Source organism: Lactuca virosa, chromosome 6 (assembly GCF_052849685.1).
Source record: "Lactuca virosa cultivar CGN04683 chromosome 6, Lactuca_virosa_CGN04683_v6, whole genome shotgun sequence".
NCBI lineage: Eukaryota > Viridiplantae > Streptophyta > Magnoliopsida > Asterales > Asteraceae > Lactuca > Lactuca virosa.
In genome coordinates, this window is record NC_136431.1 from 87,746,135 (window position 1) to 87,818,223 (window position 72,089).

At 35.8% G+C, this 72,089-nt stretch overlaps 1 protein-coding gene, 1 long non-coding RNA gene and 1 pseudogene across 2 annotated transcripts; 1 reads left to right on the plus strand and 2 right to left on the minus strand.

The window, feature by feature from the left end:
* Positions 1–2,641: 2,641 nt before the first annotated feature.
* DRB2 (dsRNA-binding protein 2) lies at positions 2,642–10,672 on the minus strand. Its single transcript, XM_079054773.1, has 4 exons — positions 10,113–10,672; positions 4,688–5,748; positions 3,452–3,671; positions 2,642–3,338 (listed from the first exon to the last, which is right to left on the minus strand). The coding sequence occupies exons 2-4, from the start codon at positions 4,919–4,921 to the stop codon at positions 2,773–2,775; spliced, it is 1,020 nt and encodes a 339-aa protein (XP_078910899.1). The 5' UTR covers positions 4,922–5,748; positions 10,113–10,672; the 3' UTR covers positions 2,642–2,772.
* A 15,195-nt stretch (positions 10,673–25,867) lies between these two features.
* Positions 25,868–26,650, minus strand: LOC145118599 (protein S40-4 pseudogene; annotated as a pseudogene).
* Positions 26,651–35,762: 9,112 nt separating this feature from the next.
* LOC145119012 (uncharacterized) lies at positions 35,763–36,290 on the plus strand. The gene is made up of 3 exons (XR_013713595.1): positions 35,763–35,870; positions 36,048–36,131; positions 36,227–36,290. It is a non-coding gene; the product is annotated as an uncharacterized LOC145119012 (long non-coding RNA).
* The last annotated feature ends 35,799 nt before the right edge of the window (positions 36,291–72,089 follow it).

Consider the following 72,089-nt stretch of genomic DNA (forward strand, 5'->3'; position numbering starts at 1 on the left):
GAAAGATAGTGTTACTAGTAAACTTTGGTACAATATAGTCATTTACAAATCTAGTGGGTTTAATACCCAAGTAATATGTTTTTATTTCATATTTTTCATGCTGGAACACACCTTTATATTTATATAAAAGGGTATATAAATTATTTCAAACCAACAAGATAAACTATAATTGGTATAGTTTGGAAGTCACGAACCACGTTTTTCATAGACACGGTTAATCATCTAAAAAGTATAACTATCCTGTTTTTACAAGAAAAGGAGTCATAGTTCACGTAAATCTGTTAAGGCTCTTGTGAGACATATTTAGTCGTACCTACCTAGCGTACGTGATAAGTCCTGTTAGTTATAATCAGAGTCTCCTGGAGGGAGAGCGGGAGTTTGTGTATAGATCTATACGGGGTTGACACCCCACACCTAAGTTGTTCGCTACAGCTAGACTAGACCAGTCTAGGGTGACAAATATCTTTCGACGGAAACCGACGCCTATAAAACGGCAAGTCAGGCATATCAGTCATATTAGTATGGTTATAACGACTCACATAGGGATAAACAAAACGATTTTTGGTTTACGGGAAGCTTATACTTCATTACCTTTATTGAAATAAATGAAACTATAAACTATTTTCTGTACGATATTCACTTCCATCAGGGTCTTAAGGTTTAAGACCACAGTTCATTTTTAAGGAAATTACTGCATTTTCTGTAACGATATGTATTCTTACTTTACAAGGACAGGATATACACCCTGCTAGTTTTATAAAATTCTGAACTATGATTCGTATATTTTGTAAACTGATTTCACAATTTCGGTCTTAGGGTTTTTAAGACCACAACTTTTCACATAACAGAAAATATAGGATTTTCTGCGAAGACATTCCTGCTAACACAAACCAAGGAAAACGAACAACATGCATGCAACTATACACGGTTTTTGAAACGAGACTCACAAACTACTTTTATAAGAAAATATTGGATTTTCTGGAGTTTTACAACTTACTATGAACACAAATATTACAAAGCTTTCTTACAAAAATGTTTATGAACTCACCAACTTTTTAGTTGACGCTTTTCAAAACGACTTGTATTCTCAGGGATCTAGTAGACAGATATTCACCACGTTCAAGGCCCGGCGTCGCTGCATTATGTTTTCTACTTTTGTTATTCGTGTTTAACTTTTGAACAGAACAAGTGTTGTAAGCAATGTAAACTAAATATTAATGTATGAATGTTTGTGTTGCTATGTTTCATTTATATTCAATTGTTATGATACGACACATGAAGTCATACGCCCCCGGACGTTTCCGTCGTTCTGGTTCGGAGGTGTGACAATATATATATATATATATATATATATATATATATATATATATATATATATATATATAACATAAATTTTACATTCTTCATGTTTGCAATATGTTCTTCATTTGAGCTTCAAACATGTTAGTTAATTTTGAGTTTTGAACTAGAAATTTATTTTCTTTGCTTGTATAATTTTATGTTGTCTCAAAATAGGTCATATAAGCTTCTTAAAGGCTTATATCACAATTAAATTAAGAAAAATATATTATGCACGTGTTTCGCAGTCAGCGTTTAGGAGCTTCTAACAAAAAAAATTGATTTAAACAAAAAGTTTCGTTTGGAAGTACGAACGTTTAACTTTTAGTTTAAATAAAACGCGTTAAATGTAAAAGTTACTTCATGTAGCGTTCAACAAAAAAACTATTGAGCATTTTAATCAATTGTCAGAATTGCCCTTAAATTATATTTATATGTTTATCTTTTTTAAACAATTGTCCTTTTATCTAATTTTTCAAATTTTAAAATCTTCCAGCTACTATTGTCAAACACTTGTATAACAAATAAAAGTTACACCTTTCAGCTATGAGATACCTGCTACCAGCTATCAGTTTCCAGCCAGTTTTGTCAAACACGTCATATATATGACGTTAGTTTTGAACATGTTTTTTCTTACGAGTTTCGAACCAAAAATTATATATTTTCAAAATCATGATTCTTTCATTGTGTCAATCGTTCAAATAAAGAAGTCTTCATTTTTTTCTAAGATTTACATAACAATGCCTAAAGTAGCTAATAAATTTTCGAAGTTGTTCTTGGTTTGTGAAAATCCTACAAATATTTGTTGTGAGGGCCATAATAATTGAGATCGAAGATCAGAAATTGATAATATTCAAATGCGGTGATTGGTTATTTCGTAATTATTTCGTATTTTTTTTAAATGACCGTCATTCATTTAATTATGTTAATGGAAAGTGATTATTTTTTTTATTATCCCATTTTTGTAGTGAGGACTTGCTACACAACCACCCTATCCCTACCCCCATTCTCCTTCTATTTTGGGTTTTGATTAAAAGCACATTTGATTTTGTTTGGATGAAACGTAGAATTGGTATGGAGAACAGTAAAACCCCTACATGCATTGTTTTCTTTGCTTGATTTTTTTTCATCATTAAAGTGGGAGCAAATCGGTAGAACTATTAGTATTTGACAACAAAAATGTGTTCTGGATTCAAAAAAACAAATTAATTTCAATTCCTAAGAGCCTCTAGTACTATTTGCAGTTAAGTTAATCTTATGATGATTTGAGCTATTTCGTATATAGATCAGATAACAATAATCATAATAGGGAAATTAAGCTACACTTACATTACCAAAATTTGATACACCAGTTTTACTTTAATTTCAAACCAAATATTAAAAAAAAAAAAACATAAACCATTTAACAACATTCAACAATCATTCATAACCCTCTCATAATTTAAGATTTTCTAGACACTTAACCGCTTCAGACTCATTTACCTTCAACCCCTCCTCTTTCTTAACCAGAGTAGGAAGAGCAGAAAAAACCGGCACCGCCTGTCTCACACAGATAGGCGGTGCCACCTTCACCGGTCTATTCTGCACCACCTGCCGAACAGGCGGCGCAGAGAAAACCGGCACCGCGGTTCTCATAGTAACCGGCGGTGCAAGCGGCCTGTAGTACCGCATCGGAACATAAGCCGGGCAGGTCGGGCGGTTTTGGTTTTGATGTGGTGATGGTAATGATGACGATGATGGAGATGATGATGATGGTTCATGTTTTTGGTACAAGAATGGAAGTATTTTTGACGACGTTAACGGCGCTCGTTGTGGGCTAGGTGGTCGTGGTGAAGGTGTAGTGAATTTTTTATCAAAAGCTATTGGGTTGTGGTCAACGTAGTTGACTTTTCCAATTTTTTGTTTTAATTTGTAATTCATAAGTGCTCTCGCGATTCTGATTTGTTCCTGTTCATCGTTATTCTCCGGTTCAGTCGATGAACTCGCGTCTTGTTTTGCCACTAAAAAGTAAAACAAAAAAGCGTTAAATAATAAAATTAATAATTTATTTTATTTAATTGGTTGAAGAACTCAAAGTCAAAGTCAAAATTAAATTCGTTTGACTTTAACTCACAATGTTTGAGAGATGACCATGCTGACATGGCAGCGTTTTTTTCCGCTTGTTTTTTGTTTTTTGCGGGTTCACCGGTGAATGTAATTCCGGCGAGTTCGACTATGCCGGTGAACACAGGTAGGTGTCCTAAACCGGACCGGTAAGTTGTGTAACGTGGCAATGGTGCACCGACTCTTTGTGAAATTTCTTGTAATAGATTCTTGTAAACCCCAGTTTCATCCTACAATTTAATTTTCATTTTAATTAAATAATATAATAAATATATTAATGATAATAATAAATACTATGACCCTAACAGGGCACATGCAATGCTGCAACAAAGCATTTATAAGCATAGTTAATTTTGGCAGACAAAGGCTATAACTAGTTAACTACTAATATGTGCTATCAATAACTTTCCCATGTGCCATTTTTTCCTTTTATTTTTTTAAATATAAGTTTGAAATTTCATTTATGAATTATGAATTATGAATTAGGAAGGAGGAAGACCACCCATTTATAATTCAAACTTCTTACATTCACATCCAAATGGTCAATAATTCAAAGTGTTCATACCAAATTATCATAATAACAAGTAATACTCCATTCAGTCATCTTTTTGTTACTATATATTTTTTCTATATTTCTCCAGGATTGGCACGTGGCACGTTGTTGTAAATTACAACGTTTTTTACCATTTTCATATGAACAAAAATATATATCATTTAAACATGGAAAAGGTAAAACATTGGGTATAAATTTGTTTTTTTTTTTTTTTTGAATGATGAAATATAGCATATTAACATGTAGATTAAAATCTTAAAATAAGGATTAACAATTGAATAAGTAAACTATTAAACCTACCAGAGTTGTATTTTCACACCATTGAATTGACTAGCTATTTACTACTATAAGTCTATAACTAATCGATTAAATGCTTCATGTTCATGCATCAATCACTTGTACGTTGACCAAAATTGGTACAAGTACTTATGGTGACCAAAATACCCTCACCGGAGAAGCTAAATAACCAAGATTGCCACACCCGGGGGACAAAGCGAGTGTATCATGATTCATGATGCATTGTTAGCTAGTACAGTACAACTCTAAATGCAATCAGACCTAATCGTTCTTCAAAAACTCGAAAGGGACACCGGAAAGGGGTATTTTGGTAAATAATCGACTCAAACGTAACTTTTCCGACGAGATGAGTAAAGTAATTTTCCGGTGAAAAGTAGTAAGGAGAAAGGAACTTACGAGGATTCTGGCGGCGAGGGAGTGGGAGGAGAGGGAGGAGAGAGCGACCTCGGCGGCGGCGTGCTCAGCCTGACGGAGAGTGGAGAAATAGTTAGGGCTTTCAAAGGAGTCGCCGTTGAAATTAACGACGGCCTTGAACCTCGGCGCGTGGTCAGGTCCTTCCCTGATGCACGTATAAGATGGGAGGTTGAAGCAGCTTCTCTGCGCTAGCTCTTGCAGCTGATTCTTATACATCTCCGCCAATTACTAACCGGAAACCTCTCTTATATGTAAACTCCGATGTGTTGGTGAAACAATTAACGGAGGCGACGCCACCGGAGATGGATGAGCGGCGGAGAAATGGGTGAGGTATGAGGGAAGAGGGGGGTGTTTTTTTGGGGATGGAAGTATGTAAAGACCGGTGTGGGTGTGGCGTAAATTGTTTAATGGACGATATAGTGAAATACGCATTAAGCCTTTTTCTCCCCCTTCCTTTGCATGGATGTGATTTTGATTGATTATTTAAAAATTAAAACAAATCATTTTTTTAATTATCAAACTATTACTTTTTACAAAATTATGAAAAACAACATTATCTTACAAATTTTATAATTACAGAAATTAAATATTATATTTTAAAAAGTTTATATCTTTATTTTTTGTCTTTTTATATTATAAATAATATTTTCAGAAGGTAACAAAAGATTTTAGTTTTTTTTTATTGCTCATGACATTAACCCTGATTTTAAAAATCATATAAAATACATGTTTTAAGGTAACTTTTAATTATGATGTCTAAAATTATGTAATCTAATTTTGGGTGTGTTAAAAAGGCAATAATTTTGTGATTAAAAGATGTGAAATTGTGTAAGATTTGAGTGGGGTAATCATGAAATGAAGCACCACTACATAAAGAGGCTAATCTTTTTTGTTTTCTTTGCATATTGGTGTTATTTGAAGGGAGATATGGGTGGGGCCCACTATGCATTACTTCATTGGATGCCTTCCAACTCCCAATGCTTTTTTCCTTCCTTTTAAACTCCAGCTATTGTGTCCATATTACCAGCATACTTCCATTCCATCTGCCAAAAATATTAAAGCAATCTATATATAAATCGAAACAACTTTATCTTTTCTTAGATTTGTTATAAAATAACCACAAAGAAAAAGAAAAAGAAAAAAAATAGTCAACAATAACGTTATGTAACGTTTTTAATACAACATGTATTTTGAATATATAGATATGATGGTCATCAAAGTAAACATAAAGCCGTTGACCTAATAAAATTCGACCAACCCACTAAATTTTAACATTCTTTAACCCTATAAAAACATAAACCTTAAAATGTATATCTTATAATACAAAATAAATTGCAAAATTAATCCCTATGGTATCCCAAAAAAAGAAAAAGTTTGAATTCATTTTTTTCATTCGCATGGTCAGTTCAAAATTAAAACTTACATACATATCTATGATATCGAAAAAAATACAGTTTGAGTATTTTTCTTTAGACGTTAGTTAATTCGAAGGACCAAATCTGAACTTTTTGAGATACCACAGGGACCATAAAAGTTTAAAATTTAAAATAAAATGGACTTTGACCTGTATTTTTTGGTATACAAGGACCAATTTTGCAATTAACTCTAAGATACACCAATATATAGATATAATGGTTATCTTATGTTCATAATTTTTATATGTAAGTGTCACCTTCGAAATTTTTAGCGTGTTTTATTTTTATAATATGTTCGAGAAAAGTGATGGAAGCAAATTGAGGTAATAACAACTGTTTTCTTGTTGACTTTGACCGAATACCTAATGTTTGATCCAACTCTAAGCATCAATCACTTTCTTGTGGACTTTTGAGCACAACTTTGCTTCTAAATATCGATTCATACTATGTAGTCTTCACATCGTAAAATGCCACGATATACCAAATTTGCTGTATGACATATAGGCTGATGTATTTTTTTAACATTTCAAGTGTTCCATAAGGAATTTACAAGAAAAATTAACAAAAAAAAATATATTATTGTTTGTATCAAGATCATCATCAATGGGCTGATTTTCATGTTACATAAAAACAAATGTATGTGAAAAATCCAAAAAAGAAAAAGAAAAGCATGTGGTTTATGTATTGTAACTTTGGAAGTGGGCTCTGTTTTGGATTTTTCCAGTACAAAAACTTGTTTTGAAATGAGAATTTTAGTGAAGTAATTTATTTACTCAGAGACTTAAATATTCACTGAACCTTGTCTGTAAATAGATGTAGATCAAAAGCTGCAAAAAGTCGATAACTCTGTGCAAACAGTAAAACTGACAAAGAGGCAGAAGCACTGTAATTTTATCAAATAAATCCACTGAGTCGTTTATAAAAGATTTTATTAAAAAAAAAACAAAACAAAAAGTGATAATAATGATTCTGTTTTAGCTTTTACATGTTTTTAGTGCAATGCAGTCCACGGTGTAATTTTATTTTCCCCCACTTTAAATTTAATCACGTTTTTTGGAAAGGGTAAAAGAGGACATACATGGAATTAAGGTAGGTGTTGTGTTGGGGGCATTTTGGGTATTTCTTGTTACGTGCTATGCTATTTAGTAGTGGGATTGAATAAGGCATGGCATGCTTTTGATATTTTCTGAGATATTTTATCCACTTGAAGTGCTATTGGTTGTAAGGCTTAGTGCATTTTGAGTTGTTTTCTTCTACAATTTAATAACAGGTGTCTGATTTACTGTTTGATTGCTCTTGTTCATTAAGTTTGTTCAATTTCAAATTTCAAACCATGGAATTGGGGTTATTTACAAAGATGCTCTTGATGTTGAAGTTTTAGAGATTAGTGTAGTATATGGTAAGAGGATTTTACATAATGTTTCTTTGGTAAATTTGTAACATTGCTATTGTAAGATTACAACCACTTATGGGTAACAAAGTTTTTCAAATTAGTATACTAAAAGGTCCCTCAAGTTATTTTTTGGCTTAATAGAGACGTAAAATGGATGTTGACCTGTTTTTTTGTCACCCATACATGATATAGCCAATGTTATATGCCACATAAGTACTTGAAATTTGTTCTCAAATGTTGATGTAGGAAGATGCGGCTTAAAAATAAAACTCTAGGGCTAAAGTAGACATACACACATTTCAATGGGTACTACAACTCTCCTTTAAGTTGTTTTGGCTAGTTTTGATTTTTATTTTCGTGCCTAACAGGGTTAAAAAATAAATGATTTTATAAAAATCATATCTCTCTCATACGGATCCCGTTTTCGGCAAACTTTTTACTAAAGTTTATATCTCGAGGAGTACTACGAAACTCTTTTTTGTACTTTAGGTCAAAACTCAACAAATCTCTAAGTACCGTTTTGACGTAATTAATTTTAATTACGCAGTTGGTTTCTATTTTTATAAAATTCATAACTCTTTCCTTTGGAGTCAGATTTTTACGAATCTTATAACCTTGAGATCACGTTAACGAGTACTATCAAAGTACGTTAACCAGCTTAGAAAACGTTATAACTTTTCAGACGCTAATTTTTGAGCCTAATAGACATTTTTAACAAATAAATGTAATGGCACATTTGATTCTTATTATCTCAAAAATCAAATATTACAATACTAAGCTACTAAATCTATTTTCCTACTCTTTCCTAATGGCGATCGGTGACGGAAACCTCTCGATGTCACATGTTTCAGTTATAACTTCAATAACTTCCTTTTAAACCAATTCAAAAAACTTTGTTACCCAACGACATTAACCCTTAAAAAATTCATCTTTTTATAAAACACCACATATCTGTTAATGCTTATCTTTATAAAATTTATAACTACTTTTTGCAAAGTTTGTAAATCATTTTTTTTTCTTTCCGAAATTGATGACAAACATCATTTCCTTGTAGTGTTTAATTTTGAAAAAAAAAAAAAGTAGAAAATAGAAACATAAAAAAATTTGTAAAGAATTGTAAAAAGAAAATTTTAAAAAGTTGTAAAAAATATCTAAGTATGGGACGAATTTGTACAAAAAACATATGGACCAAATTATTAACAAAATTTAAATCTAGGGCCAAAAATGTAAAAATGAAAGTTGGGGACCATTTCATAGTTCACAGTTGTTTACCCTTTAATGACAAAATAAAGTTGGTAAGTTGCACCTAGTATAGAAAGTGAATTCTCCAAAATAGTGTTAACCCAAGAAACACCTATTGTATTAAAATAGAGATCTTAGAACTTATATCATGTCATTCAGATTCCATTTAGGTTGCTAAATAGCTACATATTACCCAAAAAATCCTTATAATAGCAATTTAGATATTTGTGTCATATCCATAAGTTTATAAATTGAGTGGTAGTTAAGATATGAATAATGTGTATAGTTAATTATTAAACATTTGTATCCTAACTATAGAGTCTTATGACTATTGACCCCTATCATCCTTTTTTTGGTGACTTATCAAGTTACTTGAATTAATTTTCAAGAAAATAGTTTTAAAGAGCACAGTGAAATAGGAGGAGGATGTAAGAAAGAAGTAATGAATTAGGGCTTCATTTGAAATGATGTATTCAATGGAAAGTTATGCATGGTGTAGTAAACATTGTTTGATGAAGAGTTCATGTTGATATTTGATGATATTTGTTCATATAAGAATATTATCTATAGTACATTGGTGTTCTTTTGTTTTTGGTTAAAGTTTGAGATTTTCTTCAATGTAGTAGATTTTGTGGCTTGAGATTGTAACTCCCACATGAGTTAGTTTTGTTTACTTTGGGATTTCCACATTTTTATTGATGTTGTTTCTTATTTTATATCCCATGGTTTATGTCTAATCAAGTAGTATCCAAAGTGTTATCCATTTATAGGTTGCTCAAAACTCAAAAGACATGATATATTCTTGAGTAGATTGCTCAAAACTCAAAAGACATGATATATTCATGTGACTTATATCAACAGTGTTTCTTCCACCCAATACAAGCTATATTGCTATTCAATGTTCATCCATGAGCTGAAATAATAAAACATCAACTTAAACTTGATAATTCAATCCCATTGTAGTGCATTCATCTTGGATCACAGAATTCATTCACACTCAAAGCTTAAACGAACAGAAAGTCATGTATAGCACTACAAATCTAGAAGAGTACCACACTCTGGTCTCTGGACATTAAAACAAAACCTGCAACTCCTGTAAGTTGCAGAATCTAGCTCATTATAGTAAGAAGTTCACTCCTATAAGCTCAAAAACTAGTATTGCCATATGAATTAGATTGTTCTGCCTAGCTCCCACCAAAAATCAGAACATTTATAAAAAAATCGATGTTTAAACATGATATCAGTGAACAGGATAACCTAGTGTCACAATTGTGACTGTTATTTCTCAAACATTGATAGCCTAGTGTTGTTATCACAACAAGATTAAGAAGACTATATGCATGCTTCGAAAACTTACCTCGTATTCGTGCAGTTAACCAAAAGCCAGTTCCAGCAACACTCCATCATTCACCTCCGCGATCCTGCCGCCCTCGGCAAGCTACTCGCGCCAATTGAAGCGTTTAACGCGATCGATGACATCTGGTTCTGAATTGCATCCATTGAGTCGTCTACCGAATCCGAATTACGTTTCATCCGGCTGAGTCTTCTTCTTCTTTGTTGAATGATAGCTTGAATCTGCAGTAACTAGAGATTATAATTTACCAATCGAAAATAGTAAAAGGCGAATTAAAGGTTAGAGAACGGAGAAGTTAGGGTTTTCGAGTGGAGATAGAAGAGCATAGTAGGGGAAGGCCGAAGGCGCCGCCGCATCAGACCATCAGTGCCGCCTGCGAACTTACAGACGTGTTCAGCGTCCTCCGGTATAGCCGACGAACCTAGGTCCGACACATACGGGTCGGGCATGTCTTATTTGATTGCCAAAGGGTGTGCCAACACCGCATGGTGCGGTAGGGGTACCGTGGGTGCGGGAACACCACAACACCGAGGAAAACATCAAATCCATTCCAATTGGCCCCTTTCCCAACTTCTTTCTAGCCGTTGCATTTACGATACATACATGTATTATATTTTGTAAAAACACTATAAATACAAACTTTACTTTATACTTTTCACCATATTAGTCATTATTTTCATCTTTATTTTTTCCGAACTTCACTATGTCATCTTCATCTTCTTCTACTTCATCGGATGCAAGGTTGTTAATTGAAACAGCATTTATCGGAAAAGTGATGCAACGAACAATCGCCATATTAAGAAAAAACATAGCTGAAAGTTCACATACAAGAAGGAAAAAAAACTCCCATATTAAGAGAAGACGAATCTAAAAGTTCACGTACCAGAAGGAAAAAAAATTTCATTTTAAGAGAAGATGAAACTGAAAGTTCACGTACCAAAAGGAAAAAACCTTTCATTTTAAGAGAAGATGAAGCAAGTTCACGTACCATAAGAAAAAAACCTCTTTTAAAAAGAGATCATGAAGCTGCTGACATACATACTGTAGGTGAGGATTCGGACGAGGATTCAGACGAGGAATCAGATACGGATTTAGATGATGTCTGAGGTATCGAGCAACAAGTTGGAAGAGGATTTGGATGAGGATTCGAAATGATGAACTTTTTTTAATTATTGTTATGTTTTAGCTAGCTTTAAATTTATTATTATGTAATTTTTTACTATCTTAGTTTAATTATGAAAAAATTGTTTTTTTTTTAATAAATTTTGAATGGAATTTATAAGTATTAGTTATAACAAATATTATCATAATTAAATGTGATAAATATTAATTATATATAATATTACCATAATTAAATGTAAAATACATTAATTATAAAAAATATTATTTATAATTATTATTTATCACATTTAATTATGGTAATACTTGACATAATTAATACTTCAATCTTATATGTGCCCTTAAAGCACATATTAAAAAATCTCATTTTGAATTTATTTTATTTAATTATATTTAATCAATTATATTTTTTATAGATTCATCCTGAATACCAAAAGTTGAATTAACAAAACGCAACTTCAACTTGCTACCCATTGTAGTGCATTCATCTTTGATCACAAAATTCATTCACATACTCAAAAGCTCAAACGAACAGAAATTCATGTATAGCACTACAAATCTAGAAGACTACCACCACCACATCTCTGGACATTAAAACAAAACCTGCAACTCCTCTAAGTTGTATAAATCTAGCTGAATATAGGAAGAAGTTCATTTATATAAGCTCAAAAACTTGTATGGCCATATTAATTAGATTGTTCTGCCTCTTAGCTCTCAACAAATTCCATCATTCACCTCCAATTTAATCCCTCAGCCCCTGGCTTCTATCAGTAGACGGCGGCGTTTTTGTCGATTGAAGGGTTAAACGCGATCGATGACAACTGGTTCTGAATCGCGTTGAGGGAGTCGTCTAACGAGTCCAAATTATGTTTCAGCCGGCTGAGTCGTCTTCTTCTTTGTTGGATTATAGCTTGAATCTGACGTAACTGGAGATTATAATTTGCCAATCGAAAATAGTAAAATGTGAATTAAAGGTTAGAGAACGAGAAGTTAGGGTTTTCGATTGGAGATAGAACATAGTGGGGGAAGGCGCCGCAGCATAAGACCATCAATGCCGGCGAATTTGCAGACGTGTTCAGCGTCCTCCGATATGGCTGACGATTGTAGGTCCGACAAATACGGGTCGGGCTTGTCGTATTGGATTAGGCTCTGAGGCCTGCGGTACAACTGGACCATTCATGACCCAAGTTATATGGATTTCGTTTAGAGTAAAAAAGGAAAGACAAATGTGTCTTGATTCTATCAACCAAGAAATAATGAAAAATACACTAATCATCAAAATACATGAATTAATTTTATAGATGTTATTTTAAAAAATGCAGACCATTTGTAAGATAATGACATAATCTGAGAAAATCATGTGACACCAAAAGACGACATGTTTTGATATTAAAAATAAAGTCATAAATATCATATGCAAATTATAGTTATTTTTGTAAATATATATAATAATAATAATAATAATAAAAACTACATACAAGTTTTTGAAGTTTTCTTATTAGAAATCTTCAAAGAACAAACAAACCTTGAAGATTTCTAAAACACACACAAAAAAAAATCAAAAATTAGTTTTTTGTATTTTTCTCACATAGAACCTGCGATTTCAAGGATGCGTATGCAAATTTTTTCAAATGTCATGTGCCAAATTGATGGGTATATTGGTGTTGGGTTAATCTTTGATTATTTCTTTTAAGTGATTGGTTAAATAGACATTTTTTTTTTCAAAATTTAGTTATGAATTTGGTCCATATCAAAATTGAAAAGACTATTTTATCATTTATAAGGTCGGTTGGTATACCGGCAACGAAGGGGCTTGTGGTATACGTGGCCACGAGCGTTGTCTGTACACACTAGCCCGGACATTCGAGGTCGTAGTGATTCGTGGTGGGGAGGACGGAGGACCACGGACATTGTCTCTCTCAGACGACCTTCTTCTTCTTCCTCTCTCTCCGTTCGTGGTCGTCACTGGTACACCAACACCGGTTCGTGGTTCGTGATGGTCTTCGTGATTCCGTTGTTCGTGACAAACATTGCGGATGGTCTAATATAATCTTTAGTTGTTTTATTTTTATCACGAGACTTTGGTATCTTTTAAAAAATAAAATTAAAATCATTGCTATTTTGATAAACCATTAAACTTTTTTACAAAAAAAAAAATAGTAAATAGAATGAATATTGATTTTTTTTTTATATTTAATTTAAATTATTATATATAATAAAAAACATTCCTTTATAAATATTATATAGTTTTTTGTTTTTGTAATACAGTAAAAAAAAAAGAAAATCTAATTTCACACTTTAGCCACGACTCTTATTTTTTATTTCATATTTTGGTTATATACTGATAGATTTGATCCTACACATTTGTACATGGACAATTTTCTCGGCTTTGTTATGTAGAATGACACTCTCCATTCTCTTACATTGTAGAAATGCATTTTTAACCCCTTTATTTTATAAAATATCACTTTTGCCCCCTCAAATTTAAACAACGACAATTTCTAACCCTTCAATTTTTGTATATTATCGTATTTGAAGATTTAGTCCCTAGACTTTCATATGTTGGTAAGTTTGGTCCCTCCGAAAACAATATACATAAAACAAGACAAAATTGCAAAAATGGTGTCAAAATTATATTGTTTTGCTCCAAAAAAATCTGGTGGTGCATCAGTGGTCCAATTTTGGATACATTGTGGTTTTGGTCCATATAATTAATATTTTTGTATGTTTTGGTCCACACCCAACCTAAAATGACTAATATGTCATTTAAATAATTATCATTTAACTTTTTTATTTTTTTTCTTTTCTTAGAATTAAAATAAAAAAATCAAACCCACCCCCACCCTACCCTCTTCTTTATCTCTCTCTCTCTCTCTCTCTCTCCAAAATAAGGATTTGGAGAGTTCGAGTTTTTTCATTTTCCAACAACAATCTTCATTCCTTCTTGGAGAAATTGAGCTTATCGACATGTTCAACACAAAACTACTTGAATTCTTCATGTGATGAGACCGATGTTAAAGAACACATGACTCCATCTAAAACAACTAACCCACCTTCATTTCTTCCACTGTAACGCCCGCAGATTCGGGCTAGTCAATTTAAGGACAATAAGCGTCAAAAATGACTTTTTGATGGAAGATTATTTAGGTCGTGTTTGTTTACCTCTTAATTGCAAAATTAAGAGGCAATGTCTTAAATATTCAGATTCAGATTGTTTGTTTACATCTTATTTTTTACCTCTTAAAGTTGTAAATACCTCTTAATTTTTCAGATATTAAACAAAGTGTGAATTTTAAAAAAAGAACGTGTTTCCTACTGTGCCCTAAGGATCGACTTTCACCAAAACACCCAAAACACAGTGCCTCCTCTTCTCCTCATCTTCCTTGCGTTCTTCTTCCCTTCACCACCGCCTGCGACGACGCCGCCGCGACCCAACACTGTCGCCTCCTCCGACGTCGCCTCCTCCTCCGACGCCTACAACAACGCCTCCTCCGACTCCTACAATCCAGGTTCGTTCTTCTTCCTTCTTTCCCCCCGAAACTCAATTTTTTTCTGTTTTTATGAATGGATTGGTCAATGAGTCGATTTTTTTCTCCTCAAACTCACGCCTCCTCCGATTCTTTCTTCTCTTCGACGCACACAAGCACCTCCGCTCCATCTGCCGTGTTCCCCAAAACTCGATTTTTTTCTGTTTTCTTTTACCACCAAGAGGATAGTGTCTGAACTTGTTTTATGTGTTTTTAATATGCTTGAACAAAATCCCTTGAACAAAATCCCTTGAACAAAATCCCTTGGTCAATTTTATTATGAATGTAATCAGGGGATAATCATTTGATGTTGTCTAATGGCTTTACTCACATTCGGTGGGCTTTGCCTCTCTGTGCTTATGTTGATACTTATGAATCAAATACAAGTTGAAGTTTAACATTGTTCAAGCTGTTATGTTTAAGTTAAAATGTTGTTCGTAAATTTGTAAACACCATATTGGAGGTGACTTTCACTCCATTATTTGCTATATCTTGAATGTTTTGCTTCTAACAGTTTTGGATTGGGTTTTAAGTGTTGATGTATGTATAAATTTTGATAAACTGTTCTCTTAAAATGTTTAATGTGGGTGATTCTTTAAAGAAGGGTAAAATGGTCATTTGTATAATTCAGCACAACAATTCAGATGTTCCAACCAAACAGCATGTTAAACATTCAGCTCTTAAAATTTCAGACCCTTTTAGGAATTCAGATCTCTTAAAATTCAGATCTTAAAAATTCAGATCTTACCAAACAGCCCCTTAGAATGATTAATCTTAACTAAGTTGTAGTATATGTTACAAAGATTCCGTACATATAAAGAACGCTGAAATCCGAGTTATAACGAAGAAGTTATGACCTGTCGAAGTTTCGCGACAGAACCGGCCGGCACGACACAGCGTAACGTAAATAGTGAATTTAGGATAGAACAATTGTTAGCCTTATTGATCTAAACGAAAGTCGTAGATTTCGTTAAACCGAGAGCATGCATAAAAAGAACGCCCAAATATGACTTCGTATGAGGAAGTTACGATTTTTCTAAGTTTCGACTTAGCATTATGCAGCCCAAAACTCGAAATTTAGATCGAGTGATTTTTAGCCGCAACAATCTAAACGAGAATCGAAGATCTTGTTAATAGTAGTACAACGGTAAAAAGACAGGCGAAAACGGGCGTCGGATGAAGAAGTTATGAAATTTTAACGGACTTTTCCTGTCTCGGCCCGTTAAAAATATAATATTAAAAATAAATTCAAAATTAGCCGACGGAGTCTAAATGAAAGATGTAGAGCATAATCTCACCTACGCGTGGATATAAAGAACATTAAAAACGAAGCTCGTATGCAAAAGATATGGATTTTTGAAGTTCGGAGCACAAACTTCGAGAATTTGACTGCATTCACGACGTGAACTCAGTGAACGACGCTTTTCGAGCCTAGAAGACACACGACAAGCGTAGGGGATGACCAGGATCAAAGTCACGACGTGAACAAGTCTGGTTCACGACGTGAATGTCGAATTTTCACCCTATAAATAGAAATCGAGGGTATCCGGGAATGGTTGCTAATTCACACTCTCTTTCACTCTCTATGCCCTCTCTAACCATCTTAAAACACCCTGAAGCCTCGGGAACGCCCCTAGCACCCGAAGAAAGCCCGAAGTTCCAGAGAAAAAGAGTTTTTCGAGTCAAAACTTTGCCCGCGTGAAGCCCGGTTTTTCAGAAAACATCTCGGTTTCATCGAAGAATATTGTTTTAAGGGACGAAGTGTTGTCCAATCGTCGTCTTATCATGTGAGTGCATATTATTTTCATCTTACACATATATATGAAGTATTTTATATAAATTACATGCTATGTGTGCATATTATCTGTATACTTGCTATCTATGATGGATAAACAATTTTATACATCTTTTAATTGATTTAAACTGTATATGTATTTTATATCTACAAATATGTTGGGTAAAACATGGATAGATGAATTAGATTATGTGTGATGAAATAAAAGTTTATGAGAGGTCTCGATGTTTAAAATGATCTAGTCATCTAAGACAACGACCACAGACTATTCTAAACAGTCAATTAGAACGTTAGCAGGTTCGTAACATGTAGGTGTTTTTGAACTATGTGTTCATTAGGTGTTTTTGAACTATGTGTTCATTAGGTGTTTTTGAACTATGTGTTCATCCGATAAGTATCATGTACAAAGTTCTCGTTTTTGACACTATTACGTATCGGGGTACGGGAGCGTACGGGAGTACTTTATTAGTATTTTCCCTATACTTTTTATGTTGAAGAGCTTTAGAGTCTTCGTTTCTTTTATAAAGTGATCGGACGAGCTTCATGTGCCAGCGTTTCCTTTCACGAAGTAATTGAGGGAACTTCGTAGACTGCCTAATGAAGTGTGTCGGTAATAGACCACTACTAGGTATGGCTGGTGTTATGATGCCGGATAGGGTGAGTCTGGGGGTAAAATACCTCACGATGTCAGACCACTGCTAGGCAAAGTTCGATGCTGGATAGGGTGAGTCTGGGGGTAAAACACCTCACGATATTCAGACCACTGCTAGGCAAAATTCGATGCTGGATAGGGTGAGTCTGGGGGTAAAATACCTCATGATATTCGGACCACGGCTAGGCATTGTTATCTAGATAACTACCCCTGACTTAATTGTCTTGTAGTTCTTTCTTTTACGAACGAAGGTTCGTGGTGAAACTTATTCCATTCCCCTCATTTGATGTCTTTAACGATCCTCGTTTGCTGCTAGGGAATTTCCGAAGCCGCTTCGTCAGTTTGTTGTTCATATCGATCCTTTAGGCTAGATATTGTAAGACCATTGTATAGGATCAGTACGTGGGGATCGACGTTCGTTAGTGCTTGTAGTATAAACCTCGGGCAGCGATGGACTTCGTGCCTATTCCTTAGGTCAATCCTTAGGAATGAAGGATAGATGATTCTTAGGGTAGATCTTTAAGATCAAAGAAGATAATGGGGATGAGTAATTGGGTTGATTGTTTGATGATTAAATATAATAATTATATTACTGTGGGTTGAAAACCCTATGTACTCACCAGGTTTCCCAACCTGACCCACTCAGTTTATTTGTATCACAGGTGTCGATACGAAGCTACTTTACACTGAGAGATTTAAAAGAGATGTAGATCACTAGTGTAAATAAATATAAGGTCTGTGAATGCTTATGTTTCAGTATTGACGATGACATCCCAAAGTTTTAATATGAACAAAATACATTTCTTCAGAAATGCTTTGATAATATATTTATCATGTTTTTCTGGGAACAAATTCCGCAACATTTTTATTAAGAGGGTACTCTGATTTTTATAAAGCATAAACAAAATCGGCATTTTCTGGCCGTGAAATTGGGGATGTCATATACCCCAAATACAACTGGTTCATTTAGGTTTTTTTGTAGGTTTGCAAACCCATCACATGGATAAACATACATACACTGTGTACTTCTTTTTATAGGGATGAACACACATACAAACACAAAGGGTGTACAAGGATAGACAGACACACACACATTAATTTCAAATTTAATGGAGAAGAGACAATAGGTTTATCGAGATGAACACACACATAAATCGTTTTTCATAGATGACGGCTTGGATGTTTTTCAGGAAACGTTTTAGAGACGAGGTGCATCGGTGAATTCGATACAAACTGATCAAATCGAGTTCTCCAATCGCCATCACCGATGAAACAAGTGTTTTTTTTGTGAAATCCATGATCAGATTTATGGGAGACCCCTCCCTCGCGCAGGTTTTCTCCACCCTCTTCTCCTTTATTGATATACAATACATCAATAACTGGTCTTCCGACATATGATCTATTATGCAACAGAAAGAAAAGCAAACAAAGAATGCATTTCGAGTAGGTTTTATCGACAGTCACTAGGGACTGTGGGGATTTACTGACGAATGGTTAGGGGTAGATTAGGGATTTCTGGTGGCAATTGAAGTTGATTAATGGAGGTCACCAGAGTTGTTGTCTTTTCCAACAGTTCCATGCATCAGGATAAAGAGAATCAAATGAAGAAGGAGGGTTCCAATAGGATTGAGGGGCAGTTGCGGATGTGTGTTGGAGATGGATTTATTGACGAAAGAAAGGGAAATATGATATTTGGGTTTGCATGTGTTCAATGCCATTTGGATTTGCAGGTATCCGAAGAAGGGGAAGAACCCTAAAGCCGAAGATGAATGTCGAGTGTGGTAGTCAGAGAAGGAGATGGATAAAGCGTGGAGTCGCTCGTGATAAAATGGGGGTGGTTATTTATTAATTTTCTTTTATTGTTGAAAGTTAAAAAAGTGAAGAAAAAAATAACAAGAAGAGCATAAAAGTAATTTTAAGTGTGTAAAGACCAAAATCACTAGAAATATTTAAAATTGGACCATGGATGCACCACCAAACGCTTTTAGACCAAAACTACATAATTTTAAAAAAACATAAAAACAATTTTTGCAATTTTGTCCATAAAACAATAAAAACTCTCGTGAATGTGAAGAATACAGTGTTTTGTTTTCATAATTTAGATAGAAAAGTTTTTTATTTCATATTTTGGCCTAAAATCTTTTTGTCGTATAATACTTTGGCCACAAAAGTTTTTTTATATTGGCAATTTGGTTCCTAGATTTTTAAAAATTATCAATTTCCTCTCTATTATTTTTTATTTTGTAGAATGACACTTTTCTCCTTTATATTATAGAATGAAAGTTTTCATCCCTTACTTTCCCTTACTTTGTAAAATGTAACTTTACTCTTTTAAACTTAACAACAATTTCAACCCCTTCAAAAAGCTTGTAAAATATAATTTTAACCTATTAAACTTAAACAACAACAATTTCAACCCTTCAAAAAGAAATTAAACATTATCATTTTAAATTGTTATATTTTAACTTTCCAATCATATATTACTAAGTTATTAATTTAAATATAGTACTAAACAATTTAAATATAATATTAAATCAAAAGATCAAATTTAAAATAAACCAAAAAAATTGAAAAAAATGAATTATATTTACTATTCGACTTATTTATAATTATTAACTATTCGACTTAATTTATAATTATTATTGTTTTATAAAGAACAAAAATAAAATAATTATTTTTAATAAATATATTTACAAATACTTTCACTACAAAATTATAAGACAAAACTGCAAAATTGGTCCCTATGATTTTCAAAAAACTGTAGATAAGTTCCAAAAGGTGTCCGACTTGCATGAAATGTCCAAAATCATGAATTTTTCGTGATTTTGGTCCGTGATAAACTTGAAATGATATTTTTGTCCTTTTAATTTCTTTTCTACTTTTTTGTTTTTATTTTAATACTTTGTTAGTTTAAAAATAGAAGAAAATAAAAATAAAAATAAAAAGAGCCCACACCACCCCGATGGTCTCTCTCTCTCTCTCTCTCTCTCTCTCTCTCTCTCTCTCTCTCTCTCTCTCTCTCTCTCTCTCTCTCTCTAAACGATTAGGTGTTTAATACTTCGTTTTTTGTTTTCCTTCTTAAATTATTGTAATATGCTACATGATTCACTTGATTTAATGAATAAATTGTATATTATGATTGATTCCTTCTCAAGATCATATGTTGCAAAGTAGTAGCAATCGGCCAACGTGAAACACTGCCACCTCCTCTTCCACTGCTGTGAACCACCATTGACGGAACCCTAGACGTCGTTTATACTGTTGATTCCTTACCATCACTCGACTGAGACACTGAGTGACTTCATCCGTTCTAATCGGTATCTCTCACTGTAACACCCCGTTTATTATATAAATAAATAAATTAATTAATGAATGTATAGTAGCCCTAAAATCGATAATTATATAGCCAGGTGTTGGATCCGAGGAGTTAATTGGCACAATTTAGAAGTTGGGGGTTAAAAGTGTAAGCTCCGGATTGGTTTTGTAAATATTTATGAAGGTGGGCACTACTTGGTAAATTATTGGGACTTAACTTGAAAGGATTTTGAAGACTAAGGGCTATTTGAGTAATTTCGGGTTCAATTTGAAAGGAAAAGAGGTGGAAGGGCTGAATATGTCAAAATTAAGGTCATGGGGGTTAAAAGGTAATTCCCGGATTAGCTTTGCAAATAATTCTCAAGTTGAGGGGTTGAATGGTAACTTAAGGACTAATTTTGAAAAGATTATGGATGGGAGGGGTTGGAAGTGTCAAATCTTCGTGAGGAGTGTATGGGATACGGGTTAAACCCGTCACCCTCTTAGGCAGTCTCCATATAAAGGCATTGTTACAAACCCTAACCCTAGGAGCTTCCTTAGTCGCCACCTTACATCACGTAACCACCGGCCGCAACCCACACCCTCTCCAGCAGACCGCCGCTTCTTATCCGTTACCACAGTCGCAAGCCACCTGACCACCTCTTGTCTTCCGACCAGACAAGGTTCCGAGTGACGCCAAGGCTATTGAAGACGACATCAGGGCCATGCGTTGCCATTCTCGGACGCGTCTCCGGCTTTTCTGCCGCTGCGAAGTCACTGTCATCACCTTTCCGAGCAACTGAAGCGAGTGACGTCCTCCTTCGACTACCTTATGCCGCCGCAAGGTGTTGTTATCGCAAACCGCCGCTAATTCTGATCCTAGGATTGATGTTGTCGGCTGTCTCACCTCCTGCCATCGCCACACACCTCAGGTGTGTGATTGGGTTCGCTTTGCGCGCATGGGGCGTGTGTGTGTGTGTGTGTGTTTCTACTGTTGTGCATACCGTGTGTGTGTGTGTGTGCTCGTGGCCAGGAAGCTTGGAAAACCACCATGGCAGCCGGCCATGGTGGCTGTCGCTATAAACAACCGTTCTGCTACCACCCGCCGCCATGTGGCGGTGGTTGTGTGTGATACTTAGTGTGTATGTGCGTGTGTTTTAATAGGTAAAGGGTTGTATGGACGGAATTCGTGAGAAAAGCCACCGCCACCACCATGAGGTGGTGGCTGCCACCATCTGCCGCCGCCGGCCACCATAGGATGGCTGTGCGTGTTTAATTAGTGTAGTGTGTGTGTTTATTTGTGAGTTCATTGTAAATTGTAAAACAATTGGAATAATGAAAGGAAAAATCAAACCACCACCATAGGGTGGTGGCTGCCGCCTCCTGCCGCCACCGGCCGCCGTGTCGGGTGGCGGTGTGCCTTGTCGGATTATGTTGACTCGTTTGGGGTGCTTGAAACCCTAATGGGCCAGTGAAGCCTAATGGGCTTAGTGAAAACCCAAATGGGCTTAATGATATTCTAGTGGGCCTAATAGGCCTAATAAAGCACTAATTGACCTAAAAGCCCAACAAATTGATAATGGGCTAATATGGGTTGGAGACCCTAATATGGGTTTGGAAAACCCCAATGCAATGAAACCCTAATTTGGGGGATTAATCGGGACACACGGGAATTATTTAATAACTTGAAATATTAAATAATAATATTGGCAAAAAATTAATATAACTAATATTGGACTTAATGAATTAAGTCCTTAGAGGATTAAGTCCTTAATGGGTTAAGTAGGAAACTTAACCCTAATCATCATTTCATGTGAAAACCCTAATTTTGGGATTATGGGCTTGGACTTATCGGGACCCACATTTGGGCCATTGGAATGGAATTGTGTATTAAGCCCAATCACACCATATGACTTATTTAGTAAAGTGAAAGACTTAATGGATTAAGTCCTTAATGGGTTAAGTGAGAAACACTTAACCCTAGTTGTCATTTTATGTGAAACCCTAATTTCACTTGGGCCTTGAGTGGGGCCTTCCTATAGGGTTTTGGTGGTTAGACTATTGATGGACCATCCAAGAACAAGTTAATGGACCAAAGTAATTAGATGAGCTTTAGGATAAGGCCCATGTGAGGAATTGGGCCCAATTTGGAAGATTAGGCCATATGTTGGGCCTTGGCCCATTACTTGACTTTTGGGCTTTTGGAGTGTGAGTTGGACTTTGAGCTTGGAACCCAATTATTAATTGGGTATTGTTTGATGTTGACAGTTGGGGAATCTGTCAATCAGCAGCTGGAGTGTACCTGCGGGACTTCAGCAGTGTCAGGTGAGTTCTCCTCACTATATCAACAGGGTCTACGGCACCAAGGCCGGCCCTTTATGATTGTATCCTGGTTATAGGATGTTGCTATGCTATGTGATCTGTTAGATACGTATGATTATCTGTATATATGTTAGTGACCTGGTTAGGTCGGTATCCTGGTTATGGGATGTTGCTATGCTATGTGATCTGTTAGATCCGTAGGATTATCTGTACATGTGTTGGTGACCTGGTTAGGTCAGTATCATGGGCATAGGATGATGCTATGCTATTTGATCTGTTAGATTGGTTGACTGTTATATATATATGCTAGCGTATGATATGTATGTGCACATGTTTGTTTGATTGGGGGTTTGGGTTGAGGCGATCCTGCTTTGTGCTGAAGGCCAACATACCCAGGGCGGTCCGGATAGACTACAGACCCAGGAGGGTATGATAGTCAGACCGAAGGCCCGACGAGCAGTCGGGATAGGCTGAAGGCCCTACGAGGCGGTCCAGACGTGCCGAAGGCTTGGAGAGCGGTCCAGATAGACTGAAGGCCTGCGAGGCGGTCCAATCAGGCTGAAGGCTCAATATGCATGTTGTTCTGTATTTGTATTGATATGATATTTGTTCTGGTTAGTATGGGTTGGTATTTTGGGGGTAACTCACTAAGCCTTCGAGCTTACATTTATCGATTATTGTTTCAGGTATTCTGATGATCACGGGAAGGCGAAGGCGTGATCGTGCACCTCCTTACATTTTCATGATTGATTCTGGGGATACTCTGATGTTTAAATTATTTTGAAAGTAAACAGTAATGACTTAATGGTTTTAAACGTTTTAAAAAGTTTTAAATTGGCTTGAATTTTTGGGGTGTTACACTCACTACCACCGTCGAACCCAGATTTGTACCACCATTAGAGAAAGATAAAGATGAAGATCGAGGTCGCCACCTTCTTCAGATCTGGAAAGACGAAACTTCGTTTTTTCAGACCCACAAACACTGTAACTCATCTGAAAGCGATACCCAACGAAGAAAGCAAAATATTATTATTCTTCTTCTATATCGAAGTATCAAAGAATTGGAGGTGCTTGACAATTTCGATTTTGATTTTCTAGGTTTTGAGTTTTCTGGGTTTGGAAGTTCTTAAAAGCTTCGATGAACGCGCAATCGAAGATTGGAGTTTCTGAAAGCTTCGATCTTTGATTTTTTTATTCACCGACTGGATTTAGTTTAAAGTTAGATTAAATTTGACTTTAGTTCATAGGTTCAAAGCAGGGTAACTGAGTTTAAAGAAATCAAGGTCGATTTTTAAGTTGGTCACCCTCGATTTGCAGGTGTCTATATTAATCATTTTATGTGTGTATATGTTGAAGAAGATGAACACATAAAAGCATTCGTTTTATTGGGACTTTTACTGATTGATTCAAAGATGGAAAACTTGATTTCTTCAAGAACAAAAGGATTTTCAGGAACTTGATTTTTAGAAATTGATTTTCGGATTTCTAGAAACAAAAAGAGGTTAAACAGGTGGTGTTGCTCGATAGGAGAGAGAGGTCAAAGAGAAGAAGAAAGTCAGAGAAAGGATAGAGGGTGCGTGGGAGGGGGAGGGTTTAAGGGTGAGGTATGGGTAGGTAGATTATTTTTTTTATTTTTAAATTGAAAATGTATCAATATAAATTTAAAAAATAGAAAAAATAAAAATAAAAATGGCAAATCAGTTTTTTCAAGCTGTTCAACCAAAATTCCGAGGAAATTTTGATTTGACTTTCAATACAAGTTGAAAACTTTTTGGACTCTATCCATAATTGTTTTTAATACAAACCAATTTTACAGTTTTGTCAAATTATATTTATAATTCACAAATAAACGATACAATTTTCTATAGACCATCTATAAATCGAGACAAGATCTTAGAGCCTCTCCAACTCATTCTCATTTCCATTATTTATCTCATTTTTTTCTTCTTTTTCTCAGACCCTAGTCCATTTATTCCTTCATTTTGGGAGAAATGAATATTATTCATTTCTCCCAAAATAGAAATAAACTTTAAGTTGTCGGTTTTATCCCTCTTTTTATATATTTATATATTTCTGGTTTATTTTAATCTACTAATTATAATTTAAATATAATATTTAATATTTATAATATTTTGTTATATATTAGATTATATTAATTACTTGTAAATATAAAGTTTGTTTTTTTTTATCAAAGTCATAAAAATTTAAATATATATTTAAATTTTAAAACACAATAATGTATTTTATAAAAGCTTATAATCAAGTGTTATCAATATAATCTTATTTATTTAATATTATTATAATTAAAAAAAATATAGATTATATATTTATTAAAACAAAATTAGTAGAAAGATGTGCTTGACAATCTATATAAATATACTAAAAATATATTTTTAAAGGGTAAAAATAAAATAAAAAAGACAATCTATATAAATATACTAAAAATATATTTTTAAAGGGTAAAAATAAAATAAAAAATAGAATAGGATTGAAAATAAAAACCACCGTTTACCCTATTTTTTTAATCTGGAAAAAAATAATCCATTTTGACTTTAAAAAATGAAAGTATGTTGAAGAGGTCTTAGAAAGTCTTCCGCACACAGCTGCACAACAAAAAGAATTTCTTAAAATAACCACAATGGATTAAACATTTTGTGCTTCTTTTCTTGAGTGAAAATAATCGTTTTTTTAATGTGTGGTATAAAGTATAAACCAAATATAAACAGTATTTTTTTTTTCTAAATGAATATGGCCACATAACCATATTTTATAAATAAACGAACCATGTTCAACTTAGATATAACATTATATATAATTATAACGTGGAATTGTATATTTAACAAGCAAATTAAATAATATAAAATAAAAGTTTAATAATTTGTCAAAATTCAACCTTTAAAAAGACAATGCTTTTGCTACGATGTTTGGTTTCTTCAACTTTGAGCGCCTGCAATAATTCAAAAGCTTCTGCCATGGCGAATTCGGAAAAAAGCTCTGAAAAGCAGAGCCCCAAAAGTTGATTCATCATTTGGATGCAAAGATTCGTAAATATGAAAATAAAAATCTATAATTTCGTCTCAAAATTCAAAAATTACATTATAAAAATCACCAGAAAGATGTAAAATCGTGGAAGAAAAAAATAAGGGGAAAAACCTGTTTAGTTAACAGTGTGTAGTGAAAATTCTCTCATCAATGTGTAAAATCCGCAATACTCTACTCTAATTTGAAGAAAGATTAATTAAAGGAAGTGTTAATCCTGAAAACCAGTTTTCTCCCAAATTGCGTTTCTAACCCTACTCAGATCTCGTCCTTTCAAAGTCCGCCCGATTCCTTCGTGAACGGAAAACGAGGCGATTCTCGTCCTCGCCAGTTGTCTCGCCAGAAACTCATGCGGCGGAATCCGGTTGCCGGTGCCGTCGTCGCCGTAGTTATTTTCGTTGAAATCATCGTCTTCATCGTCGTTTCTCCTCCGATTGTCCCTGTAATCTTCTTTTAGTATCTTAGACCAGTCCGGAACATTGACCGGCAACGACGACGCTGTTCCTCCGATCTCCTCTCGCTTCACCACCGCCGATGACTTCTTCGAGATCCGCGAACTCGGCACGGTTTTCCGTAACTCAGGCGATGCGGCAACGTTCCAGATATCTGATTCGTCGAGCTCAAACATGGAGTCCGTTCCGATAGAAACGTCCCTTTCACCGGAAAAGTAGCGGAAGTTTGATCTCGCGTAGTAGCTCTTGGATGCCGCCATTGAAATCGAGCTCTCTTTCTCTCGCTCACAAAATTTCTACTGTGTTTTGGAGTTATTCGTGATGAGTTGAGTCTGCCTTTTATAAATGCTTCCAGTGGATAAGGTTCTCTCTCATTTTCTTAACCTTTTTCATACTTTTAGTTTCTATTTCAAAAATAGATTAATTTGATACAATAATAATTGCTTTTTTATATGTTGTTATTTAATTTGTATTAATTTATTGTACATGTAAAACTTTTTTGGCAGGCGACTTTGAGTTCATTTAACTAGGTTTTTTGAACTTATTCATTAAAATATTATATATTAAAATAATATATATTTATTTAAAAAATTAAATACATTTTTGAAAATAAGAAAATCAGAAAGTTCATCTTAAACGATCTGTTATACCCATCACATACCACATATGTGGTGGGTGTCACATCAGCACCACATTCCTTACCACTAACATGGGATACCTACCACTAAACATAACTCCACCTCATTTTTTTATTTAAATTTAATTCAAAAATACATTAAAATACAATAAAACATATTTTTTTAATTAGTATTTTATTCAATAGAACATATTTTTTTTATTCAATAAAACATATATCTTTTTAAATTAGTTTTTTTATTTAAATTTAATTCACAAACACGATAAAACATATTTTTTTTAATTAGTTGTTTATTAACCTTATATTATGGTTCTTCGCAAAAAGCATATGCATTACGTGAGGTTTTATTACTTTTGACTTTTGATGCAGTAATGGCATCCACATAAGGGTGGAGGGAGTGGTAGCATGTGTTAAAACATTGTCACCTCATATTTTTATGGACAACTAAGCAAAATATGATGACATGGAGTGGTGATGTGTTTAGAAGGTAAATATTTCTTTTATTAAATAAAATATATTTTTATTTAACTATTTAAATAAAATAAATTATGAAAAGTGTACAAGTTGCTAAAGCTAAAATTACAACCGTTTGAAGCTGAAATACTCAAATAGGGACCACTTATCTTCTTTTTCTCTCGTCAGACAACTAGCGACCTACTCTTGGCAACCCAGCTCAGCACATGCATAGGGAGTGGTGGCGAGGCTTTAGCAAGTGCTTGGCGAGGGAGGGTGGCGAGCCACTCCCTTTAGTCTAATAAAGCATTGTCAAACTACGGTGGTTTAGACATGTGTGTAAAGGATTTGAAGACGATAATTAGATTGGTGGAGAGTGTGACACTGGAGGACAGGATACGAATGAGTCGAGTTCTCAAAGAACGTGACCTCAAATAGAAGTCTTAGTATTAGGGTAGTTGAATATGCTAGAATCCTTTATTTATATTGTCCTAACTTCTGTTATATTGATTGTATTGTACAAGTATTATTGTATTTATTTATTGCCATATTGTGGCCGTTAGCTTTCTTCGGTTATAAATGTTGCAATTTTGTTCTTTGTTGGTTTTGCTTACTAACTTTTTGGCGTATGCGTTTGATGTTGTTTATTAACATGTTGGTTTTAATTATGTGTCAGAAGTTATATATTGTGAAGTAGTCACTTTTCCACAACACATGATTGTTGACATCCATCTCCTCCTTACCCCATTTGAATGAGATTTGTTGTTGTTGTAAATACTAAATCAATGTATTTGTTGGTCATCAATAATTAGATTACATTCTTTCTAACAAAACAATTATAAATTTTAAAATAAAGATTGTCGTTATTGACTCGCATACTACTTAACTATTTGTGGTTTTTAACTAGCATCTATTTAAGTTTAACAAGAATTAATCGTAGTATTCTCATTTTGAATTAACCTCAATAAAAAAGTATATCACGAATCATAAACGACATCATAACAAATAACTATTGTATTCGATACCCCTTTTGTTAGTACTGGATTTTGTTTTAGCCAATTTGATCGGTCGGTCTGGTTCAATTTTCAAAACTTGAAAAAACCGCATCAAAGTCTAGAGTCGGTTAAAAACCGAAACTGCACAAATACAAGCCAAAACCGTATATATTCAAGACCACACCAAATGGTTTTAATAACGCAAAAATGCATCATGTGGTTTGTGTTTAGTTTGGTCATAAAACCACGCAAACCACACTATGTTCACCCTTAATTATTAACTAGGCGAATCCATGTACGTTATGCACGAATATATAATTATATAGTTAAAATAATAACTCTTAACAACGTATTATTTAATATTTCTAATTAAACAACCAATGTGAGTAGCAATTAATTAACATATTAGTTTTATTAAATGTTATAGTGTTAAATCATTGCTTGTGTAAACAATTAATTGATGATTTCGTAGTATGTTTTGAATGTTGTGAATCATATATCAAATATATGTTTATTTCTATGTATAATGAATATCAAATAATATGAAAAAACAAATACTATTTTTTTTTGTAACATAAAAAATAACTATAATAACTTTCTTACTAAAAAATCTAATTAATACTTATAAATCGTAATATATATATATATATATATATATATATATATATATATATATATATATATATATATATATATATATATATATATATATATATATATATATCACTACATACTATGAACATACATGCTTAATTATTTTTTTTATGTTTTAACTATTTTTTTATAATAACTTCAAAAAACAACATAAATGGTCTCTGTGGTTTCCTAAAATCTGAAGTTTAGTCCCCGTGGTTTAAAAACGTTATAGATGGTCCATGTGCTTTCAAAACTTTTGACGATTGATCCTTATTGCTAACTCCGTTAAGTTTTATCCGTTAACTGAAGAGTATTTTCGTCATTTCACTACCACAGTGACCATTTATGATCTTTTCTCTTATTTTATAAAAAATGAAATAATATACAAAGGGGATCCCACCTCCCTCTCTCTCTCTCTCTCTCTCTCTCTCTCGTATGAACACCGCCACAATCCCTAAAATACTAAACATGTTCTGAATTTTGGGTTCTTGAATCGATGTATAGGAAAGGAAGGAAGAAACTTCGTGGTTACTTCTAACCTAGTTGTTGTTGGTTACGTGCTACAATAAGGAGGTGGGGTTTGAGTTAATTGGTACAAACAACGGGGAAAGGAATCGTCGTCTTCATTAGGTGGATGAAGAAACAAACGAACAGAAGGAAAAACTGGGAATCTCCGGTGAGGCTGAGAGATCATGAGAAAGGGAAGGCGTTGACCTCCGGCGACCCTCGTGGGTTCAATCTCCGTCTGATTGGAAGGGAGAAGTACGAACGAAATCAGCAAATGAGGTGGTCCGGTGGGGTTTAACAGATCGCGAGGAGGAAATAGTTGATCCTCGACGAGCCTTCATCTTCGCCCTGGTCATCGTCTTCATCTGATTGGAATGGAAATCGAACGGAGTGGTCAAAAGAGGTGGTCCGGCGACTGAAATTGATGAAGAAGAAGAAGGGTTGTTGGATTTTCCGACGGCCCTTCTCTTGTCTGTTCGTTTCCGGCTAACGCGAAAGGGGAAGAGAGGAATTTGGCCCTGTTTGAGAAAGAACTGGACAAAATCAGAAGTCGGGAGGGGGCGTGGGACCTCGTCTTCATCAGATTGAAGGAGAAGAAAATGAGAGCAACGACATGGGGTGTTTGACGGTTAAGCTTCGACGGGAAGGGATCTGTTGGAGGTTGGGATGGAGGGAACAACCTCCTCTCTCTCATTTTCGCGTTTTCCGGCGATCGAAGGAGCACCCACCTCCGGTGGGTGTGTCTTGGCAGTCTAATGAAGAAGAAATAGGGACAACAATAGTAAGTATCGGGGGTGTTTGTGTGGTGCTAAATGAAGAAGAAAACAGGAGAGAGAGAGAGGGAGGGGGAGATGGGACCCCCTTTGTATATTATTTCATTTTTTATAAAATAAGAGAAAAGATCATAAATGGTCCCTGTGGTAGTGAAATGACGAAAATACCCTTCAGTTAACAGACAAAACTTAACGGAGTTAGCAATAAGGACCAATCGTTAAAAGTTTTGAAAGCACATGGACCATCTATGACGTTTTTAAACCACGGGGACTAAACTTCATATTTGGGGAAACCACAGGGACCATTTATGATGTTTTTTCTAATAACTTTTAAGCTTCAATATTTCTAGAACTATAAACAAAATAGTATAACCATTTGAAACTTTGAGAACAAAATATGTTTTTTTAAATGACCACTAATTAATATTAATAATAAACTTTGAAAACCACATTATGATCAAGATCATGATTAAAGGATAAGAGAAGCAAATTTAGTGATATTATATAGGGGAACGGTGAAAGGTTAGTTATATGTGTGAAGCAATGCACGACAAGCTCACATTTATTTATAGAATAAAATAGTTTATTAAGTTTGTTTACCATGACGTTGTGGGATAAATTTCTCCTTTATCATGTGTCTGAAAGATCTTTGTGCTAAAAAAATCATAATAAGATGATGTTACTTATAACATATGATCATAAATTTCCATGATAACAACAAGTTGATTCAAATAGATTATTTATAATAATTTGATTTCTGATAGATATTCATAACTCTTATAATTAATTATGAATTATTTATTTTATGAAAATAATAATTTTCAGTGGAAAGTAACATAATATATCATAATGTATGATTTATTAAATCATTTATATTCTTTTGGACTAAAAGGACTCTTTCCATTTAGCTAAAATATTGAAAGTTTATATCTTATAAAAGATTACACGATTTTATAAACTTTGGTCTCTTTTTTATCCCTCATTGCCAAGAGCTAGTGATAGCAGAAAGGGAATAAGGATTTGATTATTTTAATCTAAAGAACACTTGTAACACCCTGATTTTCAAATATTACATTTTTGACCCTTGGAACGAGTTTTGTTTGAAAAAAGGGCCCATAGTGGCATTTTGGTAATTTTAGGATTTTGGGAGTACGCTGAGCGTACGTGTGTACGCTAAGCGACTGGGGTGCGCCTTAGTACGCTGGGCATACACCTCGTACGCGGGGCATACGTAAAGATCATGCAAACCCTAATTATTAGGGTTTTGGCCCTATATAAACATCATTATAACCTCATGTCCACTTCCTTCTTCAGTCACCCTCTGTGAGAACAATCCCCAAGCTAACCCTAAGTGAAAGAGTGCCTTTTGGAGCCCATTGGAGTGTTTAGAGGAGTTCTTGAAGGTGAAGAGTGAAGTGTGGAGAGCTTGAAGTCGGGAAGCACTTTGGATATGTGATTTCTAACTTAATTGCAACCTCCATAAGGTATAAGGCTTGCAACTTTTTCGTAGATCTAGGTTTTTTTCTCTTTTAAGTCACTTTTTGGTCCCAAAATAGTGACTCACATTGATTCCTACATCTATACAATATTTATTTAAATATTTATTTAATTACGAAAATTAATTAATAGATAACATTAAAAATTTACCTTATTTAGATTTTGAAATGATTAACTCACATTGATTCCTACATCTATACAATAATTAGTAGGGCTGTAAACGAACCAAACGAACACGAACGAGGCTTGTTCATGTTCGTTCGTTTAAGTTAAACGAACAAATAAACGAACACGAACGGTTAAACGAACAAGTTTTCTTGTTCATGTTCGTTCGTTTAACAAATTACATTGTTCATGTTCGTTCGTTTATTCGTGAACATGCTAAACAAACATAAACAAACGAACATAAACAAACGAAGATAAACAAACATATATGAACATAAATGAACAATAATATAGTAATGTAATCAAACACAATTAAACATATGTGAAGATAAAAGGAACTTATATGAACAAACATGAACAAACGTAAACGAAGAACATAAACGAACGTTCACGAACATAATTGAACGAACGAAACCATTTTTCATGTTCGTTCGTTTAACTAAACGAACGAGAATTTGTGTTCATGTTCGTTCGTTTATTAAATAAACGAACATAAACGAACTTCCCGCCGAACGGTTCACGAACAGTTCGTTGAACGTTCAGTTCGCTTACAACCCTAATAATTAGTTAGAATAGTTGAATATATATATATATATATATATATATATATATATATATATATATATATATATATATATATATATATTAATTCACTAGTGTTGAAGTTAACAAATAACTCTTTCCCTTAACCCTTAAAACAAACATATCATATTATTTAACTTTACTAGAATGTTAGAAAAGTTAATGTTACTTGATTTAAAAACGCGTGTTCTCCTAATCTTTAATGTGATAATTACCATATTACTATAATGCCCTCGTTAATCAAGGACAACTCGTCCCAACTTAAATATTCGCTGGCATGTCAATTGATATCTTTACAGAATCCCCACCGTCGTTTTTCCAACTATTTCTTCCAGATCACTACACGTGTCGTACAAAATAAAGAAACTTAAAATACAAGCTGCACAAATACTCAAATAGAATCCTCAATCTCAAGCAATTACTCTACAAATATTTTCAGTAATTGACTTATTCGATTTCAGCTAATTAAATACACAAAACAAAGATTTTGAATATATGTATTTAATTATAATACAACAAATCTACACCAACCAAATACTATGTAAAAATTATTTCAACCTTTAGCGGCTATAGTTGCTTGACAAAACTAGGTACTTCACTTAATTTATCGTGATGCGGAGTTATTGTTGCTTACACAACAGGTACATGGAGAAACTGTGGTCCCTAATCAGAAGGCTCCAGAATGACGACAGGTGTCGACGTTCAGATCAAGACATGTGTTGGTGAGCTATAGTACGCAACTTGAGTTGTACATGAAAAAAGCCCACGTGAGGTGGAGCCCACTTGTTGTGACAGGTGGCGCTGTCTTCTGTAGTGTAACATAAAACAATATCTCGTTATGATGTTCATCCAAATTATCGTTTCGTGAGTTGAAAATATCGCATAAAGAGTGGATATTACCTTGGGGAAAGGGTAGTCTATTGGTATTTCACATCGCGGGGTTCGTAATGAGTATGGTTGAACGTTGAACAGGAATACCATGCTTTTCTTGTGACCATTTTTTTAAATGTATATTCCTAAAGAATTTGCTACAATAATGACTATATTAAAAATATATTTGGCCAATTAAAATAATGTTTGTTTATTGAAAGATAAAATATATGTTGGACTATATCCGTAGACATAGTATAGACATAGTAGATGAGATGGACTAACGTTGCAACTTTAAAAATAATTGTTAATTTTTGAAAGATAGAGAGTAAATTATATGAATCATCCGTATGGTTTGATATAATATATGAATCTTGTTTCTAATAGGACCGGCCCCTTTATTTTGAAACCCGGTGCAAAGAGTAAAAAATAGGTCCCCAATATTCAATGTTTTTAATGTAAACAAAATTTATTAATACCACGATGCTTGTTATACCAATAATCAAAACAAAATAACAATAATACATAAATCATGAGGCTCTTCTAGTATTCTAAAGTTGTCTATAAGAAACTTTAGAGAAAAAGTTGCCTATGTGAATTGAGAAAAATGTTTTGGAGAAGAGACATAGTAAACGGCAAGTGGCGGATCTATACTTTTTCTTATCGACAAATATATATATATATATATATATATATATATATATATATATATACATACAGAGAGAGAGATGATTATTTGAGAACTCATAGTTTCCTGAGAACCCGAGAACTAAAAGTGGAGCGTTGGATCAAAAAAAAGGGATGGTCAAGATGCACTGTGACATTTTTGTAAATAAGTGGAAAAATAAAGGGACGGGGGCATCAGCATTATATGAAATTAGGGGCATTTTGGGGTTTTAGAAATTGACTCATACACATACGTCTCCTGATCACCATTCCTTATCAGATCTCTCTCTCTCTCTCTCTCTCTCTCTCTCTCTCTTTCTCTCTCTCTCTCTCTCTCTCTCTCCACCGTATCTCTTCCCCTCGTCTCCATCCTCCTTCAATCGGTCCACCTCTATGTCCGTCGACAATGAACGTCGGCTACCAATCAACAATCTTTCATATCAGATCATCGGTGAAGAATTTACGAACCTATAGATCGACAATGTTTGTGTTCACCTTCGATTGCGATATTTGAAGCCCTAAATCGCCCGATTCATGATCATCGATTCATCGAGATCGATCAACAATGATCTCTCAAGTTTTTGAAAGCATCAATTTGTCATCATTGATCAGCTCCTGGGATCAAAAAGTCAAGCATATGACCATGGAAATTCATTTAGGTATCGATTCATCATAAATTGGAATATTCTTCTAGCTCCATTATGATCCGCACCACTCTCTTCCTTGGCGAGGGTATCGGTCCCGAGATCGCCGAATCCGTGAAACAGGTCAAAAAAGTTATATCTTATGCTCAGATTATTGAATATACTTGTAAATTGTCTTGAGGTGATAAATTTTTTCTGATCAATTTTCCATCGTATCATTTGTTGATTTTGAATATGGAATTGATGACCAGAGTGTATCATAAGAGCCTCGATCGTGAATTCCTAAACTGATTTGAACAGTTGATGACTTCAGAATTTTGTTAAGTTGTGGACGACTTCATGTTTCAAATTTGATGATATTTCTTCTGCTAAAGAGGATCTCGACTCCCCTGCCATAAGGTTTTAATTTCTAAATTTAATTTTTTTGTTCTTTGGTAATTTTACATTGAACTTTTTACAGTTCAACCGTATTGTATGAAACACAAAATTATGAGTTATGTGAAATATAACAATTCGTTAACTCTATATGAAGATCGATTCATTGTGGACTTAATATAAACAGTAACTTTGGAGAATCATTTATCAAAGTCTCAGAAGTAGATGAAATTGGAATCCAAGTATGTATCTTGATTCTTGAACGTATTAAATGTACTTTTTCTTCATATGCCCTTTAGTTGTCTTGTCAGAAGATATATTTTGACTTATTAGTTAATAAATTATGCAACCTTTTGTAGAGAGCTTGTCCAAGTGTCCAAAACATGTCATGCACAACCCATTTAAATCCCCAGAAAGGTTTGCACACTGTCCTCTGATTATCAATGTAAATTTAACATTTATCTGATTATATTTTTTTACAGATACCTTTTGTATGGGGACATATCTGCAAAAGCAGGCCATATGCTTGCCCTTCCTGAGGTACATCATTTATATTGAGAAAACAAAGTGCATGGATATTTTCCTATTCAATTTATTTATTTTTTTCATTTGTTTATAATGGTTTTGCAGTTTTTCTATCTATTTAGGTTTCTGATTTTTTTGCTAAGTTAATACAGAGGGTTGCACCTAAGAGTTATCAGCAGGCTCTTGGTGAAGTGTATGTTACAGGGAAGTTTCTAGAGAACTTCTCTGGTGATCAGGTACATGATAGTTATCTATTCTAGGGTTTGAAATTCTTCTGGAGATGCAAATGGTTCATGTAAAATCACCTGTTGCTGTTAGTGTTTTATCATCTGCATTTATGTATTTTCAGTCATGACACCTACAAATACAATCTTCCTGAATTGATTCAAAATCTGCATGTTTAACATTAACAGGTACGTTTCCTAGCAAGGTCCTTTGGAGTTCCTGGGAATCATCTTGGTCAACAAATTCATGGTTTCCGCTGGCCTTATGGACCTGTAAGATTCTTTTTCACATATTTATTTATTCATTTTTTTAGAATCTCAACTACATGGGCTTTGAAGATGTAAAATCACAATATTATCTCTTTCAGGTGGCAATCATTACACCTTTTAATTTCCCTTTAGAGATTCCTCTACTCCAATTGATGGGCCCTCCATATCAATTTAATGGGTTCTCAGTTTTTTTTTTTTTTTTTTTTTTTTTTTTTTTTTTTTTTGTGAATAGCAAATAAGTATATAAACGATCAAAAGCAAACAAAGCAATATTCTACGTTTGAGGATACAGAAACATAAAGTTCAGGAACATGAAAATTGAGGACAAGAAATTACGAAGGACAAATACCTTGTTTATTACATTATTGCTCCTGTGTTAAAGGACAAATACTCCAATCTACACTGTTTATTCCATTCTTGCCCCTGTGTTTATGCCATTCAAAAGTTTGAGTGATTATATTATTCAAATGTTGCAGTTTGCTGAGGCTACATACTGACTATATTGATCTTTATCAACTCCACCAACCTGATAGGTTTGTTGCCCCTTTAATATAACTCCATTAACATGAAGTTGTGTAGTGTGTATACAATACATATATGGTTTGGTTCCTAGTGTTTTGTTTTCTTTAAGATTGTTTGATGTAGATATGTTCCAATGTTTGGAGAAACTGATTATGATCTTATCAGGCAATATAGGCCAGTTAGTTTTGATGAACAACTTGATGCTCTAGGGACAGCAATTGATGCTGGTAAGGTTGGTACTGTATATTCACCCTCACTAATCATCTGTAATTGTACTCGAAATCAGCTTTAACTAATGATAATGAAAACTTTTATGTGAAATGGGAAAAAGAAAGTTGTCAAAGGTAGACAAGATATTGGCAAAAACCAACATAATTTTTTGAGAAGCTCACTATTGTACTAATTGCTACATATAATATTCAAAATCTTTTTAATTTAATTATTCTTCATCTTCATTATAGAAAAAACACAAAGAAAAAGTAATTTCTAAATTCAATTTTTTTGTTCTTTGTTTCCAGTGAATTGAGCTTGAAATTCCTTTCCTAGAAACCAGTTCAAAAGATTCCACCAATGTGGAACAGACTTTCATGGCCATGACTGCTTCCATCAAAGGTACTCAATATTTTCATTTTTTCTTTTTTATTAAAGACCAAAATGCTCTCATTACATATACAGAAATAAATAAAAATAAAAAATTTACTTTTATGCATTTACAATAAACAAAAAATATTTAAATATAAATAAAAATTTCATTTGTATTATTGAATTCCATTCCGCCAACCAAAATTTCACATTCCGATTTCACTTCCAATTCCAATCTTGAATTTACATATCTACATTTGTAGTATTCCAATCATAACAATTTTCCAATCTTTAATTTAACTATATACCACCCTTAAATTCACATGTAAATCACATGGGAATCATGTATGAATTACATATAATTCACATGTAAATCACAAGTGAATCACATATGAGGTACATGTGATTCATATGTGTGACAACCCGAAAATCTTTGCCTTGTAAGTTCAGCCATTCAATCCAACAGTGTGTCAGACTCGTTTCTGCTATCAGTTAGCATTGTTTAGAGTCTGTTTATGGGTTCTAAGCTCAGTACATTCAAGCATTGAGTATAGGATTGAGTTGCGTAAGTTCTTCGCGTTGAAATCGAGCAGAACACTCCATTAGAGGGAGTGTACGGCCATACACATGAGTGTACGGCCGTACACATGTGTGTGCGGCCTTACACCCATGTTGGCCGTACACCCCCTCCATAAGTGTGATATCCCTTCATTCCTAAGTCATTTCTTCAGTTTCCAAGTCAAGAACTCGAGTTTTCTCTCAACTATCATCAAGATTTTCACCCCGATCTTCAAGAATGTAAGCCTTTCTTCTGTTTTGATTAGTTGTTATTCTTCTTAACCTAGTAACACCCTTTGATTTCATCCATGCAAATAATCTTTTGGGTAGATCTTCAAATCTTCATCCATTTCACCAAGAACACACACTCGTTCTTGGTGATTGTGAACCCTCTTGAGCCTCCAAATCGTAAGTACTCTTTCCCTATGCTTAGTACATGTTAGGAACACTTGATTAACACCCTAAAAACGACCAAAACTCAAGATCAAAAGTGTACGGCCGTACACACATGTGTGGCCGTACACCCCTCAAAACACCCTTAAAGGGCCTCCAAAGTGAAAATCTAGCTTCAACACTTGATGAGCAATAGTCCCACAAGCTTCCCTATCATTCAAGCAAACTTTTGTGCACTTGTTACCATAAGTGTATGGCCGTACACCCATGGCCGCACACTCCATTTAGTGGCCGTACACTCCCCTTAGATGAATCACATGTGATTCTAACACTTGGTCCAAGTGTTTCCTAGTCCCTAAAGGTGTTTCCTTGCATGTGGTTGCTTCTAAACACTATATTCATGCCAATATATGCCATATATGTCATTTAGGACTCTTATGTGTCTCGAGACTTCACTAGTGGAGCTTCTCATCCTTACACACATATTCGTTTGAATCACCCACATAAGTTGAGTTCATACCCCTATAATCAATCTTTTAAACTGTTTTAAATGCTTTTAAGGGGGGGAATACAAGTTGAACACAATGATAATTGTGTAAATGTTTGTTATAAACATCTTTCAAAGGATTGATTATGTTTTTATAAGTGATCAAAACATTTCAAAAACTCTTTTTAAGTTATGTTACTTTATAGTTTATAAAACTCTGTTTTTAAAGTACAATCGTAACTTAGTAGATAAATGAGTCTTTTCAGTAACAGTTCAACTAAAAATACTAGTAAACTATAATAGGTATAGTTTAGGAGTCAGATCATACTAGATACTAGAACATACTATTGTGGTTACCATTTTTACTAAAAGAAATAAGGGTTTTCTTAAAGAATGTTTTCATCAAATATAAAGGAACTATTACAGTTAACTCCGTGAGTACCAAGTGAATACGCCAGGGTTATATACAACGATGATCTAACAAACAATGGGATGTGTGTCTTCCGCCTCATTTCCTGTTCCTTGTTTGGTTGTGGGCTTAGGGCAGATACACACAATCGATTGTTTGTTTACTCAGGGTTTTATATAACTGGTATCCATTTAGTACTCATAGAAAGGATTGTAGAGTCATTTTTACTTATCTTTCATCAAAGCAGGAAATATAGGATTTTCTGGAGGAACAGGCGAACTTTTCTAAAAGAACTTACAACTTACTACAACTTTCTTACAACTTACTTACATCACTAAAATCTTATGAACTCACCAGCTTAAATGCTGATCTACTCTTTCAAAATAACTTGTATTCTCAGGAGACCAGTAGACAGGTACGCGCTCTGGGATTCAGAAGATGGAGCATAATAGCTTCATGTCTTTTTGTTATTTACTTTGTAGTCTATGTTATGTGAATCATATACTTTATAAACACTTTCTTTCTAATGAAATGGTTGTTTATTACTTTGATTACTATGATGCATGACTTGTGATACTAAACATGACGTCCTCCACCCCCGAACGTTTCCGCCGTTCCAATTTTGGGGTGTGACAGATTGGTATCAGAGCATTGTTTATAGTGAACTAAGTATATCAACCGATAAAAGATATACAACTATAAATACAATGGGGCCAAAGTGCTCTGGATAATAATATATTTTAAATATATAAACGATACCTTATAAAAGTATACATACGTGCTTATACATATATACATACTAGAACAAGTATCACAAGAAGAACAGAACATAAGTATTTAAAGGTTGAACACTGCGGTCAAACCTGGACAGTTATGTAATCATAGCTAGGATCAATATAGCCTGATCAACTATATTTATTCGAGATGTGACCGACATGTGTCTGGGAGTGATGTGGTGTTGCAACACTCTTAAAAACTTACCTAACTCTATTCAAGGGAATTCTAGATCAGAACATAAGGATAAGATACTATGGGAGTATTTTATGATACTATAACACGACAACAAGTTTAAAACATACCAAGTTCATTACATTAAAATACTATAGGAGTATTTTAGGCACTATATAAATAACTTATGTGATAACTTAAAAGACCCTTACGGATAGGTCTATAATCTTGCATTGTATACTCCCAAGGTTTTATATAATTGAGATTTTATAGACTTAGAATTTGTGATCTACGCTTCACTACCTGTTCCTTGTTTGGTTGTGGTTCTGGAGTAGGATCACTTATTCGAAGGTCTATTTAATATTAAATTATATACAACTTGTATATATTGTGCAATTATAGAAGGACTCTGTAAGGATCACCCCATAATGTTTCACTTAAATCTCATAGATTCTTTATACACTTCCATTCTCGCACGACAAACCCAGATATATGTAACCACTTCCTCATAGCAGTCAACAAAAGAGTCAAGGAGGAACAAGAGCAGGTTCATGAGAAGTTTTCAAAGAAGGATCAACCGAAGTAACCAAAACGTCTTATGCGTCACACCAATAAATAATAATCTTGGTTAACTTAATGAGTTAGTGGAAACACTGCTCACACTATGTGTTAGGGTCATTTTCTTTACATACAACTGGTAACGGTTATTCAATTCACAAATATTCATTCGAGGATAGTCACTTCTGATTAATAAAGTTTATTTTGTATAGACTCCGTTATGAATTGTTTCCAAAACTCTACGAACGTTAGAACCAGATACACTCAGACCAGGGATAACTTAGTTTAAATATCACTAGTACAATACCTACTTCCACTCACCACCATGGGCACATCTCAGGAATGTTGTCAGAAACATTGAGAATAGTCCAGCAAATCGTGAAACTATTAAGTATAATTACTATGTTGGAATGCATCTAGTGATTACCGTCATGACTCACGAGATCATTCTTCTCCATGCAACAGATTCATGTCTTCACAAGGAGGGAACCAACCAACAGGCGAATCACCAATTCTGCAAATAGACTCCGCTACTTTTCAGGCTACGGTCACAGCTGCTGTGACAGCTGTTTTGGCACAGTTCAATACTAATAACGCTAGCGGAAGCGGAAGCGGTGCCAGTTATGCTAATCACAATAGTAATCAAGGGAACCCGTGAGTGGCTGCTGACAAGGACACCCCAGACCACAAGCCTAAGAACAATAAGCGAAAGTTTTGGGACAGACAGAAGAATAAGTCGACTCAAGGTTTTACTCAGAGGCGACAGCCCATGACTACCCCTGCGGTCACAACAACAGTCACAACATCTGGCACTTCATTGGCCACTACAAATTCCGTCAAGCGATATGCTGGGAGTCTCCCAAGGTGCGACAAATGCACCTACCACCACAACGGAGCTTGCCGAGAGATGCAGTGTAGCAATTGCAGCAGGAAAGGGCACCTTGCCTGATTCTGCAGGGCGCCGACATGGCAAATTCCCCAAGTAAACCAGGCTTGTTACAAGTGCGGCAAATCTGGACACTTTAAGAGGGATTACCCAACAGAGAGGAAAGACGAAGGAGCTCGTTTTTGTGGAGCTCCGACTCAGCACATCACTTCAACCACCGATGCAGGTATAGTTCAGGTATGCCATGCATGTGGTGAAATGGGGCATGCCAAGAGAGACTGCCCAACAAAGGGAGGTAACAGAGGAAATGGAGGAATCTAACGACAAGACATAAGGGAGCAACGAGGAACCCCGCTTTTGAAGTTTAGGTTCGTCTTCGAAATAATAATTATTTTAAAAATTAATTTATATGTATATAAGATTAAAACTTGGGGAAAACATTTAAAAGTAATTATAATAACTCACATATTGAAACAAGTCACAATATTCAAGAGAACTAAAAGATCCGTTCAGAGAAGCTATGATGGCTGAGTATGTACATCAGGGTTGTGCATAACTAAGATTTTGCAGACCTAGAGTGAGTGATTCCGCCCTAATTCCTGTTCCTTGTTTGGTTGTGGATTTGGGGCAGAGTTACTCAGTCGACCGTCTTAGTCATCTTAATTATTCATAACTTGTATATGACAGACGATCATAGTGGTACCGAGGAGGATCGTAGTATAAAGTATCGACACTAGTTATCAAATCACTTTCACTGTATGTACTCGCTCATCGCGGTACGATACGTAGAAGTGTTAACATCAAGGAGAAAACAGAAACCACTAGAAAGTATACAAAGATTACATTGTCGAGCACACTAGGGATACATCATCGTATAACAAACGTTTCTTTCAAATCGGCCAAACTTTGTTCAGTAAAGAGTCCGTTGCTATCATTCGTCATGAGTTGGCGTGGTCCTCACCATACTAAGTTCATATGTTTCCATCGCCTTGACCGTCAAATTCACGAAACCTCCGTCATTCGTAACGACAGTCCGACCTAGACCTCAGTTTTGTCCCTCGTATTATAAACCCCGAGGTACTCATGCGAAGAGTACTTTGCCCTCCGAAGCATTGTCGCCGTATGTTCCGCAGACCGTCACGAAATACCACTCGTCCAGCAGACCAAGTTCGAGCACAGAGGCTAAGGACGAATACAGCCCACCTATCACTATTCAGTGTATACGCGAGGGTGGTATATGATTATGATTATGCAGATTTAGTATGTGTGCTTCCGCCCTATCTCCTATTCCTTGTTTGGTTGTGGACCTGGGGCAGAGTCGCACATCCGACCGTCTAACTAGTCTTAATTATATACGACTTGTATACACGAGGTAATGATATATGGTGTAACAAAACGTTATTTCAAACCTATGTAATAATGTAGGTCAATTTGTATTTCTTTTTAATATAATAAAGAGAAATTTTAGCATACTGTGTATATTTACATAATTGACCCTCAAAAATAAATTATTAAACAATATCGATTGGGATGAACCAAGTGATAGATATTATAACAAGGTTTCCAAAAACATAAAGAACACTAAAATCCGAGTTATAACGAATAAGTTATGACCAATCGAAGATCCGCGACAAAACCGGCAAAACACTGTTCAGTGTAAAAACTGAATTTTCAATAAAAGGCTTTTTAGCCTTAAAAATCTAAATGAAGGTTGTAGTTTATGTTAAACCGAGAACTTTCATAAAAAGAACGGCAAAATCTGACTTCGTATGAGGAAGTTACGATTTTTCTAAGTTTCAGTATAGCAGTGTACAGCTAAAAACTCGAAATAAAGATCGAGTGATTTTTAGCCAACACTGTGACAATCCGACATTTTTATTTTATATACTTATTCAAATCAATGAAGGTTAGACTCGTTTTTGCTATTTTCTAGCACTATTTAGAGTCAATTAGAGTGGTTAAAACCTAGTATAATCAAGGTATGAGTCGTGGGATGAGTATTGTGAGTGTAACACCTTGCAATTGAGCCAAACACACCAACACAAGGTGTGTGCGGCCGCACACCCAAGTGTGCGGCCACACACCCATCCCAACCGCACACTCTCACCTATATATTGAACACTTAGTCATTTTGAACACTTTTTCCACTTCTTCAAAGCTGGAACTCGAAATCCTCTCAAGTATCATCCAAATCTTCATCTTGATCTTCATAAAAGGTAGTAATCCTTCCTTTTTATTTGTTGATACATGACCCTAACTAGCAAAACCCTTTGGTTTGATCCATGAAAACATCCATTTTAGCCAAGAACACCAAGAACACCAAGAACACACACTAGTTTTGGACCTTAATCACCCTTTCAAGCCTCTATAACGTGTTTACACTTATCATAACTTGTTATATGCTAAGAACACTTGATGATATGCTAGAAAAACACGATTTTATCATCTTCATAAAGGGTGTGCGACCGCACACATCAAGGTGCACACACCCTTTTTAGGTCTAAAAATGGAAATTAACTCCATATAAGGCTAAAGCATGAAGTAAGAAACCTTCCTAGATGAGTACTAAAGCCTTAAAATACGTTTTGGCACATTCCATAGGGAGTGTGCGGCCGCACACACACCCTGGCCGCACACCCTGGCCGTACACACACAAATGTTGTGCATTTTGACCATACACTCCCTTGTATAGCCAAATACCCCTTATATACAATCATATATGGTGGTAACACGTAATTCTAAGTGTTTTTATGTCCCTAAGGCGTGTCCCTATCACCTTTAGCGGTTATATACGTTAAATATATTCATATATGTGAAATTATATGTTAAATATGATTCGTTTGTGCTCAAGACTCCAATTGACACCCAACAATCCTATATCGATCTTTCATTCGAGTTACTCACTACAGGTGAGTTCATACCCCTTAATTAACCTTTTAAATGTTTTTAAATGCTTTTATGGGGGGGTATACAAGTTGAACTATAATAGTTATTATATCAATCACATGTGATTAATAACTACCAAACAAGTGGATTTCTTACTTTTCAAACTGGGTTATCAAACTGTTTTACTTCAAACTGTTTTACAAACTCTTTTACATATCAAATACTTTTATTAAACTCTTTTAAACTTATATTCTGATAAATGTGTATCTATATAGATATAGTTATATAAGTAGGGTTGAAAGGACTTAGGACTGATAGCTCACCTTACTTCCTGTTCCTTGTTTGGTTGTGGACTTAGGGTATTCAGGTTATTTGTCCGAAGGTCGTTTGAATCCTAGTTATATATTATGTATATGTATATAGATATAAAAGTTCCTTCTTTCATTCAGTTCAATACCTTTGGGTAGCAAAGGTATACACACATGCTCATACATTCAAACAACATTACTAGTAAGCTATAATAGGTATAGTTTAGGGAGATACTAATACTATTACTACAACAATGAAACATACAAAGTGTCAGTACATACATGAAATAATACCATACAGAGAGAACATACAATACCATACAAAGAGAACATACATACATGCTAGACAGGGAGAGAACACACAATACAGCTAGCACATACATATACAAGAACATTACTACAGTTATGTGAGCCACGTAATGGGGGCATGGCATTACCTGTCATGGCCCGTTTTGTATCCAGAATCTCCTTAAGTGGGGAGCATATGAGTTTGTGTATAGATCTATACTGGATTGACTATCCTACACCTTGCTGCTCGCTACAGTGGGACTTGCAAGTCTACGGGTGCCAAACGTCATTTCTTCCGACATCTTACATTGTCGCGTTCTATAGTCGGTAGCAGGATACAGGCCGATCACATGGTACTTTAAATAACAATTGGTTTAAGGTAGTTAGTACAGCAGTAGTTACTTAATACAACACTACAGTACTATTTCATTTTCCCATTACATTCACTATGTGATCTTCACACAATAAACAATAATGTAAAAACCATATTTTTGGTTAATGATAGTCAGATTTGGGAAAATACACACTCTTTCAAGTGACACACACACAGACACTAGATGCCTTGGTAGAAGGCTACTTTTAGTAGGAAACATAGGGTTTTCTAGGGGGGTTCAAACAATTACAAACTTTTACAAACATTTTCAAACTTATACATTACAGACTTACAAACACTTTCATACAAATATAGACACAAATATACTTATGAACTCACCAGCTTTAAAGCTGATAAACTCTTTCAAAATAACTTGTATTCTCAGGTCACCAGTAGACAGGTACCGGTGCCAGGTTTTGAGAAGATGGAGCTCGTTCAAGACTCATCTTTTATTTTGATGTATATTTTTGGTGTCTATATAACTTGACAGAACACACTTGTATTAAATTATAGTATTAATGCAATGGATGATGTTGTTGCTTGTTTACTACTTTGCATTGTTGTGATACTGTACATGACGTCCTCCACCCCCGAACGATTCCGCCGTTCCGGTTTTGGGGTGTGACAGATTGGTATCAGAGCATTGTTTATAGTGAATCGAGTATATCAACCCATAAAAGATATACGAACTATAAACACAGCGGGATTAAAATACTCTGATAAAGAGTTTATACTTTTAAATAATAAAATATTTAACTAAGTATACATACCTGCATTCATACTAAAATCAGTGTCACTAGGACAGAACAAAAGTATTACGATTGTTGGGCAGCACAAGTAGACTTAGAGACATATGGTCAACCCTGGGAAGATATAGCCTGATCAACTATATTATCCCAGGAGTGACTAGCATGTGCCTAAGTGTGGTTGTGAGGTTGCAACAAGTCTAAAAACTTACCAACACTACTACAAAGAGAACAGTAGAACAAAACATAAACTTAAAATATATAGGAGTATTTTGTGTTACTATAATTACTTATCTCAGAACTAAAGGTCTTTATTAGTATATCAATAGTTGCTGAGTGGATACACTAAAGTTATATGTATCTAGGATATCATAGACTTAGAATCTGTGATCTTTGCTTTACTTCCTGTTCCTTGTTTGGTTGTGGGCTTAGAGTTAGGGTCACTTATTCGAAGGTCTATCCTGTCTCGGTTACATATGATTGGTATGCACTACGCAAATGTTGAAGTAACTGATAAATATCATCTTATAATTATCTAATTAGTTCGTCTATTTAGTTATTTCTTATACCCCTTTTCTCGCGTAGATCATGGCTGGATTCCATATCCCCGGATACCCGTACTATCCCAACCACGACAATGTTGGATGGCTGGGAGAAGAGCCAGATGATGATCACCCAATACCTTTGGATGATCACGAAGCTGAAGCTTTTTCTGATGGTTCTGACTCAGTGCCAGAGGTCAACAACCTACCCCCAGCTGCTCAAGACCCAAACCCAAACCATCGTCCAGCATTTCAAGGACCCACACCTTTGTGGGCCACAAACTTGAATAGATGGAGTCAGGAACAGGGTCAACCCATTCCCTACAATGGAGACAGAAGCTTCTACAACCTCACCGAGGGAGGTTCAGCTGACAGGGTCCTACCCATCATGGTTCGTAGGATTTCTCGGAACACCGAGCAAGGTCGAGCGGCTATCGACCGGGTCGTGGAGATTGACGCCAACTCTGGCGTTAACACAGTCCGCATTCGCCAACTAGAGTCTGCTCATGAAAGGACTCAGGTCCGTTATGCAGTTCTGCAGAGGGAACTTGCTGAAACCCAAACTGAAGTCAGGGAACTTCGAGCTCAGCAAGTAAGATCTGAAAGGCGCATGAGGGACATAGAACGCCTTCTGTCGGATTCAAGAACTCACTCTAGTAGTTCTCGTCGCCGATAGAGTCTCATCGACTTCTCTTTTGGATATAATATAGTTTATGTAAAAACTTTAGTCTAATTTCCTATCTTTGTAAATCTTAGACCTGTTAGGTCTTGATTAGGTCGTAGTTCTGTCAAAATTTTCCCATCTTGGTTGATGTAAGGCCTACTTCTAGGTCATTTTTCCGAACTTATTGTTGGGTTTTGAGCATTCTAACACTCCTATGGTGTACATGCAACCCTATAAACCTTGGATCTATGTTTTGTCTATTATACATGCAAATATTAACTATTCCAAGGTTTCATCCTAACTAGCATATTATGAAGCACCTATACTACAAAGTTCTAGTTAGATGACATACCTTTTGATGTAGCTTGATGTCTTCATGCTTTAAGAGCTTAGCCCCAATAGTGTGGAAGCCTCAAATGGAATCACAAATCACCAAAACACCTTGGAAGAACTTGAGAGAATATGTATGCACACTAAAATCGGCCCACTCTTATTTTCACACACTTGTGCCAATTTTGTGAGCCAAGGGCCCCTTTATATATTATGGAGGATTAGGGTTACATCCATGTAAACCCTAATACCCATGACCTTTCATTTACATAGGATCCATGGGTTAAAAGCTCCATGGACCATCCATGAAAGCTTAGCCCAACCTAAATGAACTTGGCCCATTCCATATATATAAGAGTCCATATTTAATTAGTTCTTTTTTATCACTTAATTAATTCTAAATTAATTCTTGATCAATACTAATTAAATAATATGATTCCATATTAATATATTAGAACTTATAATATATTAATATAAATCATAAATATACTATTCTCAAAAGACTATCCATATAAATTGTGCCGGTGAAGTGCAACCCAAATGGACCATGTCGGGTCGGGTCAAGTACATACCAAATATAGTTATGGACTTAGACATTAATCCAACAGTCTCCCACTTGGATAAGTCTAAAACTATTATTGAGTATGACTTCAAAACCTAACTGGCAATCGTAGCTCTTAAAGCCGCTGTCGAACTCTGACATTGTCAATGACTTGTCCATTAGATAAGGGATCATATATTCCTCCATTCTAGATATCATATGGACTGAGACATGGATTATAATCATTCTCTCTGTCCATTTGTTGTTTCCCGATTTTCGATTTATGATGACTGACTGATTGAACAAATCAAATCAGTCCTGGCTTGGCCAAGCACTCACATGTGTCATCGCTAAATCATCGAGGGGCCCACAGATATCGCTTTTATCCCGAAGGTAAAAGGAATGGATAAACTTCGACTCATATGGCTTGTTCTACTACTTGTTGAATCATACACAAAGGCACGTTTTATAACATCGAGTTACCAAATGCGTTTTCGTGCAATCAATGTATAACCAACTCATAGTAACAACTCATATCTCTAGGTTTGAAGAATATAAGATATTATCGTCTCATGATCACTCGTGATAAAATCCATGAAGTGATTCAAATGAGCGCGGGTTGAATCCAATACTCAGAACTTATGAGCACTCATGAGTGTTGTAGCACCACTTTGTCCAACATCTTAGACCTTTACAAGCCAACCCATGACAGTCTTGATTCATATCTACTTCCAACATATGACCGACTGTGGATAGTTTGAATAACTTAGTCATTCAGGAAGAATGACCTAGTTTATTCTGGAAGTCAAAACATGCAAAATGAAACACAAGAATAAATGAATCAAATATGGTATCAAACCCTATGAATATAAATAGACCACTTTTATTTATCACCATACTGATTACTCATTATTTCATTGTTTCGGTTTTATCAACTTTATACCTGAATTAAAAACACTAGTTGTCCTATGCTCCAAGCATGTACACTATGTTTTTCTAAACAATAGCTTTGCCATACACCAAGTATGCACTCTATGTTTGTCTATGATCCTTACTTTGTGAAATAAACTAATTGAACATAATTTCAATGATTCTAATTTCACACTCCCAAATCCTTATCGAAAAATGTGAGAATTTCAAATTCCTATCATTTATCGAAATGTGTTTAGATTTTAAACTTATATGCACTGACCCTCCTGTAATGAATATGTACAAAGTCACAAAGACTTGTCAACAGTCATTATAAGGTATTCCAATGGAGATCAACTCCATGGAAACTAAGTCTCATATTCAAAGTACATTGCTTTGGACATGCTTCTTGCATTAAGTTTTCTAATCTTACACAGATAACTTCCACCTATGGAGACAACTCCATATTCTCATTTTGACTATCACTTCTGAACAAGAGATGCCTCTTTTCAGAATATGTCAATATGGTCCTTCCAAAATTAGCACTATACTTCCAACTGTCCCTGAGCAACCAATCTTTGGTAAACCTCAGATTGTCCTCGACAATTGCTTAATCATTTTAGTCATATCCAATTCTAGACCTTTTCCCTTCTTAATGCCTCTGGGCATTTGGAAAAATTTAGAAATGACAAATATTATAGCACATGCAATCGATCCTGTACCCAAAGCAAATGGTACATGATTCATGATGTCTCACATAAAGACATGATTCTAGACCAGTCTTTTGCTACAATATTTTTATTTGCCATGTTTTCAAAATTTGACTATGAAGAGGGATGTCGTAATCATAATCGAATTTTGAGAACGCAATATATAGAATTTCCTTAAGTTGAACCAATCCGACATGAAATTCATATATATATATTATTGACTAAAGATGATTAAGGTCTCAATCTAAGCCTTTAGAACTGAAATGATGTATATCCTCTCCCTTAATTATAGCAAAACAACTTTTTCAATCCCTGCAGCCTCACGAATTGAAACTTTTGTTTTCTATAATTAACATTGCTAACTTGCAACACTAACAATAATTATCATGCTCCCACTAACATGATGATTATTAGCATAACACTTATGCTCCCACTAGCTTTGACATGTACTCAGAAATCAGCTGGACTTCTAGAAATCAATACTTTATTGACTTTCTTACCAAACTTCAGATTTCTGATACGAGATGCTTTGATAAAACTTTATCAAAATCATACACCTTTCCTTAGATAGCATGCATGTGTGTCTAACCAATTTCAAAACTATGAAAAGGGATGCCGTAATCATGGTCTCAATTGTTTAGACCTTTTACCATCTGCTTCAAATCTACTTGGTGGAAGTGTTTCCTCACCATCATTTTCATGAATCGGAGAGAAAACTTATGACCCTTAGATTTTATGGTGTATGTGTTCTTATCCATGTGAATCGTCAAAACCATAGTCATAAGACAAGGATAATGACAAATCCAAACTCATATGGACTGAACTTATGCAATCTTAACTTCTTGCCACCTGGCAGTACAGGGCCTGCCATTGCTTCCAAGTTGTTATGCAACCAATTGAGAACTTTCAGAACTCCTATGCAAAGCCAACTTTAACTGGAATGGGCACAGAGTATGTCAACAAGATAGGTTATAAACCTCAAGTCGTGTGCTAGTGAAGAACCTCAGGTTTTATTCTTGATTAGTTCTTGAAATTCTTTTTAGGATCTTTAAGACTCCCACTGTCCTCTTGACATATAAGACTATGTTGCCAAATATTCAAGAGATAGTGCGGATTCTTTATCAAGACAAACACTTCACACAATTGGCCTTAGTTGGTATTTGTTTTATCCAAAACATCACAACTTACAAATTTCAAATGTACAAGAGTAGGACACTTTTACTCTTACATTTGACAAGTGTTTTAAACCTTTTTTTAAGATATGTCACTCAAGTTACAATCTTGGAGTATGACTCTAAGAATTGTTTTGGAACGAAGTATGACTCATCTTCCTGATCTAACCATTTCAACAATTCATGACTCCTCTTCTTAGTCATAAGAATGCACTAAGATGACCTTTAGAGGACTAATTGTGATATGATTTCTAAATCATTAAGATGATCACAAACATGATACTAAAGTACCCTCCCATCTTTTTAGATTTGAGAAACTTTTATCTTTCTGCCTAATTTGATTCTTCCCATTCGTTCTGCCATACATTGAGACGTTTCCAATGTTTCAGAATTATACTTAAACTTGTAAGTATAACCATATTTACTAAACTTTAGTAAATCAAATAGTCTTAACGAGCTTTGTGGTAGACATGACCAGTGCACAAGAATGTGTACTCGATCCCTTTAATCTTTCACTTGACTCACACATCCATGTGAACAAGTAATTAGTCTTGATTTTCCAATGCTTGAAAGTTCTCATTCATCATACTATTCAACTTGCATTATTCCAAGTTTCAGTCCAATTGAAACTTGGGTGATGAGGAACTTTCCTGATTTGGTAAATTTAGACACTACCACAAATGAAAGAATCAAATCCATTTTCCAATATTGCTGTCAGTGGAATCATATAAGCAACAATTTTCCACAAATGCCATTGTAAGGATACTTCAAATAAACAAAATTAAACAATTTTCTTTTATTTTAAAACTTTGCGGAAAAACTTATCCTTACAATCCACATGGAAAATTGTTGTTATCTATTCCTTAGCAATATATCATAACTTCTTAAGCAACTGCTCAAAATTCTGATGCGATCGAAATCCACCTTCGCGATCAGAATCAGCATATACTTCCTTTAAGATTTCTCTCTATTCTTTGATTCTTAAAACATCAACATGTGACCCAGTCACATCATGTAATGAGGATCTCAGAATAGAACTTAACAGAGTTAGATAATGGGCTCTACCTGATGTAGAGTCAAACTTATTGACTTTAACATCCTTAGGTAAATTTGGCAGCTTTGCAATCAACGCCCCTTCCTTCGGCAAAATAAACATATGGACCCTTTGGTAATGGGACTATCTCAGACTTAGCATTTCTCTTTACCATTTGGTCAACCGGGTTGACTATGGCCAATCCCTTTCCATTGGGAAGAGAATGCTTTTTCTGGATTTCCAGTGTCACCATTGTCACTGTCCATAAAGTTTTTGGGAAGTTGATCTTCTAATCAAATTTGCTTTATTATCGTTCCAAATCATTGTTGATTCAGCAGCACCAAGCAAATAGATATGATCATTAAGGTTCATGTCATAGTCTGTTTCATAGTAGTCCCAAAGGAACTCACTATGTGACTTAGAAAGTGATTGAACATCCAACTTTCTCAAGACTTTGACACCCAACTCTCCCAGCTTGTCAATATGTGACTTCATCTCTAAGATATGATCACACATATACCTTGCTTGCCATTAGGGCTTGAGTGACCTTGAACTTTTGGGTTAGGGAGAATAATTGGAGGAGGTGGAGGAAGTAAAGTTCCAAGAGATTTGGGAAGATCATAGATGTCTGAACTAGACATCTTTTGGGAGATATTCAAGATAGTTGATCTAAAGTCCTTAATATAACACCCAATATGAAATATTAAGGCTAGGATCCAACAACATATTTATAACTGGAAGAGGGATGCCGTAATCCGAGTTATAAAATAGTTAAAGGTAGGTAAATGACGATTTACCAATTTCCACCATGAAAAACGAAATAATGTAATTAGGTTTTTAATTGGATTTGAAACTCCTAGATCTTTTGAGATTCATTGAACTTTTCAATGGCATGTTTCAATCTCGAGTGTGCCCTTCAGGTTTTGTGACTGGGATGCCGAGGATCACAAAACAAGGTGTGAAGTAACCATGCAAATATACTTGGTACCCTTAATATTTACCCCTCAATCGATGTGCCGGTTAACCACACGAGCTCCACCGATACTATGATAAATATTAAGTTACCCTTTGCCTACTTTGTTAAATCCAGGTTAGTGTGCCGGTTAACCACACACGCTCCACTAACGGTTTAAACAAAGTGCAAAATGTAATTTCATGGATTAGCACCTTATTCACATTTTCCTAAGTAACTAAGATTGGGAATTAATAAAAGGTTTAGTTACTTAGTATTTATCATTAATACTTTTAATGAAGGGAGAATTATAGTCCTTGTCCTACCTGTTCGGCTAACGACCCTCCACCAGTCAAGGAAGCGGTGGGTGAGAGTGGACACCCATTAAGCTGCCATTTTATAGGCAACAACCTTATACCCCCCTTATAGACCGGCTTCGTGAATGAGGCCTACTAATGGTAAGACGACTTGCTCTTATACATATAATATATTAAACTTTTAATATTATAATAGTATAAGGGTGTATTTTACACATTTAAAATACTTGATGGTTTAATCTATTAATTAAACTAGACTTTTAATTTAATTAAACTCAAACCATATATTTATGGATTTAATAATACTCTTTTAATTAAACGCTTTAAGTAACTATTAATAAAGTCCATAAGAGTTAATTTGAACTATTCAACAAAACATCATAATTCCAATTATTAAACTCAAAATTAAAACCATTTAATTAATTGTTTAAGTTATGAACCCAAGAGTTTTAGAATTCAATTCTTTTTTTCATAAAAAACTTTTCTCAAATTCCAAAACTTGAGAGCAAGTGTTGTAATTCTTGAAAACCTTTGGATTCCATAACTTATGGAATTAATGGTGTTTTATGATGAAACTTTCCATGTTCCATAACTTAAGAACAAGTTATGGAATTCTTTAAAACATTAACACCAAATTTTGTAACTCCATAAAAACTTTGAATCAAATTTTTTTTTTTAAAAAAAAAAACTTTCATATCCATAACTTATGGAAGTTTCAAAAACCCTTAAGATCACAACTTTAAAAAAAACTTTTGAGCTCCAAAATTTTATGACAAAATTTGTAACTCCTTAAAACATTTAGATCAAACTTTTAAAACTAATAAAATAATCATATCATTTTATCTTTTACTAAATTTGACCTAATTCAACTCATATAACAAATGATTCAAATTTTACAAATAATTCGTTTTTCACAAAACAAGTAATTATCTTAAAATTTGACAAACGTCATGTTTTTTTTCCTTTTTTTTCCCAACTTGAAAATAAAACATTTGCATCAATATAACAGAAAACAACCCATGTCTCTGATACCACTGTTGGGTTTTGAGCATTCTAACACTCCTATGGTGTACATGCAACCCTATAAACCTTGGATCTATGTTTTGTCTATTATACATGCAAATATTAACTATTCCAAGGTTTCATCCTAACTAGCATATTATGAAGCACCTATACTACAAAGTTCTAGTTAGATGACATACCTTTTGATGTAGCTTGATGTCTTCAAGCTTTAAGAGCTTAGCCCCAATAGTATGGAAGCCTCAAATGGAATCACAAATCACCAAAACACCTTGGAAGAACTTGAGAGAATATGTATGCACACTAAAATCGGCCCACTCTTATTTTCACACACTTGTGCCAATTTTGTGAGCCAAGGACCCCTTTATATATTATGGAGGATTAGGGTTACATCCATGTAAACCCTAATACCCATGACCTTTCATTTACATAGGATCCATGGGTTAAAAGCTCCATGGACCATCCATGAAAGCTTAGCCCAACCTAAATGAACTTGGCCCATTCCATATATATAAGAGTCCATATTTAATTAGTTCTTTTTGATCACTTAATTAATTCTAAATTAATTCTTGATCAATACTAGTTAAATAATATGATTCCATATTAATATATTAGAACTTATAATATATTAATATAAATCATAAATATACTATTCTCAAAAGACTATCCATATAAATTGTGCCGGTGAAGTGCAACCCAAATGGACCATGCCGGGTCGGGTCAAGTACATACCAAATATAGTTATGGACTTAGACATTAATCCAACACTTATTACATCTGTAATTCCAGTAATATTGACAGATATCTAATCTCATGGAAATTATTATCCAAATGCTATCATCTCTTAGTACTAGATCTACATTCAATCGTGCTATTCAATTGTGCTGTTGGGCTATGGAGAGTTAGTCCATGAGTCATTCTCATCAATTCTCCCTATTAAATTCTTATCAATATCCACATCTTTCTAAACTTATAGTTAAAAGATGCCTCCACGTCGATCAATAAGACGCGATCCTCCAACAACTGTAACACCACCTGCTCCTCAAATCGATACGGCAACACTGAATGCTACTGTAGCTGCGGCTGTGGCTATAGCCATGGCTCAATACCATTCTTCTGGTTCCACTGGAGGAGGAACCCCTATTCAATCTACTCATGGTGAAGCTCCTGTGCGCTTGAGAGAGTGCTCCTTTAAGGACTTCACTAACTGCAAGCCCAAGTCCTTTAGAGGGACTGGCGGGGTCATTGCCCTCTCGCAATGGTTCGAGAAGACCGAATCAGTTTTCAAAATTTGCTCTTGTCCAGAAGGGAGCAAGGTCGAGTTCGCTTCTTGCACCTTTGTGTTGGGTTTTGAGCATTCTAACACTTCCTAAGTGTACATGCAACCCTAATAAACCTTGGATCTATGTTTGTCTAAAATACATGCAAAATTTGTTTTCCAAGGTTTATAACTTATCTAGAATGGCATGGGGAACTTTTAAACATAAAAGAACTAGATGAATTACATACCTTTGTTTGTGAATTGATTCCTTAGGAGTTTGAGAGCCAAGCACCAATAATGTGAATGCCTCAAATGGAAATCACAAATCACCACAAACTTGGAAAACTTATGAGAGAGTATATCTATGCTCTAGAAATCGGCCACCTTTCTTCACACACACTAGGGTTCATTTCATGCATCACAAGCTTGTTTATATAGTGCACATGATTAGGGTAAACCCTAATAACCCATGTCTTTTCCTTTCCAAGGATCCATGGGTTAAGAGCTCCATGGATCATCCATGGACTCCCATATAAGCTTAGCCCATTACCATAATGAGTGTTAGCCCACACTATATAAATATAATAGCCCATGTTTAATTAGTCACCATTTGATCACTAAATTAATTCATAATTAATTTAAGACCAATACTAATTAAATAATACAATTTCATATTAATATATTATAACTTATAATATATTAATAAGCCGCAAATATACTCTTCTCATAATGTTATCCATATAAATAGTTCAGGTGAAGTGCAACCCAAATGGACCATGCCGGGTTGGGTCAAGTACATCTCAAATATTGTTATGGACTTAGACACCTTATCCAACAGTCTCCCACTTGGATGAGTCTAATAACATATTTGCAGATATGACTTCAGGAACCAACCGACAATCGTAGCTCTCGAAAACTCTGTTGAACTATGAAGCGCCATTTTAGATAAGTGATCATATAATCCTCTGCTCTCATGATATCAGCCAGACAATGACATGGAACAATGTCTTACTTATTGTCCAGCAGTGTGTTTCCCGATTTCCGATTTGTTTGACAAAGAACTTAATCGAACACATCAATTTAGTTCTGACCGGGCCCGGTACATAGGTCAAAATAAAATCATCGAGGGGCCCAAATATCGCTTCTAATCCTCCAAGGACTAGAAGGAACAGATAAACTTCGACTCATATACTTGTTTCTACTACTTGTTGAATTATACATAAAGGCACGTTTTATAACATCAAGTTACTGATGCGTTTTCTTGCAATCAATGTACAACCAACTCATAGGTAACAACTAATATCTCTAGGTTTGAAGACTTATATGATATTACCGTCTCACGATCACTCGAGATGAATTCCATGAAGTGATGCAAGTGAGCGTGGGTTGAATCCAATACTCATAACTTATGAGCACTCATGAGTGTTGTAGCCATGTCCAACATCTTAGACCTCTACAACCAACTCATGACAGTCTTGATTCATATCTACTTCCAACATATGACTGACTGTGGATGGTTTGAATAACTTAATCATTCGGAAAGAATAACCTAGTTATTATGGAAGTCAAAACATGCAAAGTGAAACACAATAATAATCGAATCCAATATGGTCTCAGAACCCTTTTGAATATAAATAAAACCACCTTTTATTTATCACCATATTGATTACACATTATTCATTGTATAATGTTTCAAATAATCAGCTTAATACTTGAATAAAAACAACAGTTGTCCCATGCTCCTAGCATGTACACTTTGTTTTTCTAAACAATAGTTATGCCATACTCCAAGTATGCACACTATGTTTGTCTATGATCTTTACTTTGTGAAATAGATCAATTGAACATGATTCCAATGATGCTCATTTCACAATCCCAAATCCTTATTGTAAATGTGAGAATTCCTAATTCCTACCATTTACCAAAAATCTGTTAGATTTTAAACTTATATGCACTGATCCTTTCGTAATGATTATGCACAAGGTCACCAAAACCTTGTCATCAGTCATTACAGAGGATTCCAAAGGAGATCAATTTCATGGAAACGAAGTCTCATATTCAAAGTACATTGCTTTGAACATCCTTCTTGCACTAAGGTTTTCTAATCTTACACAGATTGAACAACTTCCACCTATGGAGACATTTCCATAGTCCCATTTCGACTATCACTTCCGAACAAGAGTTACCTCTTTTCAGAATATGTCAATATGGTCCTTTTGCAACAATTTACATCATACTTCCAACTGTCCCTGAGCAACCAATCTTTGGCGAACCTCAGACTGTCCTCGACAATTTCTTAATCATTTTAGTCATATCCGGTTCTATTCCTTTTTCCCTCTTAATGCTCTAAGCATTTTGAAAAATTTAGAACGGATAAATATTATAGCACATGTGACCGATCCTATATCCGAAGCATATAGGACACGATTCATGATGTCTCACATAAAGACCTGATACTAGATCAGTCTTTTGCTACAATATTTTTATTTGCCATGTTTTCAAAAATCGACTATGAAGAGGGATGCCGTAATCATAATCGAATTTGAGAACGCAATATATATAGAATTTCCTTATGTTGAACCATTCCAACATAAAACTCATATATATGTCCTTGACTAATGATGATTAAAATCTCAATCTAAAATTTTTAGGATTGAAATGAAGTATAATCTCCTCTCCCTTAATTATAGCAAAACAACCTTTTCCAAGTGAAATTATTGTTTTCTATAATTAACAATACTCATCATAATTGATTATGCTCCCACTAGCATAATAATTATTTAGCACAACAATTATGCTCCCACTAGCTTTGACATGTACTCAGAAATCGACTTCTAGAAATCAATACTTTATTGACTTTCATCACCAAAGTTCAGACTTCTGATACGAGATGCTTCGAAAAACTTTATCTAAGCTTCTCAGACTCATACATCTTTCTTTAGATAGCTCACATGTGTGTCTAAACAATTATGAAGAGGGATGCCGTAATCATAATGTTTAGACCTGTTTGCCATTTCTCACAAGTCCATGTTAGTGTGTCGGTTAACCACACACGCTCCACTAACGACTTTGAGAATGCAAACAACACAATTGCTATCTAATTAAAATCTACTTAGTGAAAGCGTTTCCTCACCATCATTTTCATGAATCGGAAAAAAACCTTATGACACTTAGATTTTATGATGTATGTGTTCCTATCCATATGAATTTGTCAAAACCGTAATCAAAAGACAAGGTTAGTGACAAACTCAAAACATATGGATTGAACTTGTTCAATCTTGATTTCTTGCCTCTTGGTAGCCCAAGGGCCCACCATTGCTTCCAAGTTGGTTTGCACACAATTGAGAACTCACAGAACTCACATACATAGTCAACTTTACCGGAATAGGCACAAGAACAAGAATTATGTCAACACGATAGGTTACAAACCTCAAGTCGTGTGCTAGCGATAAACTATAGGTTTTATCCTTGATTAGCTCTTGAAACTCTGAATACCTTTAAGACTCCCACTGTCCTCTTGACATGCAAGTTTCTCTTTGTCAAGAATCATTCCTTGACAACCAAACAAACATTCAAGAGTCCGTGCGGATTCTTATCAAGATAAACCCTTCACACAATTGATGTCAGTTGGTCTTTGTTTTATCCAAAACATCACAACTTACCAATTTCAAATATACAAGAGTAGAAAACATTTTACTCTTACATTTGACAAATGTTATAAAACTTCTTTAAGATGTGTCACTCAAGTTACAATCTTGGAGTATGACTCTAAGACTTGTTTTGGGACAAAGTATGATTCATCTTCTTTATTTTAACCATTCCAACAATTCATGAATCCTCTTCTTAGCCATAAAATGCACTAAGATGTCCATAGAGGATGAATTGTGACATGGTTTCTTAATCATTAAGATGATCATAAAACAAGATACTAAAGTACTCTCCCATCTTTTCAGATTTGAGAAACTTTTATCTTTCTGCCCAATTTGATTCTTCCCATTCATCCTGCCATACATTGAAACTTTTCCAATGTTTCAGAATTGTACTTCAACTTGTAGGTACAACCATGTTTACTAAACTTTAGTAAATCATGACGAATAGTCTTATCGATCTTTGTGGTGGACTTTGACCTGCACACACCCAGTGTACCCGATCCTTTAGTCTTTCACCTGTCTCACATATACATGTGGTCAGGGAATTAGTCTTAACTTTCCAAAAATGAAAATTCTCATTCATCATGCAATACAACCTGCACGATTCCAAGTTTCAGTCCAATTGAAACCTTGGATGATGAGAATCTTTCCTTATTTGATAAATTTAGACACTACCACTAATGAAAGAATCAAATGCACATTTCCATTATTGCTAGAACCATACAAACATCAATTTTTCATAAAATGCCATTGCAAGGAGATATAATAAAATAAAACAAAATTTTATTTATTTATAAATGCGGAAAAACTTTTTCCTTACAATGCAACTTTAAATGAAAACTATGCTATTACATATCTTCTAGCAATCTATCATAACTCTTATGTAGCAGCTCAAGAATCCGATCTTCGAACCATCCATATTCGCTATCAGATTCAGCATACTCCTTTTATTAAGTGTCCTTCCCTTTGCTTGATCCTGCCAGACACCAAAATGTAACCGAGTCACATTTTGTATTAAGAATCATCAATAAGGAACTTAACAGAGTTAGATAGTGGACTTACCTGAAGCAGAGTCAAACCTTTTGTTTCTACTTGCTTTCAGATCTTTTAGGTATTCAGGGCATCTTCGCTTCCAATGTCCCTTCTCATGACAATAAAAACATATAGACTCTTTGGGAATGGTACACGAGATTATCACAGACTTAGCCTTTCCTTTTGCCTTTTGGTCAACCGGGTTGACCAAGGCCGATCCCTTTCCATTGGGAAGAAAAGGCTTTTCTGGACTTCCAATGTTACCATTGTCCATGTCCATGGAAGTTTGAGAAATAGACCTTCCACCCATATTTGCTTGACCATTACGCGACATCATTTCTGACTCAGCAGCAACAAGCAAATAAGATAGATCTATTAAGGTCATGTCGTGATCTATCACATAGTAGTTCTTAATGAACTCACTATATGAATCTGGAAGTGACTGAAGAACCCAGTCAATAGCCAACTTCCTTGGGACAACGACACCCAACATTCTCAACCTGTCAAAATGTGACGTCATTCCTAAGACATGAGTGCACACAAGTCTTCCATCTTTATGTTTCATCGCTAGTAGGGCTTGAGTGACCTTGAATTTTTCAAGTCTTCGAGCTTGTGGGTCAGGGAGAATAAATGGAGGAGGTGGTGGTAGAGAAGTATGATTTCCATGAGATTTGGGAAGATCACAGTTGTCTAAACCAGACATCTACAATGGGAGATATTCAAGTTAGTTGATTTTAAGTCCTTAATATAACACCCAATATGAAATATTAAGGCTAGGACCCAACACAATATTTTTTATCTTGGAAGAGGGATGCCGTAATCCAAGCTATAAAATATTTGAAGGTAGGTGAATGACAATTCACCAATTTCCATCATGAAAAACGAAATAAATTATTAAGTTTTAATTGGATTTGAAACTCCTAGATCTTTTGAGATTCATTGAACTTTCAATGGCATGTTTCAATCTCGATTGTGCCCTTCAGGTTTGTGACTGGGATGCCGAGGATCACAAAACAAGGTGTGAATAACCATGCAAACTCACTTGGTACCCTTAATATTATCACCTAATCGATGTGCCGGTTAACCACACACGCTCCACCGATCTATGATAAACATTAAGTCACCCTTCGTGATCCTTACTAGTCCAAGTTAGTGTGCCGGTTAACCACACACGCTCCACCAACGACTTGGTAAGGTACAAAGTGTGAATTTCATGGGTTAGCACCATATTCACATTTTCCTAAAGTAACTAAGATTGGGAATTTATAAAAGGTTTAGTTACTTTATAATATTCATTATACTTTTAATGAGAATTTAAAGTCATTGTCCTACCCGTTCGGCTAACGACCCTCCACCGATCAAGGAAGCGGTGGGTGAGAATGGACACCCATTAAGTTGCCATTTTATAGGCAACAACCTTATACCCCCCTTATAGACCGGCTTCGTGAATGAGGCCTACTAACGGTAAAACGACTTGATCTTATACATATATATAATAATTAACCATTAATGTTATAAATAGTATAAGGGTTGAATTTTAACTTTTAAAACTCTAAGGGTTGGAATTAAAGTATATTAAAGTGTGTGTAACTTTACAAATTCCAAAACTTGAGGGCAAGTTTTGAAACTTTTCAAAACTTTTCATTTCATAACTTATGAGTTAATGGTTCATAAAAATGAAGACTCTTCATTTTTATGTAACTTATGTGTTTAAATGTGTGTTTAAAAGAAAGTGACCTTTGGATATCCATAACTTGAGGACAAATTATGGACTCCATTAAAACACATAAATGATCAAGAATTAATGATAAACAATTCAGCAAATAATTCCTATCATTTTTCTAAACTCATAAGAACATGAACATGATCATCAAGATTTCAAGAATTATATGAGCACATAAAATCATGGAATTTTGATATAAGCCATTGTAAATGGATTAGCATAAACATTACACCATCTAAAACAGGTTTTAAAACACCAAAACAGTTTAGGGTAATGTTTCTAGTCCATTTCCAGCAACAAAAGTCGAAAATCTGCTGTCAGTTCATTCTACTCGTCGAGTGCACGAACCTACTCGACGTGTAGGATGAATTTTCACTTGGACTCGTCGAGTCCCCTCATGGACTCGGCGAGTCCACTGTTCAGACAGCAAACAATTTCGATTTTTAACACAATTTTGCATCAAGTATCAACAAACAAGCCTAGGCTCTGATACCACTGTTGGGTTTTGAGCATTCTAACACTTCCTAAGTGTACATGCAACCCTAATAAACCTTGGATCTATGTTTGTCTAAAATACATGCAAAATTTGTTTTCCAAGGTTTATAACTTATCTAGCATGACATGGGGAACTTTTAAACATAAAAGAACTAGATGAATTACATACCTTTGTTTGTGAATTGATTCCTTAGGAGTTTGAGAGCCAAGCACCAATAATGTGAATGCCTCAAATGGAAATCACAAATCACCACAAACTTGGAAAACTTATGAGAGAGTATATCTATGCTCTAGAAATCGGCCACCTTTCTTCACACACACTAGGGTTCATTTCATGCATCACAAGCTTGTTTATATAGTGCACATGATTAGGGTAAACCCTAATAACCCATGTCTTTTCCTTTCCAGGGATCCATGGGTTAAGAACTCAATGGATCATCCATGGACTCCCATATAAGCTTAGCCCATTACCATAATGAGTGTTAGCCCACACTATATAAATATAATAGCCCATGTTTAATTAGTCACCATTTGATCACTAAATTAATTCATAATTAATTTAAGACCAATACTAATTAAATAATACAATTTCATATTAATATATTATAACTTATAATATATTAATAAGCCGCAAATATACTCTTCTCATAATGTTATCCATATAAATAGTTCGGGTGAAGTGCAACCCAAATGGACCATGCCGGGTCGGGTCAAGTACATCTCAAATATTGTTATGGACTTAGACACGTTATCCAAAACTTTGAAGACAAAGCCCTCACATGGTGGAATAGCTATGTAAAGTCACTATCTCTTGTGGTGGCTAATGTTATGGGCTGGGAAACTTTGAGAGACCTCATGATTGAGGAGTACTGCCCGAGGGGCGAAATCCAAAAACTGGAGGAGGAACTGTGGAGCCTAACCATGAAGGGCTCCGACATAGTTTCCTACACCGCCAGGTTCTGTGAGCTGGTGGCCCTCTGTCCCAACATGGTTCACACAGAGGGGAAGAAGATAGAGAGATTCATATGGGGGTTGGTGCCTCCATTCCAGGGAAATGGTTTGGCTTCAAACCCCACTACATTCGATAGTGCCAAGCGATTGGCACAGCGGCTTATAGACCATGGGGTTCGTACCCCGGCCGCAACAACAACTCTGGCCATCTCGGAACCTTCCAAAACCACTGATTCCAAGCGGAAGCTCTGGGATGACAAGAAGAAGAAGAAGGCTGCCAAAAAGCAGCGTGTCGTGGCAGTTCACGCTGCGATAGCACCTGCCACTGCTGCTACTCCGGTAAAGCAGTACGCCGGAAGCTTGCCTAAGTGCAACCAGTGCAACTTCCACCACATTGGAGCCTGCCGGGAAATGCAGTGTTCGAACTGCAACAGGAAGGGGCACACCATCCGTTTCTGCAAAGCTCCGGCTAGGCCACTAAACCAAGTCCCCGGAGCAGGAGTGGGCCAAGCTTGCTACGGTTGTGGCGAGGTGGGCCAGTACAAGAGGGACTGCCCAAAGGCAGGGAATGCCGGTAGAGTGGGAAGAGTTTTGGCCATAGGCCATGAGGAAGCGGTTGCCGACCCCACAGTGGTCACTGGTACGTTTCTCCTCGATAACTCTTATGCATGCATACTATTTGATAGTGGAGCGGAGAGGAGTTTCGTGAACCAAAAATTTGCTCATTTACTTAACCAAAAATCACGAGCACTTAAAGAACCGTTCACTGTAGAAATGGCTAATGGAAAGACAGAGAGCACTAGCAGTATATTCATAGGGTGTACCCTAACACTAGATAGCCATTCATTTTCGATCGACCTCATGCCGGTCTTAATTAAAAGTTTCGACGTCATTATCGGCATGGATTGGTTGAGTCTTCATCGTGCCGACATCATGTGTTATGAAAAGGCTGTTCGCCTTAATCTGCCGTCTGGCGAAACTCTAGTAGTTTATGGCGACAAACCCGGCACTAACCTTCGTATCATCTCGAGCATTCAAGCTCAGAAATTCTTGCGAAAGGAATGTCGCGCATTTCTTGCTCATGTGGTCGATGTGAACCAAGAAACGAAAGACATTAAGAACATTCCAGTAGTACGCGACTTTCCCGATATCTTTCCAGAGGAACTCCCAGGATTACCTCCGCAACGTCAAGTCGAGTTCAGAATCGACTTAGTTCCAGGGGCTACCCCTGTAGCCAAATCGCCCTATCGTTTAGCACCTGCAGAGATGCAAGAACTATCTGGTCAACTTAACGAACTGCTCAGCAAGGGCTTTATAAGACCAAGCTTCTCACCCTGGGGAGCTCCAGTCTTGTTCGTCAAGAAGAAAGACGGATCGTTTCGTATGTGCATCGACTACAGGGAGCTCAACAAACTGACCATCAAAAATCGTTACCCTCTGCCTCGCATTGACGATTTATTTGATCAACTGCAAGGGGAGAGCTTCTTTTCAAAAATCGATCTAAGATCCGGATATCACCAACTACGAGTGCTAGGGGAGGATGTCCCAAAGACAGCCTTCCGAACTCGTTATGGGCACTACAAATTCGTAGTGATGTCGTTCGGATTAACCAACGCGCCCGCAGTATTCATGGATTTAATGAATAGGGTGTGTCGTCCTTACTTAGATCAGTTTGTCATCGTCTTCATCGATGACATACTTATCTACTCTCGTAGTAAGGAGGAGCATGGTCAACATCTGCGACTAGTCTTAGAAACGCTGCGTTCGGAGAAGCTCTATGCGAAGTTCTCGAAATGCGAATTTTGGATCCGAAGAGTCGAATTCTTAGGGCACGTGGTTAGCGAAGAGGGAATACACGTGGACCCTTCCAAAATCAAAGCCATTGAGACCTGGTCAGCACCGAAGACGCCTACAGAAATTCGTCAATTTCTAGGCCTCGCTGGCTACTATCGCAGGTTCATTCAGAACTTCTCCCGCATCGCGAAACCTCTTACAACACTGACCCAGAAGGGCGTGGCCTTTGACTGGGAAGAGAAGAAGGAGAGAGCGTTCCAAACGCTTAAGCGAGCCTTGTGCATCGCACCAATACTATCCCTCCCCGAAGGGATAGAAGACTTCGTCGTCTATTGCGATGCGTCAAATCAAGGACTCGGAGGTGTTCTGATGCAACGAGGTAAGGTCATCACCTACGCCTCAAGACAGCTGAAGACACACGAGGTCAACTACACTACTCATGATCTTGAGCTAGGAGCAGTTGTGTTTGCTCTGAAGATCTGGAGACGCTACCTGTATGGAACAGAAAGCACTATCTTTACAGACCACAAAAGCCTACAACACATATTCGACCAGAAGGAGCTCAACATGAGACAACGACGGTGGGTCGAGCTACTCAGTGATTACGAATGCGAAATTCGTTATCATCCGGGTAAAGCCAACGTAGTAGCGGACGCCCTAAGTCGAAAAGAATATTCTGGTCGTAGAGTCAAATCATTGACTATGACTATCCATTCACACTTGTCCACACAAATTAAGGAAGCTCAGCTCGACGCTTTGAAACCTGAAAATGTGGCGGGTGAATCCCTGAGAGGGATGGATAAGAACTTGGAAGTCAAGGGGGCGGAGCTTATTATTTCATGGATCGGATCTGGACCCCGAAACGTGGTGGTTTCAGAGACTTGGTCATGAACGAGGCGCACAACACTCGTTATTCCGTCCACCCAGGTTCAGATAAGATGTATCTGGATCTTAAAAAGCTATACTGGTGGCCTAAAATGAAAGCAGAGATTGCTACCTTCGTGAGTAAATGCCTTACTTGCGCCAAGGTCAAGGTCGAATACCAGAAGCCGTCAGGATTACTCCTGCAACCGGAGATACCTGAATGGAAGTGGGAGCGGATCACTATGGACTTCATAACCAAGTTGCCCAAGACAACGGGTGGACGTGATACCATATGGGTCATCGTCGACAGATTGACCAAGTCCGCACGCTTCCTGCCTATCAAAGAAACAGACAAGATGGAGAAGCTTACAAGAACCTACATTCGGGAGATTGTACGACTGCACGGTGTTCCCATATCCATTATCTCGGACAGAGATAGTAGATTCACTTCGAGGTTCTGGCAGTCGTTACAAAGTTCCCTAGGAACTAGGCTGGACATGAGTACCGCCTACCATCCACAGACCGACGGACAAAGTGAGAGGACTATCCAAACCTTGGAAGATATGTTGCGAGCCTGTGTGATCGACTTTGGGAAAGCATGGGATACTCATTTACCCCTTGTCGAATTTTCCTACAACAACAGTTATCACACGAGCATAAAGGCTGCTCCATTCGAGGCCCTCTATGGCTGAAAGTGCAGATCCCCTCTGTGCTGGGCTGAGGTGGGTGATACCCAGTTAGCTAAAGGACGAGTTCCTGAAAGCACTCTCACAGGTCCGGAGATCATTCGGGAAATGACAGAGAAGATCGTTCAAATTCGTGAACGATTGAAAGCCTCTAGAGACCGACAGAAAAGCTACGCAGATAAACGAAGGAAACCGTTGGAATTCCAGGTGGGCGACCGTGTTCTCTTGAAGGTCTCACCCTGGAAGGGCTTAATACGCTTTGGAAAGCATGGAAAGCTAAACCCAAGATACATAGGGCCTTTCGAGATTCTCGCTTGGATCGGCCCTGTAGCTTACAAACTTAACTTACCTCGTGAACTCAGTAACGTACATTCTACTCTCCACGTCTCGAACTTGAAAAAGTGTCTGTCCGACGAGACTCTTGTAATTCCACTCGACGAGATCGAGATCAACGAGAGCCTCAACTTCGTGGAAGAACCTGTAGAGATCATGGACCGAGAGGTCAAGCAAACAAAGCAAAGTCGTATCCCGATAGTGAAGGTTCGCTGGAACGCCAAGCGAGGACCTGAATTCACTTGGGAACGAGAGGATCAGATGAAACTGAAATATCCTCATCTTTTTACTTAGTTATTTGTAACTACTTAATGGCTTATACACTTATTCAAATCAATGAAGGTTAGACTCGTTTTTGCTATTTTCTAGCACTATTTAGAGTCAATTAGAGTGGTTAAAACCTAGTATAATCAAGGTATGATTCGTGGGATGAGTATTGTGAGTGTAACACCTTGCAATTGAGCCAAACACACCAACACAAGGTGTGTGCGGCCGCACACCCGAGTGTGCGGCCACACACCCATCCCAACCGCACACTCTCACCTATATATTGAACACTTAGTCATTTTGAACACTTTTTCCACTTCTTCAAAGCTGGAACTCGAAATCCTCTCAAGTATCATCCAAATCTTCATCTTGATCTTCATAAAAGGTAGTAATCCTTCCTTTTTATTTGTTGATACATGACCCTAACTAGCAAAACCCTTTGGTTTGATCCATGAAAACATCCATTTTAGCCAAGAACACCAAGAACACCAAGAACACACACTAGTTTTGGACCTTAATCACCCTTTCAAGCCTCTATAACGTGTTTACACTTATCATAACTTGTTATATGCTAAGAACACTTGATGATATGCTAGAAAAACACGATTTTATCATCTTCATAAAGGGTGTGCGACCGCACACATCAAGGTGCACACACCCTTTTTAGGTCTAAAAATGGAAATTAACTCCATATAAGGCTAAAGCATGAAGTAAGAAACCTTCCTAGATGAGTACTAAAGCCTTAAAATACGTTTTGGCACATTCCATAGGGAGTGTGCGGCCGCACACACACCCTGGCCGCACACCCTGGCCGTACACACACAAATGTTGTGCATTTTGACCATACACTCCCTTGTATAGCCAAATACCCCTTATATACAATCATATATGGTGGTAACACGTAATTCTAAGTGTTTTTATGTCCCTAAGGCGTGTCCCTATCACCTTTAGCGGTTATATACGTTAAATATATTCATATATGTGAAATTATATGTTAAATATGATTCGTTTGTGCTCAAGACTCCAATTGACACCCAACAATCCTATATCGATCTTTCATTCGAGTTACTCACTACAGGTGAGTTCATACCCCTTAATTAACCTTTTAAATGTTTTTAAATGCTTTTATGGGGGGGGGGGTATACAAGTTGAACTATAATAGTTATTATATCAATCACATGTGATTAATAACTACCAAACAAGTGGATTTCTTACTTTTCAAACTGGGTTATCAAACTGTTTTACTTCAAACTGTTTTACAAACTCTTTTACATATCAAATACTTTTATTAAACTCTTTTAAACTTATATTCTGATAAATGTGTATCTATATAGATATAGTTATATAAGTAGGGTTGAAAGGACTTAGGACTGATAGCTCACCTTACTTCCTGTTCCTTGTTTGGTTGTGGACTTAGGGTATTCAGGTTATTTGTCCGAAGGTCGTTTGAATCCTAGTTATATATTATGTATATGTATATAGATATAAAAGTTCCTTCTTTCATTCAGTTCAATACCTTTGGGTAGCAAAGGTATACACACATGCTCATACATTCAAACAACATTACTAGTAAGCTATAATAGGTATAGTTTAGGGAGATACTAATACTATTACTACAACAATGAAACATACAAAGAGTCAGTACATACATGAAATAATACCATACAGAGAGAACATACAATACCATACAAAGAGAACATACATACATGCTAGACAGGGAGAGAACACACAATACAGCTAGCACATACATATACAAGAACATTACTACAGTTATGTGAGCCACGTAATGGGGGCATGACATTACCTGTCATGGCCCGTTTTGTATCCAGAATCTCCTTAAGTGGGGAGCGTATGAGTTTGTGTATAGATCTATACTGGATTGACTATCCTACACCTTGCTGCTCGCTACAGTGGGACTTGCAAGTCTACGGGTGCCAAACGTCATTTCTTCCGACATCTTACATTGTCGCGTTCTATAGTCGGTAGCAGGATACAGGCCGATCACATGGTACTTTAAATAACAATTGGTTTAAGGTAGTTAGTACAGCAGTAGTTACTTAATACAACACTACAGTACTATTTCATTTTCCCATTACATTCACTATGTGATCTTCACACAATAAACAATAATGTAAAAACCATATTTTTGGTTAATGATAGTCAGATTTGGGAAAATACACACTCTTTCAAGTGACACACACACAGACACTAGATGCCTTGGTAGAAGGCTACTTTTAGTAGGAAACATAGGGTTTTCTAGGGGGGTTCAAACAATTACAAACTTTTCCAAACATTTTCAAACTTATACATTACAGACTTACAAACACTTTCATACAAATATAGACACAAATATACTTATGAACTCACCAGCTTTAAAGCTGATAAACTCTTTCAAAATAACTTGTATTCTCAGGTCACCAGTAGACAGGTACCGGTGCCAGGTTTTGAGAAGATGGAGCTCGTTCAAGACTCATCTTTTATTTTGATGTATATTTTTGGTGTCTATATAACTTAACAGAACACACTTGTATTAAATTATAGTATTAATGCAATGGATGATGTTGTTGCTTGTTTACTACTTTGCATTGTTGTGATACTGTACATGACGTCCTCCACCCCCGAACGATTCCGCCGTTCCGGTTTTGGGGTGTGACAGATTGGTATCAGAGCATTGTTTATAGTGAATCGAGTATATCAACCCATAAAAGATATACGAACTATAAACACAGCGGGATTAAAATACTCTGATAAAGAGTTTATACTTTTAAATAATAAAATATTTAACTAAGTATACATACCTGCATTCATACTAAAATCAGTGTCACTAGGACAGAACAAAAGTATTACGATTGTTGGGCAGCACAAGTAGACTTAGAGACATATGGTCAACCCTGGGAAGATATAGCCTGATCAACTATATTATCCCAGGAGTGACTAGCATGTGCCTAAGTGTGGTTGTGAGGTTGCAACAAGTCTAAAAACTTACCAACACTACTACAAAGAGAACAGTAGAACAAAACATAAACTTAAAATATATAGGAGTATTTTGTGTTACTATAATTACTTATCTCAGAACTAAAGGTCTTTATTAGTATATCAATAGTTGCTGAGTGGATACACTAAAGTTATATGTATCTAGGATATCATAGACTTAGAATCTGTGATCTTTGCTTTACTTCCTGTTCCTTGTTTGGTTGTGGGCTTAGAGTTAGGGTCACTTATTCGAAGGTCTATCCTGTCTCGGTTACATATGATTGGTATGCACTACGCAAATGTTGAAGTAACTGATAAATATCATCTTATAATTATCTAATTAGTTCGTCTATTTAGTTATTTCTTATACCCCTTTTCTCGCGTAGATCATGGCTGGATTCCATATCCCCGGATACCCGTACTATCCCAACCACGACAATGTTGGATGGCTGGGAGAAGAGCCAGATGATGATCACCCAATACCTTTGGATGATCACGAAGCTGAAGCTTTTTCTGATGGTTCTGACTCAGTGCCAGAGGTCAACAACCTACCCCCAGCTGCTCAAGACCCAAACCCAAACCATCGTCCAGCATTTCAAGGACCCACACCTTTGTGGGCCACAAACTTGAATAGATGGAGTCAGGAACAGGGTCAACCCATTCCCTACAATGGAGACAGAAGCTTCTACAACCTCACCGAGGGAGGTTCAGCTGACAGGGTCCTACCCATCATGGTTCGTAGGATTTCTCGGAACACCGAGCAAGGTCGAGCGGCTATCGACCGAGTCGTGGAGATTGACGCCAACTCTGGCGTTAACACAGTCCGCATTCGCCAACTAGAGTCTGCTCATGAAAGGACTCAGGTCCGTTATGCAGTTCTGCAGAGGGAACTTGCTGAAACCCAAACTGAAGTCAGGGAACTTCGAGCTCAGCAAGTAAGATCTGAAAGGCGCATGAGGGATATAGAACGCCTTCTGTCGGATTCAAGAACTCACTCTAGTAGTTCTCGTCGCCGATAGAGTCTCATCGACTTCTCTTTTGGATATAATATAGTTTATGTAAAAACTTTAGTCTAATTTCCTATCTTTGTAAATCTTAGACCTGTTAGGTCTTGATTAGGTCGTAGTTCTGTCAAAATTTTCCCATCTTGGTTGATGTAAGGCCTACTTCTAGGTCATTTTTCCGAACTTATTGTTGGGTTTTGAGCATTCTAACACTCCTATGGTGTACATGCAACCCTATAAACCTTGGATCTATGTTTTGTCTATTATACATGCAAATATTAACTATTCCAAGGTTTCATCCTAACTAGCATATTATGAAGCACCTATACTACAAAGTTCTAGTTAGATGACATACCTTTTGATGTAGCTTGATGTCTTCATGCTTTAAGAGCTTAGCCCCAATAGTGTGGAAGCCTCAAATGGAATCACAAATCACCAAAACACCTTGGAAGAACTTGAGAGAATATGTATGCACACTAAAATCGGCCCACTCTTATTTTCACACACTTGTGCCAATTTTGTGAGCCAAGGGCCCCTTTATATATTATGGAGGATTAGGGTTACATCCATGTAAACCCTAATACCCATGACCTTTCATTTACATAGGATCCATGGGTTAAAAGCTCCATGGACCATCCATGAAAGCTTAGCCCAACCTAAATGAACTTGGCCCATTCCATATATATAAGAGTCCATATTTAATTAGTTCTTTTTTATCACTTAATTAATTCTAAATTAATTCTTGATCAATACTAATTAAATAATATGATTCCATATTAATATATTAGAACTTA

What these genes read in the sequence shown, in the direction of transcription:
- DRB2 (XM_079054773.1), bottom strand. Translation starts at nt 4,921, where the DNA reads ATGTATAAGAATCAGCTGCAAGAGCTAGCGCAGAGAAGCTGCTTCAAC. An exon ending in CCCTCGCCGCCAGAATCCTC is followed by an intron (nt 3,672 to 4,687) that starts GTAAGTTCCTTT and finishes ATTAAATTGTAG; the next exon opens with GATGAAACTGGGGTTTACAA. An exon ending in ATGGTCATCTCTCAAACATT is followed by an intron (nt 3,339 to 3,451) that starts GTGAGTTAAAGT and finishes TTTACTTTTTAG; the next exon opens with TGGCAAAACAAGACGCGAGT.